The following is a 52,255-nucleotide window of genomic DNA, read 5'->3' on the forward strand; positions in this document are numbered from 1 at the left end:
GGAGGAATTCGTGAGTAAATTCATTAAGGAGTTCTGGAGGAATCCTTGAAGGAATCTGTAGATAATTTCATGGAGGAATCTTTGGAGGAATTAGTCGAGGTAGCTTGCAACTGAAATTTTCAGATATTTATTGAAATTCTTAGAATTCGGTTAAAGTTGCCACAATTTCGAGCAAGGTGAGAAAAAAAAATGAATAATCGAAGTTCAGAAGAACTTCTCAGAATTTTTTGAGAGAAATCGCGAGATTCGTATTCTAGTCCCTACCGCTACCAGCCCTGTTGAAAGGGAAAAGTAGTAACAGGGTGGAAGCAGGAGGTATCGTAATGAAGACACAAGGGGGCGGTAATTTGGCACGCTTCACCAAACCGAGCTCATTATTGCGCGATTGCGATAATCGGTGTTTATGTTGCGTTCGCGACGGGACTTTTTGAGCTAGCAGGGGTGGGAGGGGGCGCCATGTTGTTTGCATTCTATGCAACTAGCAGCGGCCAGTCAATGCGGTGCGTGGTGCGGTAGTGGAATGTTTGAATGTGTACTACCGAACACTAATTAGGCCCCAGAGCCGCCCCGGCGATGGTTATTAGTGCTGATTTGGGACCGTCGCCGTCCGTGCATCGGGGCGTTTTGTGGAATATCATTTACCTAGTGTGGGTTGATAACGGAACATGGATGGGAGTGTGGGAAGAGTGGGGACGAAACCGAGGGTTTTGCGTTTGCATAACGTTCTGAATAGGAAAACATCAATATTGAATGCAAACAAAACCGTTTGAATATAATTATGAAATCGGGCGTAAACCAATCAAATGAAATTTCTACTTTTTCAATCAATTGAGCCGCGTTGAAATGAGTGGAAGTGGAATCATATTTGTATCATTAGAAGGGACCTTTGATACAGTTATGGCAGGTGTAAGTAAACAGAGGACCTGCCGATAGAAAAAAAAAAGAAAATTTGTGCTGTTCGAATATAATTCAACATGACATCTCAAGTGTCTGCAACTATTTTTTCCGATTATAACCATCCCAAAAACACCTTCAACTCACACCGATTTAAGTAAACCAATCCAATTTGCTCGATAATTCTTCGTTAGCCACCACTGCTGTCGCCATATGACACGGATAAGAAGTTCCACATACTTTCAGCAACGCGAATTTTTCATTTTTTTTTTTAAATTTTTTTTTCAACCTGTTTAAATGTTACAACTTTTGTGTATTTTCATAAATTCAGGTCCGATATGGTCACAGCAGTTAACGTACAAGTATTCAGCAAGACCGTGTCGAGGCTGATGGATTCGATTCGCAGTCGGTCCGGGAATTAACTATTCGTAGCAGACATTTCTTTCAATTCCTTAGGCATGCCTGCCCCACGATAAATACATACAAAAAAAGAATTAAAAAAAAAATGAAATTTTTCTTCATAATTTGTTGCTGTGCATTATGGATCAACTATAAAACATGAAAAATACTAAACAATAGTACCAATATGTCAAAAGAGCGTAGCTACATTTTGAATCTTCTCTTTTTTCTCAATGCTGTGGATCGTGCTTCATATTTCTTGTAAAATACTTCACCGCTGTCGGAAAGAGGTACATAAAATTTTCTCTATCATATTGGGGTTGTTGTTTTTTTTTTATTCTTGATCGCTTAACCTAATTTACAGCTCTATTGTCCACTGGTTCACTACATGAGCAATTTCAATTGACAGCTGCACTTACATTTTGTACAGCGCCTAGATTCTATTCTACTTTATCGAACTGGTTGCCTTTCTGCTGTTTTCAGTTTTCTACTTTGGATGGCCGTTGTTCCTTTCCAGTCCAGTCCAGTTCGATTGGGGGTCCATTATGAGTAGCAGTTCGCCGATGTCCAGGTATCCGGGTCCGTTTGAGGCATGGGGCTCAGAAGAGGGTCAGTGTCAGTTGCTCTCGGAAGAAAAGCAACTAACGAAAAATGGCAAGTGCCGGGGCTGGGAATCAAACCCATGACCATCCGCATATGAAGCGAACGTGTGAACAACTACGCCACGGGCCCCGTCTAGGGTTGTTGGTTGATTGTTGGAAAAGATGAGTAGTTTCAAAATGGGGAAAGATGCTCCTTCAAAAAGCAGTTACATTTTTGAAATGTAGAAGTTGATGAAACCGTTTGTTTTTTTTTATTTTTTTTCATTGCGTTAAAAATTAAATTAAAATAAATCAATCATTCAAACAGATCTAATAATCCATTTTTGAGTGCCGTTTCTTGAAAGATTTCATGTTAGTTTTGGTATGGTATTTCGAGAATAAGGTTGAACTTAAAATGACAAATGTGCAACCTCAGTAAAAACAAGTAAAAAAATAAAAAAAAAATATAAAAAATATAAAAATTAAAATTAAGAAAAATATTTACATCTTTTGTGGAATTGCTCGGATGCAAATGCGCCAAGCGGAACCCATGTGCAACTACTAAAACTGAGGAAGTGAAAAGTTTCGCCGCCATATCAGGTCGAGCTAAGTAGGTAACACCAGCAGCACCAGAAGCAGCAGCGATAAGGAAACATAAGTGTGATCCCTCCCCTCGTTCTTTTCCGTATTTAGTTTGAGAGCCGCCACCAGCCCAATGTCGTCGTTGCCGCGTCGTCGCTCAAGGGAAGCATTAGTTTTAATGGGATTAAAAAACGATGGTAGGGGTGGTGGAGGATGCGACGACGGGCTTTCGACAAAAATGGAGTATTTTCTTTCGAATTAGCATGTGAATTGAGTTGGAAAAGTGGCGTTTTCGCAGACGGAAGTTGTCTTCGGAAAGGTTTTGTACCTCAAAAATAGGAAGATTGTGGATTAGGAGTGGAGTTATCCACGTGGAAGTTATTAACAGTTCTACAATGGATTGACATAGGACTACGTCCTACGAATCTGACGAACAACACAATAAGAGCGACAAATGGATTACCGGAAAATAAATCAAATTTTCATTCAACGATAAAATATAGCGAAATATCCGGAAAAGTCTGAAAGAAATTCCGTGAGAAATCCACGAAAGAACTGAGAAACAATCGCTAAAAGAATCTCAAGAGGTGTCTGAGAGAATCCCGAAAGAATTCCTTCAAAAACTCATCAAAAGAATCTCAGAAGTATTCTATGAAATGATTCTGGGTGGAGCAAATCTCAAAACTAATATCGGGCGGAATACCTGGAAGAACGCCGGGAGGAATCCCGAGAAAACACATTGAAGGAATCCTGGGAGGAATTCTTGAAGGATTTCCGAAAGAAGTCCATAAATGAACCCTGGTAGAAATTCTGGTACAATTCTCTGAAGAAATCCCTAAAAACCCGAAAGTAATCCCTGAAAGAATCTCAAAATGAATACTTTTGAATAATCTGGAAGAGTCCTTGGAATTATCTCAATAAAGATCTCTGAAAGAATCCTGGGATATCTCCTTTGAAGAAATTCCGGAGGAATCCTAAGGAAAATCAATGTGGAAATCCCGGTAGGCAACCTTGGAGGAATCCTTTGGCAATCTATGAAGAAATTCAGGGATGAATCCCAGGGAAAATTCCGGAAGTTCTCCCACAGGCAAACCTGAAAGAATCTCGGCAGGAGCCTCTGAAAAAAAAAATCCCAGGAGTGATCTCGAAAGGAATCCCGGGAGTAATCGCTGAAGGATCCCTTGTGGAATAATTAAAATAATCTGGGGAGGTATTCAGAAGCAATGCTGGGATGAATTTTTAAAGGAAACTTGGGCAGAATCAGTGAAAGAATACCGGTAGAAATGTCTGTAAGAATCACAAAAAGGATCCTGGAAGAATTGCTGTATGAATATCGACAAGAATTTCTAAAGAAAGCCTAGGAGAAATCAATGCAGAAATGCACAGATGATTTCCTGAAGGAATTCCCGGAAGTATATCTAAAGAAATCTCAGGGGAACCCCTAGGAAAAATCCTGAACTAATCATTGATGGAATTTTGGGAGTTTTCCGTGAAAGAATCCCGGAAGAAGTCGTAGAATATGTCCATAAAATAATCCCGGGAAAAATTCCTAACGGAATAACAGAAGACATCCTGGAGAGATTCTTGACAAAATTCTGAAAGAATCCATGAAGGAGTCGTAGGAGAAGTTCTTGAAAGAAACCCTCGAACGACCAATGGAGGAATTTCGGAAAGAATCCCGAGGAAAATCGTTGAAAGAATCCCGGGGAACAGCTGAAAAAAAAAATCCTTGAAAATTCTAGGAAAAATCTATTAAAAAATCTCGGGAGTAATGTCTGTAGGAATCCTGTATGGAATGCCTGATGGATACATAGGAGACAGTTTAAAGAAATGCATAAGGAAATCTCGTAAGAAATCAATGAAATAATCTTGGGAGTAGTCTCAGGAAGGATCTTGGAAAGAATCCCAGGGGGGAACCCCTAGAAAAACGCTGTGAGAAATTCTAGGAAGAAAACTTGAAAAAGTCTTGAGTTGACTGTTGGGAGTTCGTGATTTGGGTCAGAAGTCATCCCAATTCGAAAAATGATTAAGGGAGCCGCTGGAGCAATTCTAGAAGGAACTGGTGGGTTACTTTCTGAAAGAGTTCAATGAACATTTATTTGAAGAAATCTCAGCTGCAAATTTTAAAGTTGTTCTTGCAATATTGAGCAAGCAGCTGAAGATATTTCTGAAAGAATCGTGAAATCAATGTAGGAAAACAGTTTCTCAATTACTGTCTGCAGTAATTTCTAAATATATTCCTGAAATAATGTTTAAAGTACAGAATTATATGTAGCCATCCAAGAAAAAATCCGAAGAAAGAAAAGAGGATAAAATGAAGAAATTTCTCGAGAAACTTCCCCCGCTGGAGTACCTAACAAAAAAAAGTCTTAAAATATGTCTATGAAAAATCCTTGAAAAATCCCCCAATAAAAACCCTAACCGACTGCTTGATGGAATTTCTGGAGTTATAATTGGAGAAAATACTAGAGAAATTTTTAAGAAAATACATAAAAGAATACACGGCGATATATTTATAAAAAAAAAAACTTGTATATGAGTTTGTGCTGAAATCTCTGGAATAATTTCTGAATAAAAAAAAATACTCCAACAATTCCTTAGAAATCATTGGAAAATTTCTGAAGGAATCCCATGAACAAATTGTGAAGGAATCCTTAGAGCACTTTGGAAAAAATGGCAAGAGAAGAAATTTCTTAAAAAATAAGAATATCAGAGTTAATTTCTCAAGGAGTTTTTTATAGAATCTCTGAGGGAGCCACTGGAGAAATTTCTGAAAACTTTCTGAAAGAATCCCCAACAGAACCCATTGAACTTCTGAAGCAATCATTGGAAAAAAATAAGGAAACATTTGGGAAATGTTTAAGGAGTTTAGCATTTCTAATTTTCTAAATGAATCGTGCAAGACTTTCCAAAAAAATCCACCAAGGTATTTCGATATATATTTCCCTTTACTGACTTATTATCAGATTTGCTGGTATGTCTGAAACATACTGTAAAAAACCTGTAATTAGAAGGCACAAAATGTTGCGAATTGATAAATTGAGAGATGCAATTTGTGAAAAAAAAAACGCGTTCTGGTGGGATTTGAACCCAAGACTCCGTATTCGCTAGACCGGCGCGTTAACCAACTAAGCCACATAACAACATAACAATCCTGGGAATAGAAAGCCAAACTGACTCCATGAGAGCGAATTATTTTTATGAAGCTGAGACTTTCCCTCTCACTGCACATACCTAACCACCATGCAGTTTGTTTGCTGGTGTCTAATTCAGTATGCGTCGAGAGCGGTTACAGCGCCGGTCTAGCGAATACGGAGTCGTGGGTTCGAATCCCACCAGAACGCGTTTTTTTTCACAAATTTCATCTCTCAATTTGTCAATTAGCAACATTTCGTGCCTTCTAATTACAATTTTTTCTCAGTATATTTCGAAGAATTGAGTATTTATAATGAAGTTCGTGAGAAGGTTTTCATTTGATTCGTTTTTTCTGGAGGAATATCTGAAGGACATAAGAAATTTTTAAAGAAATTCATAGATGGTGAAATCTATGTAAGAGTTGCTTGAAGAATCCTCAGAGAGATTTCTGAGTTTGTAGAAAAATGTATAGTTACATTTCCTAAGGATTTCCTCATGGATTTTTTTAATGAAACCTAAGGAAGAAATTCTGGAGAAATTCTAGGAGAAGTCTACTAAAATAGACCATGACAGATTTTTTAGATGTCATCTCTTTGAGTTACTAATAATCGCTAGAGGATTTTTGATTAGACGTTTCTGAAAAAAAAAACAGTCAAGAAAGAATTTCTGAAGCATGATTTTTGAAATAATGCTTCGTTGAATTCGAAAAGTAATCCCTAATGGAAAACCCCGAAGAAAATTATTAGGAAATCTCTGATGTAAATTTCCCAATGGGTTCCAATTTGGAAGAATTCATGGTGGAGTTTTTGGACGAGAGATTTCCGTAAGATTTTCTAAAGATTCCCTAGAAAATTTCTGATTTTTTTTTTCAGTAGAAGCTCTGAAGTAATCCTGGCGAAGTTTCCCACAAATCTCTATAATAATTTGTGAAAAAATTCTTGTAGGAATGGCTAATGTAATGCATGCAAGATTTCTTAGAAGAATTATTTGTGAACCTTTTGGGGAAGCTCATTGAAGATTTTCTGGGAGAACCCCTAAAAAAAAACGGAGGAGCTCCTGAAGAAATTTCGGAACAACCCCAGAAGAATTTTGTTTAAGCAATCCTAGAAGAATCCTTGGAGAAATTTTCTAAGTAATCTTCGGCAGAATTTCTAAAAAAAAAGAAGTTCCGGAAAAAGAATCCCTGAGGGATTTTTGGAAAAGAAAACTCTGGAGAAACTTCGAAATAAATATATGGATGAATTACTGAAGGAATCCCAAACGAAATTCAAAACAAATTCATGACGATATTTCTAAAACTACATGATTTTCTTGAATATTTTTTTGTGAAATTTTTAGAAGAATCCCAAGTGAAATGTTTAAAGTAACTTCAGAGATAACTTCCAAACAACCTCTGAAGAAAATTTCTGAACGAATCCTTGAAGGATTATTTCAATAATCCATGAAGGAGTTGTTGTGGGTAATTCTAGAGGAACTTTCGGAGAAATTTGCGAAGGAATTTTCTGAAGGCTTTCTGAAAATCCCTTCGAAGCATTTCTGAAGCAACCTTTGATTCATTGTCTAAATGAATCCCCAGAACAGTTTTTGAATATTTTTTTAGCGGAATTTCTTGAGATATCCCTGTTTGGAAATCTTGTCTGGCTTGTTTACTGAACATTTTTCTCGCATGTTGTACGAAAAAAGGATGCAAAACTCACATGTTAATGTTTATGAGAGCGCAGCAAATTCGTAGAGCTTGAGTAAAACTATGCTTTTTTAAAGAAACCCAGTATTCTACCGAGGTCACCAACTTCAAGTTTGAAAATATGGTTAAGGACAAACATCTTCAAATCCGGCTTCAACAGTGCATGAGAACTTCGGGTGAAGAAATCTCAAGAAGCATGCTTTAAACAACAGAGCATTTTTTATTTTGTTCTTGCTCACTTGTAACAAGCTTAAAATAAGAAGGTAAGGTGTGTGAGTAGGTGCCACAGCCCGCCATTGTAGCGGCCATTTTGGAATTTCAACAAGTCTGCCCTTAAGGACAAACGTCTTGAAATCCCGCTTAAACAGTGCATCAGAACTTCAGACGCACAAATCTCAAGAACTGAAGCATGACAACAAAGCATTTTTTTTTATTGTATTCTTGCTCACCCCACAAGCTTAAAATACGAAGATAAGGTGCACTGGTTTTGTTTTCGAAGAGATTTGTGCGCTCAAAATCGTGAGTAGGTGCCACTGTCGGCCATTGTGGCGGCCATTTTGGGACTCTAACAAGTCTGTCCTTAAGATATCAGGAAAAAACTACATTTGAAATTGGATTCTTAAACCGCATTGTGTAATCTTTGAAAAAACGCTGGCGCCACCAAGTGAGCCAATTGTGATGATGTTATTTGTTCATCATATACGAAGTATGGACATTCTGAACTACTTCTCTGAGGACAGTGCGTTAAAAAATTGTGGAAAAGATCATCGGCTCCGTAAAGCGTTATATGCGATTGAGCCCTAAATAAATGAACTAGAGAAAAAAGTATCGTAGTTATCAAGTACTCAAAAATACTTTTGTTATGTGACAATCATAATATGATATATTATAGTATAACTAAGAAATTTCAGTTTGCGTAAGGTAGTCTCAACGTCTGATAGGAAACATAAATGCCAATTGATAGCACTGTCGCGTCGATGACCGTAATAAAATTGAAATAAAACTAAAATAAATCCATTTTGTTTTTGAAATATTACTTGGGAAACCAGCCCTGTCCCAAAAACAAATCTAATCGACCTCACCTTTTGCCGCATCTCCTCGTATCCTCCCCCTGTTGTTCCGATCCGTTTTGAAAAACCTCGCACTGGCTAGCAGATTACTGAGCCCAACGGAACCATCGTCGTCTCCACTTTCACCACCATCGTAACCACTCCCAGCTGTTCCTGTGGTTCTTTCGCCCGACGACGACGACCAATGACGTCGCAGCTCTGGCCTCCGTTGTTGTTGATGATGATGGTGGAACATCTGACCGGAATCACCACCTTCCACTGATGCCGTGACAGTCTCAAACAGTGACAGCGATCTTCCCAGCAGCACGGGGGTCGATTCCACCACCGACGAAGGTAGGGTGGTCATCCATTCGGGGGCCGTCGTCGTTGTTGTTGTTGAGGTGGAAGATGAAGGAAGGAAAGGGGGCGTCGGCGATAGAGGCGAGGAACACTCGCTTGGCGGAAGTGATCCATAGGCACGAAACATTTTCCCTGGGCACTGATTTCGGTAGGGTGGGGCAAAATGGGTGAACTCTAGAATTTTAAAGTTTGCCTGCTGAAATGATCGAATTAGTGGTCAATGTAATATTCTGAGAATTTGAACTCCAATTCTCAGAGAATCAAAATTGACCACTAAAACATTCATTCCGAAGGCATATGTTTGAAATTTCACGATTGACCCATTTTGGGCCACCCTACACACTTCACTTACACTACTGACACACTCCGATCTGGTTGATAATTTGCACCGGCTCTCGGTCGGTCGGCGGTGATGACACTTGCACAAAGAACACCACTGATTCACCTGCGAGGAGCACTACCGGGGAGCTGTCGCTACTGATAAGAAACTTTCGGTTGACACTAAAGGGTGAGTCGTTAATTATTGTGCCACCCTACCTTCAAATGATTCGTAAATTGTCTACAGTTAACGAAATGAAACCAAATTTTTACTGTAGTATCGTATATGTATGTATTTCAACTTTTTGGTATAGGTTCAAATTTAGGATGCGTTTTAGTGAAATTCACGACATTTTCAATTAACGCCCTCCATGTGGACATGTTCAGGCTCCACTTGCAACAAATAGTTAAAGCTCTCTGGTTTATTTATGCGCATCGTGCCTGGTTTTCACCCAGCTCCAAACTTATGTTTCACTGACAACCGTTCCTGAAACCTATTGACGAATATTAAGATGATCCGATAATGTATAATCATCAATTGTTCCAAGGTGCTATACCATGATTTTAGCTTTTAGCATGTGATTGTACAACACCTTTTTTAGAACTGTGAACTAAATTTACTCTATATCGAGCGGAATCTCACTGATAACTGCTCAATTCACTTTATGTAAACAATAGACTCTAAGGAGAAACTGTACAAAATTTGGTTGATTTTGGTGAAGTATGAAAAAAGTTACGTTAGTTTGAAAATGGCACAATAATTATCGACTCACCCTTTAAATGCTGCGATGTGCACGACAGATATGGCGGCGGGAATGTAAGTCACTAGGCACAGCTGGGCACACTGTGACTGTTGTAGGTACCGTAGAGTTGTGGAGAGTAAACGAGAAACACGTGAGGGAGCACTTGGCTTGGCACTGACTGTAATGTGTGGTGTGGTCTGGTTTCGCAACGCAACTGCTGCAGAGCGCGGAGATAGGAGATTGTCTGGCGCGGTATTGGGGTATGTACTACTATCTATGAGTAGTTGAGCCTATCTTCTAGATATGTTGACCGAAAGCCGAAAAAGGCAGATTCTACGGCGCGGCACGACAACGTATTGCGCAACGGTTGGCGTTTGGTGAGAGTGGACTTGAGAGGAACAGAGAGCTTAGGAGTGTAGAAATATAGTTTTGTGTTGGAGGAATTTACGCTGAGAAATCGAAAGACAAAAGATCGAAGTGAAAAGATAAAAAAAGACTTATCCCTATTTTAAGGAGTAGGAACGGTGCTGAGTCCATCATAAATGTGACCTTCTGGAACCCGGGTCTAAACCCTAGCTCAGACTGGAGAGTCGACGATGGGTACACGCAAAGAGGTCATCTGGCAATTCGATACAGGGTGAAACGCGGAGGGAGGCGGTTACAGCTGAAGGTCATCGACATTCATCGGGGATGGCAGACCTCGCGCTTCTATAAGCCACCGTTTTGGAGCGATTGCTTATGGAGGGTATCACCGATGATCTATCCAGCGATGCGATGGTCTAGTCGGAGTGTATGTATGTGACGCTGCAGTGCCAAGATGATCGCTACCCAGAATGGACGCAAACCGATATACTAGAGGTGACCAGAAATCGCAGAACTCCGCGCATCCTGCCTAAGAGATAGAAGGAGGATGCAAATAGCTCACACTGATGAGGGTGGAATGGAGTGAAGTTAGGCTTATAGGGTGGCTGAACTGGCACTGAACACAGAGATTAAGGCGCGTAAGCGGGTGCGTTTCGAAAATTTCGGTCATGCAGCCAACACGAGCCCTTGCTGTTATGCCTACGGAATAGTCATGGCCGAAGGGCGCGTCAGCACCCCAGAACGCTCTCCCGAGATGTTACAACAGATCGTAGAAACGTAGTTCCCGCGTCACGATATAAGACCTTGGGCCCCCGTTTCCTATGGCCAAACTAGCCAAAGTGAGGTCACCCGGTGACGCACGACGAGCTTATCGCAACAGCGGAGTCGCTAAAGATGAACAAGGCTCCGGGTCCGGACGGTATCGTGACAGTAACCATCAAGACGGCCATCAGGGCTATGTCAGGGCTAGTGACATGTTCAGAATGGCTATGCCTAGACAGAGGCGTATTTCCGGAGAGGTGGAAAAGGCAAAGCTGGGTTCTACTGTCTAAATCCGGTGGAGCCATCTGGCTTCCCGTCGTCCAACAGACCTATCTGCCTTCTGGACAACGCCGAGAAACTGTTGGAACGGATCATGCTGCCTAGGTTGATGGTCTTTACCGAGAAACCAGATGACTCAGGGTTCTTGGATACCCAGTTCGGCTTTCGGAAGGGTCGATCGATGGTGGACGCTTTTAGGGCTGTATCCAAAACGGTCGAGATAGCGCTCTAAAGAATGCAAACGAGAATACGAGTTCCGGTTAACCTATGTCGGATACTGGAGAGCTACTTCCAGAACAGGGTGCTTATCTAGGACACCGAGGAAGGCGAGAGGAGCTAAACCAAGAACTAAACATTTCCGCGGGGATACCTCAAGGTTACATTCCGCGTCCGGTACTATGCAACGTATTGACGGTGTATTGAGGCTCACACTTCCACCGGACGTAAAGCTGGTCGACTTTTCCGATGACATTACCCTCGGGTATACGGCGAGTCGATAAAGAAAGTGGAACTGACAACAACGCACGCAATTGGCATAGTGGACGTTTGTATGAGGTCAAGACAGTTGGCACTCGCACACCATAAAACGGAGGTGGTGAAGGTAAACAACTGCAATCTGAACAACAGGCAGTGGTTGCGGTCTCCATAGGCGGGTGCACGATCAACACCAAGCGCTCATTGAAGCTATTGGGGGCCATGATCGACGATAAGCTGAAATTCGGAAGCCACGTGGAATATGCTTGCAAAAGGCCAAGCAGTTAGGAGTGGCGAGGCTAACCCCTTCGCAAGAAGAGAGTTGGCGAGGTCTCCGTTAAGGAGAAGCGAGGAGTTAGGATCGGGAAGCTGCGCACGCAGCTCCAGCGTGGGAGCTCTGATCCATTCCCCGGCAAGCCAGCCGAGATACTGGACGGAGCGTAGTTGGTGAGGGTCTTCAACCAAAAGAGGGAAGGACTGCCCGCGATCGAGGTGGCTGAGCAGCAGCTTGACAAGATCATCGACTTTGCGTTTACGAGGTCCAACATGAGTAAGGTCCTGAAAACGGCCCTGTTGTGACTTCATAAGTTGACGGACGATGCCAAGCAGGACCACGTGAGACTCGTGAAGACTGCAGCAGCGGTGAAACCGGTGCAAGTACATGTTACAAAGTCTACCCAGCCGTATGCGACTGCTCGTGATAAGCACTCGCAGAAGCGAGTGAAGCAGCCGTCAGGTGAGAATCTGTCTGGCGGTGCCCGCAAGGCTAGGAAGATGCTAATCCCGAAGGTCAGCAGTAATGCCGGCAAGTTGAACCCCAGCCAGGTGTCCCGGGAAGCTTGGAAGGGTGGGCCTGAAAAGGCTGGCCCATCCCGGATGGAAGGAAACAGGGGTTGCGACCGTTGTTAGGCTCTCAGCAATCACAGATCCTCCTTGGACGACAGTCTAGTGGAAGAGGAAGAAGACAAATCCGAAGGTCGAGGATACCAGGGACGCCAAACCAAGAAAGCGTAAAGGAGCAGGTGCCAAGTACGGGAAAGGCGACGCGATTGTCATCAAGACCGAACAGTCTAAGAACTCGGACGTCTTGAAGGCAATGCGAAGCGATTCCAAGCTCGTGGATCTGGGAGCCAGCGTGCGCAGTATCAGACGTACTCGTACGGAGGAGATGATCGTGAAGCTGAAGCGCGATAATGAGCGCAAGGGCACCGCCTACAACAGTTTGGCGGAAGAGGTCCTTGGAGAAGGGGTAGAGGTGATGGCTCTCGCACAATAGGCGACTCTGAAGGTGAAGAACCTCGACGAGGCCACCGAAATGGAAGAGCTCGTCACGGCACTGCGGCAACAGTGCGAGATGCAGGTGGCCGCTGCAGTCATTAGGCTACGCAAGGAACCGGCAGGGACACAGTTAGCTATGTTTCAGCTACCTGTGGCGGACGTTAAAAAGTCCGTCAAGGTAGGGAGGATTAACGTAGGCTGGTGCGTATGTCATCTGACGTTCCATGAGCCACCAGACTTGCCACCAGAGGTTTGTTTCTGGTGTCTGGAACCAGGACACAAGTCACGGGACTGCAAAGGCCCTGACAGGAGCAAACTGTGTAGGAGATGCGGCGCCAAAACATATAAGGTGGTCCAAGGTGCCCGGCCTTCAAAAAAAGCCGCAGTTAGCAAGCCACAGTGCAGGTAACGCAGCTGAACCTGAATCACTATGACGCGGATCAGCAACTGCTTTGACAGACGGCTTCTGAGTGGGGGACGGATATCGCCATCATAGCGGAAGTATTCCGAGTACCCGCCGGCAACGGCAATTGGGTCACGAATAGGTCCGGAAAATCCAAGAGTTGGAGTCTACTACCTACGAGGGCTTCGTGGTCTCCAAAGTTAACGGAGTCTTCTTCTGTAGTTGCTATATGTCTCCTCGGTGGTCGATCAAGCTGGTCATGCAGATGCTGGACTGCTGACAGAACGAAGGCAACAACAAGTGACTTAAATGCATGGGCCGTGGAATGGGTAAGCCGTTTCACGAACCAGCGGAGTCAGATCCTGCTAGAGACAGTGGCCATACTAGATGTCGACCTGGCTAACGTCGGTACCAAGAGTACATTTAATCGGAACGGTGCGGAGTCGATTATTGACGTTAATTTTTTGTAGTCCTTGCCTAACAAGTAGTTCGAACTGGAGAGTAGACGATAACTACACTCACAGTGAACACCTGGTGGTTCGCTACAATATCGACTACATTAACAGCAGGCAACGGGTAGAGGAAGAGATGGCTAGGCCCTTACAGATGGAAGACATCATACTTGAACGACGAGGTATTTAGGGAGGCGCTCCCCCGTGAGCGAGACTTACTCGGTTTGACCGGTGACGAGCTGGTAGTGGTACTTTCGCGTGCGTGCGATCCGTCCATGCTTAGGCAAGTCCACCCTAAAAATGGGAGGCCACAGGCTTATTGGTGGACTCAAGCGACTGCGAACTTGCGTCGCGCCTGCTTACGGACTAGGCAGCGGATGCAGTGGGCATGAACTGAGGGTGAGCGAAATGCACGGCGGGTGGTGTCCTCCGCTGCTAAAGTCGCGCTGAAGACCGAGATAAGGGCAAGCCAGAAGCCCTGTTTTGAGGGTCTCTGTTAGAGTGCCAATGTGAATCCGAGGTATGATGCCTACAAGATCGTGATGGCCAATACGAGAGGTGTAACGGCTCTTACAGAGATGTCGGAGGGGATCATCGAGGGGCTTTTTCCGCGTCATGATCCTAGTTCTTGGTTTCCTTTCGTAGGGGAGCTGAGGACTGGAGCTGGTGATGAGGAGAGAATTATCGATAAGGAGCTTGCGGGGATAGAAAAGTCCCTTTTGCGTAGATTAGGCTCCATGTTCCGACGGAGTTCCAAACCTGGGTAAAAGTAGGTATTGCAAAGGATACCGGGATGTTCAGGTCTGTTATGCAGAAATGCCTGGACATAGGAGTTTTCCCAGGGGTTTGGAGGCGGCAGAGCCTGGTCCTGTTGCCAAAGATGAGGAACCACCCATAGACCCGTTGGCATATTGACCAATATGCTTGCTTAATACGGTGGACAAGGTGGTCGAGAAGATCTTCCTCAACAGGAGATACCTACGCTGGAGGTCTACAGCGAATCGATCGAGTTGTGAAAGAGTGGAAAAGCTCAAGTTTGGCCTCCCTTTTGCTGTGAGGTACGCAAGTTATCTCAGTAACATGTTTATCACTGAGATACCTTGGTATGGACTAAACTCAAAACCATCAATGACCAATGATCAATAGAGATCCTAGGTGGCCGCGTGAAAGCGTTGCTGTCGTGGCGTCGATCTAGTGGGTTGAATCCGAGCCACGCTAAGGGTACGGGTAATGGCCGGACTAGGTGGAGGCCCCATTATCAGAAACATGTTCTAGTGCTGGCTGACACGACCTGAGCCTTCAGCAGGTCAAATCGCGTTGCAAGAATTAATTCTTGATGAATACAGATCAGTTGGTCGCGGGCATGATGGTTGACTCAGCCCGCCTTCCGAGGACAGGGGGAGCGGTAAGGACCACTCGGGAAATTGGCAAAGCGTTAGCTACCTCAGTAGACTCCCCAAAGCGAGTCATCGACCTTCGCTATGTAACCTACCTTGAGGGTGCGATGCGTAATAGACTCTCTCTCTGTAGCAATGCCTTCTTAGTGGGTTCGGAGAGACACAGAGTTTGGCGGCAAAGGGTATGTGTTTACTGGGTCAGAGCGTAGTCCTGACTTATAGTTTGCCTGTAGGAGATGATCCCCAACTCCATATTACCTGGTTCGGGTGTCTGTTGACCCAAGTAACACACTTGTTACAGAAGAGTAACGGCGGAGCAGGTTTGACTTACTTCTAGCCAGTAAGTATTAATTTGTTAGAAGTAAGTCACAGTAACTTCTGCGCAACAAATACCTGCGTCGTGCGCCGTGACTCTTCTACGTGTGTTACTTGGGGAGTAGATTATGCCCCCATTGCACTGGTTAGAGAAGAAAAAGAATAAGCTGCGACGAGGTGGCGAACTCGCATGCTTGCTCTTCATTATCTTTCTGATCTTGACGGCAGGGTTCAACATCCGGGGTACGACTTTTAGGAAATCTGGTCAATTTGTTTACTTTGTGGTTTGGTACAAAAAGCGCGAAATAATCACTCATGTGGCCTACAAAGCTTTACATGGTTAATCGCTAAAAGAGTATCATACTTAACTGTTGAACCTGCCAACAACTTCGACCTGTCCTCTCCAATCCAACGTCAATCAATAATTTGAAATTATATAATGTCACACAACGCGATCTTCGCTATCCCGACTGAAAGGGGCGTCTATGCTTCTGCAACAGCAATCCACACCACACCCTCTCGCACTACCAGTCCTGCAAAATATCAGTCTCAGTGCCTGTTTTTCAGCCGAAAATGAATGACTGCGGCAGTCGTTTTCAGTTCCTCGATGTGAGAACTGACAGAGTCCGAGAGCGCCATTCGTGAGCGACCCAACAAGATCAATTCCCAATCATCCATACACTACTCATGCTGAAAGGCCATTCGTCTCAAGCGGTGGCTTGTGAGAGTGAGTGCCCTATACGCTACCACGAGTGAAAACACTCAACTACAGAAAATTGAATGGAAATTTAGCCCTGTCAGCTCTCGCTTTCAGCACGCTGCGTGCGAGTGTGAGTACCTATTTCATTTCGCTCCCGTGTTTCTGATCGGACAACAACTTTGACAGGAAAACCAAAACGGAGAAAATGAAAAAAGCAAAATATCGCTATCATAAAGGCCTGTCGAAAAATTGCAGCACTGCGCACTACACACTTCTCCCACCTTGCACACGTCGAGCAGGATACGCGCGAAATTAATTTTCAGCAAATGAAATAAAAAAAACACCGACCGACAACTTCCGAAACCGGAGGGGGAAAAGTTCCCAACAACGACCAAACGACCGACGATGACGGAAGCACTGCGACGATACTATGAACGAACGACGCACCGACTGCTGTGGCCCACTCTACTACCGGCACGGCGCTCGGGCTATGCTGCAGCTCTGATAAGAGAATACGCGCCACAAAGTTGGACCTAGGTATCTATCTGCCGCGTTGAAATCGTCACTCACTGCTGTTGCTGCTGCTGCGGGCGAGCAGGAATACTGCTCACTTGTAGATAGGGAACCCTACAATAACTATCTTCCCCCCTAATACCAGAAGCCCGCGCGACGCGTCGCGCGCTTCAGCAGCTCACGCGGTTTGTTTTGACACAGTTAGATATCGGCGCACACTGGTGGGCAAGGGTGCGCTTTCGATGGTCAAAATAGTAAGTTTACCTTCCAATAATCAACTTTGTATTGGTGAAAGACAACAGCGAAATTACAGTCTCTTGAAGTGGATGGCACCGTGGATTCCGAAACAATAGTTGGTATACCAATAGCTCTTGCCATCAATAGGAAAATCATACATATTCAAGTGTTCATTTGGGTAGAATCCATTTAGTAGAATATATTTAGATCTCACAATTTTGGTAACGTTACCTAAATGAAATCCGATTGAGCAGTTGGAGTGTTTTAGATTAGGGATAAGGTTGTTTTACGGGAAATAAGTAGCGAATGGAGTTAAGCGGAGTTGTTAGGACTGTTTAAGCACAGACTTGTTAAAATCCCAAAATGATCGCCACAATGGCCAACTTTTGTACCTACTCAAGATTTTGAGAGCACAAATCTCTTCGTAAACAAAACCAACGCACCTGTGCTTCTTATTTTAAGCTTATTATAAATGAGCAAGAACAGAATAATAAAATGTACTGTTGTTTGAAGCTTGCTTCTTGAGATTTGTGCGTCTGAAGTTCTGATGCACTGTTGAACCAGGATTTCAAGACGTTTGTCCTTGAGGTTTCGTAAAAACTTTATTGAGCATGAATCATCGAATCTTCATATATAACTTATGTGCTTCAATTATTGAATGAAATTCGAACTTACATAGCCTCACGCAGCAGACAAGTGGTAAGTTCAATGATTGTTTAAGAATATCTAATAGCTCCCTTTACATTCCGTAACTCGCGCGGTTGGCCACCACCGTCAGCACTACGCTGATGCTGAGTACATAAAGCGAGATTTTTTCAACGTGCTGTACAAAATACAACAGCGCGATCGCTCGAAGGTTAAGTGTAGGTCATCGCTTCTACAATCGTAAGTAGTCTGGAACGTCTTAAATCCCGTCTAATATCGCCTGAAACGTTTATGAAACGCTTTAAAGTGCCGGTGAAATATCTCTGAAGCTCACTTAACAGCTGTGATCCAAAATGTATTTTTAGAAATTGTATGCCCCAAAAACTGTAAAATAATGCCACTAAAACTCCCGAAAATGCCTGCGTAACACCTCTGAAACTCGCTAGTAATTTTCTGAAGCTTCCTGAACTGCCATCGAAATCCCTCTAAAGCCCTATCGGATCCCATGTAACGCAACTATAAACCTTTGAAACTCCCCGTAAACTCCCCTGAAGCCCCCATGCAACGCCTCTGACCCCACTTCTGAAACTCCCTTGAAAGCCCTCTGAAACCACACATGGCTCCCTTTAAATCTCCAGGTCACTCGCCCTCTTTAAACTTCTTTTCAATCTTAAAATCCATTTAGTAGGTAAATAATCCGTTCAGGTAAAACATCTATTTAGGCAGTCCCTACTCATTCCCTAAATGGAGGTTTAGGTGTACATAATTGTTTACCAATCTAAATTTTTATTTTATTTACTAGTTTGGAAGAGCCTTTGTGGTACGTTATCTCCCAATACCAGTTGGTGGAGCAACCTTGTACTGCAGCTGATCAAGACAAACAGCCTCGGTAAGAAAACAGGGATGAAAGTATAGGAGGTCATACGGGATGCTGACTGGAAGCAGAAACGTATCAGTTAAATTACTGCCCTACGTTGACTATTAAGCGTACGTTAGCTAAATAGAGGATATTTCGAGAGTGGATCCGACAAGGATATGAAGGTGTACATTGTGCTCAACGGTCTTCTAGATTTTTTCCCCAACGCTTGTCACAGCACTGGAGTCACGTTTGTATAGAGATTCGACCATTGAAGGCTCATTAGCGGTAAGCTGTAGATGACGTAGCTCGGTGAAGGAGCTCGAAAAAAAAAAGATTCAGCGCTGAGAGCGGTCCGGCCAACACAGGATTGCATATAATGTAGGATGGGATGCTTAAGTGGTGGCGTTATGCATACACTTTACAAGTGAGTAAAAGGAATCATGTACGCATATGTAGTCCCCACTTTATCATCCTATTCAACGTCATATGCGACTTGGTGTTAGCTGAGAGAGTTCAATATAAAGTCAATTTTGAGTGACTTCTGGCATGGGCACAAGTGCAGCGGTAGTGAAGCAGTGCGACGCGGAAGAAGCACATACATTACCAGTGAGCAAAGGTTGCATTTGATCAAAACCATGAGTCGATGCATCGGAAACCAGGATTATAGGATCAAAAATTCTGGAGCGTCATGACACACATGTAACAAAAATCCAAGTTTTTCTTATCGTGTATTATCGAAGTCATGCTTGCGGTGACAAAGCCTATCGTATCACAAAACACTGAAAGCCTGTTGAAAACGTTGGAGTACCTTGGTCAGTCAGGAGCAGAATAACTGTAGAGCAGCAAGGTGAAGTCATTTTGTGAATCTGTAACAATTTGCGACGGCTCATGTACCAGAGCAGATGAAGTAGTAGATGCTTTCATTTTACGTAACATAACTTTCTCAATTTTTAATCGATTTTCAACCTTGTTCATGCATCTTTACCAGTGATGAACATAATTTGTGCCAAATTCTAGTAAAATATAAGTGTTTTAAAGATTTTTCTTCTCTTTTTACAAAAAAATACTCTGGACCACGATAACTTTTTAACTGCATGACCCGTTAAAAATCGGTTAGCGTGTTTTTGCAGATGTTTTTGTACAAGCTATTCGCTAAATTTTTATCGAGATTTTCGGTCCTAGGCTAGTTTATCTCGGGCCCACATTTTTATTTATTATCACTATGCCTTCGATAAAAAATCGTACAGACTGGATCTTAATCTAATTAAATAACCTATTCCTGAAGTTCTCCTTCGTCATGCCAAAATCGAACATGTTGCTAACTTCATTAAACACTCGTATGCAGGAGCTCAAAGGATTGTTGTGGCCGTAGTTTGTTCTATGCCCAGGAACAATAAGGAAGTCATTTTGTCGAAGTTGACGCGTCGGTACATTTAATGACAACTGCCGTAGGAGATCCGGACTGTCAATATTGTTCTGCAATATATCGAACACGACTAACTGCTGTGACTTTTTACGCCTATCAGAGAGCAGTTCCAGATCGATTAGGCGGCAGCGTGCAGGGTAGTCCGGGAGATGCTCAGGATCGTTCCATGGTAGATTGCGAAGCGCAAAACGTATGAAGCGCCTCTGGACGCGTTCGATGCGGATTATCTGCGAAGCGTGATACGGATTCCAAATCGGAGCTGCATATTCCAAGATGCTACGCACCAGGGCACAAAACAGTGACTTAAGCGTATACGGTTCTGTGAAGTGCGTTGTGTTGCGGCGGATGAATCCAAGAACGGAGAATGCTTTCGCAGTTGTTACGGAAACGTGCTCGTTGAAACGAATTTGGCTGTCAATGGTCACACCCAGATCACGAATTGACTGCACACGATCTAACTGGATGGAACCCATCTGGTACTGGTGGATTACCGAACTGCATTTGCGACTAAACGTTATAAACTTACATTTATTGATATTCACGTTCATTCCATTTTTGTGGCACCAGCACAACAGCTCGTTAATGTCCATCTGAAGTGCAAGGCAGTCTAGAACCGTGGCAATGACTCTGAACATTTTCATATCGTCAGCGAACAACAGCTTTCCTGAGAAGATCCGAGGGCACAAATCATTGATGTACAGCACGAAGATTAGGGGGCGTAGGACACTACCTTGCGGAGCGCCAGATGGTATGTCACAGGAATTCGAGTACGCAGAATTCACTTTTACAAATGCTTTACGATCAGAAAGATACGAGATCAGCCATTCAGTAAACCAATCAGGAAAACCAACATGTTTGAATTTTTCGACGGCGTACCTGTGAGGGACATACAGGGGATGGCCAAAATGTTTGGGATAGGCAACTTTTTTTCTCTCACAAAAAAATTCAACATGCTATAACTTTTCATAGAGTGCATCAAAAAATCTCAAATTTTGACTGTTTATCAACCTGTTATATGTGCATCACTGGTACAAATTTGGGCTCGATTGATTAATCCTTCGTAAAGTTAGAACCGTTCGGGTAAAACACTATTTTTTAGACAACTCATTTTTGAGCTGTCATATCTCGGAAACCAGTGAACCGAATTGAATTAAATTTTGAACGTACACTAACAATATACAAATGCTTCACAAACTATTAAAACATAGATACTTTTTGAACGTTGAAAAAAGTTATTATGGATTGACACTTTTTGGATTTTTTTTCGAAAAAATATAATTTTTTTACATCAATGTCAATAAATTTTAGTGTCGATATCCAAAGATTTTGCACTTCTGTTCTCAAGGTATACCTATTCAGATATATTAGAGCCTATTTAGATTGAAGGAAGAGCACATTTAATAATTTTTGAGTGGTATTGTAAATTTGACTTATTTTCCTCTATATGGGTAAAAATTTCAACCCGGTATAACTTATTTCGTCGTGAGAAAATATTACATTTTATAACGTTCTATTAAGTATCAATATATTGTTCATAAACGTTAAAAAATTCATTCAATTCGGTTCACTGGTTTCCGAGATATGACAGCTCAAAAATAAGTTGTCTAAAATATAGTGTTTTACCCGAACGGTTCTAACTTCGCGAAAAATTATTCAATCGAGCCCAATTTTGTACCAATGATGCACATATAACAGGTTGATAAACAGTCAAAATTTGAGATTTTTTGATGCACTCTATGAAAAGTTACAGCATGTTGAATTTTTTTGTGGGAGAAAAAAAGTTGCCTATCCCAAACATTTTGGCCACCCCCTGTACTTCTCTTCCGAAGGAAGAACTCACATTTTGTGAGTTTGTCAGAAGCAAGATTCGATTCCAGGTTTTAAGGCGTGATAGCCATGAATTATAATCATCACACCAGATCAATTCGACATGTTATTTTTTTTTTCGTTTCCGCTCGAGCAGAGGAAACTCAAAGAATAGCGAAAGAGACGAACCAGCCAAGGGCTGAAAGTCTCTCAAATAAAGACAAATCAATCAATCAATCAAAGAATAGAGAAATTGTACCGGCCGGGTTACAGAATTTAACTGTTATGTAATTATTTGTTAAAGTGTTTTTGACTCCGTTATGCCTAGCGCAAATGAGCCTTCCAAATATAGACAAGAAATTAAAATAAGGGTAATCATTATTATGAAACGCTTCACCAAAAACTGCCGAAACATGCATAAAAGCATGATTTTCCTATGTAAAGTTAAAGTTCAGGGCAAAAGCACACTAACAGATTCGAAATTGATCAAGTATCTTGTACCGACATTTGGAACTCTCTAAGCAGAATGCCCTTGTTCCCGTTAGTTGATTAAAACACCGTCTTGTAGGATGCCTGACTAAGCTAGAATTTATTGTAGGAAAATTAATTGCAATACAAGATAAGTAGTACTCAAATGTGTCTTACATTGTCAGTGTTCTTCTAAATTTCACAGGATCTCAAATCACCGGAATTTAGTTAGATTGTCCGATCAAATGGTCAGATCTACATTTAATATGCAAGGTAAGTAACTTTTAATTATCTTTCTATTTCAGGTTATGCGGACATTGCTGGTAAGTATAGATACCTTATTTTAGCCTCTACGTACAACTTTTCCCCACAACAAGCAACTTAAGATCTGCCAAAACTCGAATTCAACAAAATAGACTGCAGAATAAATTATTGATTATTTGAATATTACGCTAAACTAACAATTTGCCCAAAACTCACTTTATAGAGCAACGATATAGCACCGTCAATTCAGTTGTGTTCAATAATGCTGACTAATGTTCGATGTCAATTTCAAGCTACTCATACCTACAGAAATTAACGATCAGGTCTGTGGTATGACATTAGGGATCATTTACACCGACCGTGCGGGAACGGACAGTTGTTTCACCGCTCTTCTGCCACTACGAGGGGTATCGTTGACAGCCCTCTTCGACTGAGTGTAATCAGTTTTTGTACCTTTTAATTCCGCTTCCTTTTGCTTATCCTTTGACCGCGTATTTCGACTACCACTTGTAATCTTCCTCAATGTCAGTTATCCAGGTCGAGTGAGTATTCCGGAACTCTATTGGCCGTCGGACCGAAAAGCATAATCAGTGAGCGTTTGTAGTATTTATTTAAATGAAACTCATGCTCATCTTACTCCGCTGTTGGGAGAATGATGTTACAGCGTCCAATAAGCTGAACATTTTTGTTAAAAGTTCGTAGAATCCATGCTTTTACAGCGTCATGCAACTGTGTGCTATCCAGTTGGTAAGTCCAATGTCTATTTGAGGGTCTCCGAGAACTTATTTTAGTAAAGGTTGTCGGCTTTTCAATCAAAATCAGTCTTAAACGTCGTAAAGCCTTTCTGAAACTCCATAAATCGCCTCTGAAACCCTCCTGAAATTCCCCTGAAACTCACCTGAGTGCAGGTGTAGCCCCCTGGCTCTCAAAATGTTCCATCCAGCTGTTTGAAGTTTCCAATCCCAACCGGAAACCACGTTTCCAGTGAGAAATCTTAAACTTTTTTTAAACCTGCACGTTTTTTACAGGTTTCTGTGTGAAACTCAAGTTCCTCAAATGAATAATTCTAGTTTAAAGTGTAAAACTTCTAAGGAATTCCCTGTCTTTAATGAAAGTAACTGCTCATAGCCCATTGAGTCAAGAATTGAACTATGATTCGTGAATTCCGTGTCGCTAATCTTGAAACTTGGTCTATTTCGCAAGCATGAATAAAAACATTAATTTGAAAAATCTGGGAACACTCAATCCATCTCAATGCGCGGGAAGAGAGCTTCATTAAAAAAATCCTCGGTGATGAACCAGCCTTGGGCTGAAGATCTTTTAAATAAAGAGAAAAAATCCTAAAAACAAAGACAGCAATTTGGTTTCGTTTCGAAAAATATTCTCATTACGTGATGAATTCAGAATTTATTAATCTCTCGAAACTGACTTTATATGCGTCTGTCTCAGTCATAAAATTTAAACTTTTTTAAATTCCCTTTTGCTGTATCGATAATGCTCCATTTAAGGTAAATCCATTTATGTAAACTCCATCAAAGACCTTTCATTTAAGAAACGTTACTTAAACAGAAACTGACTGTATTTAGATCAAAACATATGTTTATAGGCTACGATTTTGAAAACATCTGCTCTTTAGAAGGTAGTGAGAGAAGTCGTCTACTCGAACAGATCATTAGGTGGAATAGATCATTTTGCTGAAGAGGTACCTAGTGATCCAGTCGACCTGATGATCTATTCGGCCTAACTTACTTCAGCCTCATGATCTGACACCCGGTCTGATAACCAATGTCTTATCCGGCCCAATGACCTGTTCGACCTAATGCCATAATGTAAATATTTCGAAGTCAACTGCAATTGAAAGGAACGAACTCTATTTAGCGAAAAACTGTTTTTTTTTTTTTACGTAAATAATCCATTTGAGTAGGTTATGGGACCATTTGGGCAGCGGGACCTATTTTTGGCACTTGCTGCTATAACTCTGTCAATTTCGATTGACTCACCTTTTGACAGCTGAATAACTGCTTGACAGCTCTGCCCAGTACAAAATACGACGAGGGGTGATTCGACAAATCGCTCCCATACAAACTGAAAACTGATTTTTAAATAGGTTCCCGGGCACCAAAATTCATGAAAATTTGGATTTCGGCTCAGTTTAGCATGCAGATTCAGAATATGACATTATCTCAACACCGCTAAAGAAGCCAATTGGGAAAACCACGTAAGTTTTATCCCTTTTTAGTCATTATAATGTCAGTTTGCCGTAAGGGAAGGTTCATTTATTATGTCCATCGTTTTTCGGGATTTCTAGACCCCCTCTCCCCCCCTCTGTCTCGCTATTTCAATATACCTTATATACGTACTGTCACACTTTCCTAGACCACCTCCCCCCTCTACCAAATGATGGACGTAATTTATGAATGTTCCCTAAATGCTGTTCAATTCCCGGGGAGCAAGTGCCGTCAGTTCAATCCTTCTCTTTCTCGTGTTTGTTTAGGCGAGTGAGTAAAAATCAAGAAAAAGCTGCGCACGCTAGTGATCCCAAGCACATCAGATTTTGACCAGCGCAACAGGACTATTGCCCCATAGTGCGACGTCGGCAGCTCTCACACCTGTGCGACTACTCTACACTGGCAGATGACACAATACACCACCACCGCACCGGTATCGCACCGACGTCGACGCGACTATTACGACAAACCGTGTGTGCCTAGACGCGCGTATGACTAACGAAAATCAATCTCAAACTTGCCGAAATTCAATGATTCGCAAATGACGAAAACTGGGAAAACGCCCGCTAAAACTAATTAACCGTCGTCGCGTCGTCGTGCTGAATCGATCCCGAAAAACGCGTCGTCGCATCGTCGTCCGTCCGCGTGACTTCGTTATTCATCTATATTGCAGTACGCGAATGCTTACACGAAGGCTGCTAGTTCCGACTACTTTGCTCGCTGCATGGATAGAACGCATAGCGCGAATCGGTAGCGTAACCTGGTGACAGACGTCGTCGTCGTCGTCGACAACGACGTCGACGACCATGTCGGCTATTATGGACGGCGATGTGAGGTAAGGTTAGTCGCGCGCGAATCGAGCGCGCATCGTGTTCAGGCAAATGGGATGTACATTAGAATGCGTCGTCGTCGTTGTGTCCGTCGTCGTTGGGGGTGTGCATGGAGTCTGGGATGCGCTGCGGCATGATGGTGGAGGAATGACCGTCATCGTCGTCGTTGTCGTTTCGTTAGTCGTCACATTATTATTGTACATACGTCGCATTATGGGTTGGTGGTGAGGAATTTTGTGGGGGGAGTGGAGCAATGCGTTGTTCTGTTTGTTGTTATTGCCATGGACTTGGGGCACGGAAAAATCGCGATTCGCGATATCGATTGTTTCGTACATACTAGAAAACGTTTAATGGGCTGTTTATGGCACAGTTTGCGATGGAGTACGCGGGAGATAAGCGAATTGGGGATGCTGCTATCTAGGTCAACTGAATATTTGAGATATGGCATAGAACTGTCCTTTTTTTCAGAAATTTCTAAACGAAACGAAAACGAAACGAAAACGAAACGAAAACGAAACGAAAACGAAACGAAAACGAAACGAAAACGAAACGAAAACGAAACGAAAACGAAACGAAAACGAAACGAAAACGAAACGAAAACGAAACGAAAACGAAACGAAAACGAAACGAAAACGAAACGAAAACGAAACGAAAACGAAACGAAAACGAAACGAAAACGAAACGAAAACGAAACGAAAACGAAACGAAAACGAAACGAAAACGAAACGAAAACGAAACGAAAACGAAACGAAAACGAAACGAAAACGAAACGAAAACGAAACGAAAACGAAACGAAAACGAAACGAAAACGAAACGAAAACGAAACGAAAACGAAACGAAAACGAAACGAAAACGAAACGAAAACGAAACGAAAACGAAACGAAAACGAAACGAAAACGAAACGAAAACGAAACGAAAACGAAACGAAAACGAAACGAAAACGAAACGAAAACGAAACGAAAACGAAACGAAAACGAAACGAAAACGAAACGAAAACGAAACGAAAACGAAACGAAAACGAAACGAAAACGAAACGAAAACGAAACGAAAACGAAACGAAAACGAAACGAAAACGAAACGAAAACGAAACGAAAACGAAACGAAAACGAAACGAAAACGAAACAAAAACGAAACGAAAACGAAACGAAAACGAAACGAAAACGAAACGAAAACGAAACGAAAACGAAACGAAAACGAAACGAAAACGAAACGAAAACGAAACGAAAACGAAACGAAAACGAAACGAAAACGAAACGAAAACGAAACGAAAACGAAACGAAAACGAAACGAAAACGAAACGAAAACGAAACGAAAACGAAACGAAAACGAAACGAAAACGAAACGAAAACGAAACGAAAACGAAACGAAAACGAAACGAAAACGAAACGAAAACGAAACGAAAACGAAACGAAAACGAAACGAAAACGAAACGAAAACGAAACGAAAACGAAACGAAAACGAAACGAAAACGAAACGAAAACGAAACGAAAACGAAACGAAAACGAAACGAAAACGAAACGAAAACGAAACGAAAACGAAACGAAAACGAAACGAAAACGAAACGAAAACGAAACGAAAACGAAACGAAAACGAAACGAAAACGAAACGAAAACGAAACGAAAACGAAACGAAAACGAAACGAAAACGAAACGAAAACGAAACGAAAACGAAACGAAAACGAAACGAAAACGAAACGAAAACGAAACGAAAACGAAACGAAAACGAAACGAAAACGAAACGAAAACGAAACGAAAACGAAACGAAAACGAAACGAAAACGAAACGAAAACGAAACGAAAACGAAACGAAAACGAAACGAAAACGAAACGAAAACGAAACGAAAACGAAACGAAAACGAAACGAAAACGAAACGAAAACGAAACGAAAACGAAACGAAAACGAAACGAAAACGAAACGAAAACGAAACGAAAACGAAACGAAAACGAAACGAAAACGAAACGAAAACGAAACGAAAACGAAACGAAAACGAAACGAAAACGAAACGAAAACGAAACGAAAACGAAACGAAAACGAAACGAAAACGAAACGAAAACGAAACGAAAACGAAACGAAAACGAAACGAAAACGAAACGAAAACGAAACGAAAACGAAACGAAAACGAAACGAAAACGAAACGAAAACGAAACGAAAACGAAACGAAAACGAAACGAAAACGAAACGAAAACGAAACGAAAACGAAACGAAAACGAAACGAAAACGAAACGAAAACGAAACGAAAACGAAACGAAAACGAAACGAAAACGAAACGAAAACGAAACGAAAACGAAACGAAAACGAAACGAAAACGAAACGAAAACGAAACGAAAACGAAACGAAAACGAAACGAAAACGAAACGAAAACGAAACGAAAACGAAACGAAAACGAAACGAAAACGAAACGAAAACGAAACGAAAACGAAACGAAAACGAAACGAAAACGAAACGAAAACGAAACGAAAACGAAACGAAAACGAAACGAAAACGAAACGAAAACGAAACGAAAACGAAACGAAAACGAAACGAAAACGAAACGAAAACGAAACGAAAACGAAACGAAAACGAAACGAAAACGAAACGAAAACGAAACGAAAACGAAACGAAAACGAAACGAAAACGAAACGAAAACGAAACGAAAACGAAACGAAAACGAAACGAAAACGAAACGAAAACGAAACGAAAACGAAACGAAAACGAAACGAAAACGAAACGAAAACGAAACGAAAACGAAACGAAAACGAAACGAAAACGAAACGAAAACGAAACGAAAACGAAACGAAAACGAAACGAAAACGAAACGAAAACGAAACGAAAACGAAACGAAAACGAAACGAAAACGAAACGAAAACGAAACGAAAACGAAACGAAAACGAAACGAAAACGAAACGAAAACGAAACGAAAACGAAACGAAAACGAAACGAAAACGAAACGAAAACGAAACGAAAACGAAACGAAAACGAAACGAAAACGAAACGAAAACGAAACGAAAACGAAACGAAAACGAAACGAAAACGAAACGAAAACGAAACGAAAACGAAACGAAAACGAAACGAAAACGAAACGAAAACGAAACGAAAACGAAACGAAAACGAAACGAAAACGAAACGAAAACGAAACGAAAACGAAACGAAAACGAAACGAAAACGAAACGAAAACGAAACGAAAACGAAACGAAAACGAAACGAAAACGAAACGAAAACGAAACGAAAACGAAACGAAAACGAAACGAAAACGAAACGAAAACGAAACGAAAACGAAACGAAAACGAAACGAAAACGAAACGAAAACGAAACGAAAACGAAACGAAAACGAAACGAAAACGAAACGAAAACGAAACGAAAACGAAACGAAAACGAAACGAAAACGAAACGAAAACGAAACGAAAACGAAACGAAAACGAAACGAAAACGGTAACGAAAACGAAACGAAAACGAAACGAAAACGAAACGAAAACGAAACGAAAACGAAACGAAAACGAAACGAAAACGAAACGAAAACGAAACGAAAACGAAACGAAAACGAAACGAAAACGAAACGAAAACGAAACGAAAACGAAACGAAAACGAAACGAAAACGAAACGAAAACGAAACGAAAACGAAACGAAAACGAAACGAAAACGAAACGAAAACGAAACGAAAACGAAACGAAAACGAAACGAAAACGAAACGAAAACGAAACGAAAACGAAACGAAAACGAAACGAAAACGAAACGAAAACGAAACGAAAACGAAACGAAAACAAAACGAAAACGAAACGAAAACGAAACGAAAACGAAACGAAAACGAAACGAAAACAAAACGAAAACGAAACGAAAACGAAACGAAAACGAAACGAAAACGAAACGAAAACGAAACGAAAACGAAACGAAAACGAAACGAAAACGAAACGAAAACGAAACGAAAACGAAACGAAAACGAAACGAAAACGAAACGAAAACGAAACGAAAACGAAACGAAAACGAAACGAAAACGAAACGAAAACGAAACGAAAACGAAACGAAAACGAAACGAAAACGAAACGAAAACGAAACGAAAACGAAACGAAAACGAAACGAAAACGAAACGAAAACGAAACGAAAACGAAACGAAAACGAAACGAAAATGAAACGAAAACGAAACGAAAACGAAACGAAAACGAAACGAAAACGAAACGAAAACGAAACGAAAACGATACGAAAACGAAACGAAAATGAAAGGAAAGCGACAAGGAGCATCACACCATGTACATTTCCTTGTCGGCTCAGATAGAGTCTGGCTTTATATACTTTGGTATAGTTAGCAAAAGCGCTTGTATTTCCCAGCACAACGCGATTTTAATCTGATTCATTTCTCAATTTGTCAATTAACAATATTCTGAATATTTGGAGGATTCTCTGCAGAATACTGAGAGGAATTTTTGCAACATCCTGTAAGGATTCTTTGCAAAATCCTGAAAGGTTTTTTTGTAGAATCCTGAGAGGATTCTTAGCAGAATCCTGAGAGGATTCTTTGCAGAATCCTGAGAGGATTCTTTGCAGAATCCTGAGAGGATTCTTTGCAGAATCCTGAGAGGATTCCTTGCAGAATCCTGAGAGGATTCTTTGCAGAATCCTGAGAGGATTCTTTGCAGAATCCTGAGAGGATTCTTTGCAGAATCCTGAGAGAATTTTTTTTGCAGAATCCTGAGAGGATTCTCTACAGAATCCTGAGAGGATTCTCTACAGAATCCTGAGAGGATTCTCTACAGAATCCTGAGAGGATTCTCTACAGAATCCTGAGAGGATTCTCTACAGAATCCTGAGAGGATTCTCTACAGAATCCTGAGAGGATTCTCTACAGAATCCTGAGAGGATTCTCTGCAGAATCCTGAGAGGATTCTCTGCAGAATCCGGAGAGGATTCTCTGCAGAATCCGGAGAGGATTCTCTGCAGAATCCTGAGAGGATTCTCTGCAGAATCCTGAGAGGATTCTCTGCAGAATCCTGAGAGGATTCTCTGCAGAATCCTGAGAGGATTCTCTGCAGAATCCTGAGAGGATTCTCTGCAGAATCCTGAGAGGATTCTCTGCAGAATCCTGAGAGGATTCTCTGCAGAATCCTGAGAGGATTCTTTGCAGAATCCTGAGAGGATTCTCTGCAGAATCCTGAGAGGATTCTCTACAGAATCCTGAGAGGATTCTCTACAGAATCCTGAGAGGATTCTCTGCAGAAGTTGATTCTCTGCAGAATCCTGAGAGGATTCTCTGCAGAATCCTGAGAGGATTCTCTACAGAATCCTGAGAGGATTCTCTGCAGAATCCTGAGAGGATTCTCTGCAGAATCCTGAGAGGATTCTCTACAGAATCCTGAGAGGATTCTCTGCAGAAGTTGATTCTCTGCAGAATCCAAAGAGGATTCTCTGTAGAATCCTGAGAGGATTCTCTGCAAAATCCAGAGAGGATTCTCAGCAGAATCCTGATAGGATTCTCTTCAGAATTCTGAGAGGATTCTCTTCAGAATCTTGAGAGGATTGTTTGCAGAATCCTGAGAGGATTCTTTGCAGAATCCTGAGAGGATTCTTTGCAGAATCCTGAGAGGGTTCTGTGCAGAATCCTGAGAGGATTCGCTTCAGAATTCAGAGAGACTACACGTTTTTCAGTATGTTTAAGATAAATCAATATACCGTCATGGCGCCATTCACCGTGGGGGCTCCATTCACCGTGTGCCTTCAAATATTTTTTCATTATTTCCATATTATGATTGAATGATATGACAATTCCCCTTCAATTACACCAATACAACATTGTATTGGTGAAATTGAAGGGAAATTGTCATATCATTCAATCATAATATGGAAATAATGAAAAAATATTCGAAGGCACACGGTGAATGGAGCCCCCACGGTGAATGGCGCCTTGACGGTATTTGATTAATGCCAGTAAAGGATTCTGTAGATTGTGATTATCATGTTGATAAAAAATGATGTTATATGATTCTTGTTGGTCATTAGATCCAGAGTTTTATTTTTGCGAATTTCAAACGAGCTAAAAGAAAAAACTACGACTACAGTCTATCCAACATGTGTTATCACACTCACCGTAATCGTAACAATGAATTCCATGATTGTGTTTACCTGAAAGCAAAAGAAAAATAAATTTTATTAGTATGAGACAAGCCTATGTGGTAAAAGTAAACTTCAAGTGAAAATATTGATTCGGACTCCAGCTTATCGGTAACCACAATAATTAGCTTTGATTTTCCTGTGAAATGTCTTACGATTTTCCATCCTCTTCCATACCAGTAGCCTAGTAGTGAGAGGGTTGGATGCCCTCACTCAATCACAATCTGTCGATTCCCGCAAAGACAAACACATATCTTTGAACAACACTCCGCATGACCGCAGCAGCAGAACAGAACCCACAGAAGGGGAAGGTGTGAGGGGAAGAGCTCCTAGGAAGAAATAGTTTGCGGTAAATTAACCATAAAAGCTAATATTTCCAAAGGAGATGAAACTCGGTCAAGTTAGTTTTCGCTTCGAACGATGATGACGACGACGACAGCAAACGAAGCTTCTTTTGCTACTTCAGCTCTTATTTAGGCAAAGAAGAACACTGAGAAAACTGTTTACATAGTAAACAGAAAATTATAGCAATACAGAATTATATTGGTTAAGCAAGTTCGTTTATAAGGAAGCATGCATTACTTTTCATAACTGTTCAATTGAATAAAATAAAAAAAATAAATAAAAAATAAATAAAATATGGCCTAGTCTGGATTTGATCCAGGGTGCTAAGATCAGAGTGCGGGCGACGTTTGCACTCATATATCGGCGCTTCAATCGTCAAAAGGTCTTACCCGAATAGAAAGATGTTTTGTAAGATTCTTCCAACCTATCAAAACTTGTATAACATTTTTATCAGTGTCATTATCAGGAAAGCAAAATATTACTAGGTGCTTAGAGCTTCGGTGAAGATGAATGTGCTGCGGCTTTCTTCAAGTTTTATAGTTACAGCATAGGGACCAAGACAAGACAATACGTACGCACACACACATACACAAACACAAACACATTTCTACAACACCAAGTAAGTAGAAGTAGGGTTGGCCCGAGAAAGTTGCTGAGTACTTAAGATTTGAACTTTGCCAGATGAGGAACGCACCGTTCTGGTTCCCAGGGTATAATGTCTCGATGATTGAAATGATGGCAGGAGAGGAGAACAAAGAACTTGGGTTGTGGGGTGATACGGTACGAATGCAATTGACAGTCGTTCAAGTAAAATGGGGATGTTACTCTGGCGACCGACGACCAGGACGATGACGACGATGACGACGAGGAGTACGGGCTTTCTGAAGTGGAAACAGAGTTGGAAAGATTCCTCTTCCAATCAACTATCACTGTTAATTGAAGCTCATCGGAAATTCTTCGGGAAAAGTAGTTGTAAGTTGAAAAGGATCTTTCTTGTGGGCGTAGTTATTGATCGATCTTGAAGCGATTAAAATGTTTACAGAGTGATTGACAAAGCCTGGATAGGTTTTGAATCCAATAACCATTTCATATCCGATTTCCTACACTGTTTAACAGAAACAACGACTTTATCACAAATCATAAAATATTATCGATTTTTTGATGTTTGAGAATATCGATTTTTCGTTTTTTTCGATGTTTTTTATTCCTCAATTCTTCGATTTTACAATCCTTCGATGACAGATTTTTCGACTGTTTCATTCTATGATTATTCGACACGTCAAGCTTATTTTAAGATTTTTCGTATCTTCAATTGTTTAGTTCTTTAAAGCTCTAACACCCACATTTTCATTTTGATCTAAATATCATTTTTGGTCATATAAAATCGATTTTAACATGTTTTGAAAGAATTTATTTTTTTTATTTCTCAATTTTGTGAATTTTGGTTTTTTTATAATTTAATTTCTTCTATATTTTTTGTGGAAGCCTATTTGGGACTCGAATTTTTCGAGATGAAAACAATTAGAGATTTAATGATGATTGTTGAAATATTTTTATTTTGATTTTTTTTCTTTGAAAATTTTGTTTCTTGTGTATTTTAAGGAAAATATATTTAGAGTGTATTTGACTCCCTTAAACTATTTACTTAATGATATGAGAAAAATAAAATATGTTAATTGTAGCAATTCAATATAAAAAGAAAAAAAAATGACTTCTGAAAGGAGACCGAAACATCAATGTTTCAATGATTTTGATAAAATGTAAAAACGCATTTAAAGAGACAAATAACCATTTTGAGATATACAGAACAGTCTTGGATATCAGCCAAAAATATAAAAAATTTAATTGTCAACGAAACAAAAATTGCAAAAATGCTCCAACTATACCCGTCTTTTCTTTTTTTTTATTTGATTTTTGGCTTTTTTTGCATACACCCGATTCTTTTTCCGCACGGATCTGGTTTTTTGCAATAACTCATTCATTTTTCAACCGATTCTCATGAAATTTTGTGCCCTGATAGCACCGACCGTGCCTACAAAATTTCATAAAAATTGGTTACAAATTGACTGAGTTATAGCGAAAACCAGACCCATGCAAAAAAAAGGATCGGGTGTAAAAAGTATTTTTTTATGTTTTGACCCTTCGACTCGCAGACTCTCCGTCCATTCAATTCGACATTATTTTTTTTATTTTTTTTGCATTTTCCAATTTTTTGCTTCTTTGATTGTTTAATTCTGCAATGCTATGCTTTCCGCTTGTTCGATTTTTCTGGTTCTTCGATTTCTTGATCCTTAGATTTTATAATTTTACAATTTTCATGTTTGGTTTTTGAATTGTTCCTTTTTCCTTTTTTTGTTTCTTTGATTCTCAAATTCTACAATTTCTCGATTACTTGATTCTTTGGTTCTCTGATTCGTTGGTTTTCGATTTATCACGTTCTTCAATTGCTTAATTCTTAATTGAGAAAGATTTTTTAATTTTTTTCTAATTCCAAAAAACGAAAATATTCATTATTTTTCAAATAAAAAAAAAAGAAAAAAACAGGAGATTGTTCCGTATACTTACCAGTATCTTGATTTCCATCGATCTGACGCAAAAAAATGTGTTTCGTAAGTTTATAAAGAATTTCTATAAATATGTTTCTGTGGAATTGTTTGAATGAATTTTTGAAATCCTTAAAATTCTAGAAAATATTTCGGGATAAGTTTCTAAAGAAGTTTCAGAATCAATCCTAGGAAGAGTTTATCTCCTCAATGATAAGCTGAAGAAATTCGTAATTATTTTGCGAAGAATGCTGTGGAGGAATCCCTGTAGCATTGTTCGGAATCCCTAGAAGATTTCCCAAGGGGAAATTTTGAGAAATTTTTAAAAAATCTTTGGAGGAATTCATGAAGAAGCTCTAGGCTAATTATTTTTTTGCAAGGATTACTGAAGGGTTCTTTAAAGGAAGATTTTTTGAAAGAATCCCCGGAAGAATTATTGAAAAAAAAAACAAATCTGCAGATAAATTTCTGGATCGATTTTTGGAAAAAAATCGAACCAAGAATTTCTGATGGAAGCATTTTTGAAGGAATCTGTAGACTAACTACTGAAAAATAACCTGAAAATCTTCATGGAAGCCGCTTTGGAGAAAATTTCAATGAAATCCCTGCAAAATATTTGAAAACAATGAATGAGAGAAATGTTACAGAAAATCATGGGGGTTTTTTTCAACGAATCCTTCGAAAAGTTCATTGAGCAATCTGTAAATTTTAATCTCTGAAGGAATCTACTTTCGATGGGAATTTCTTGAAGATCACTTGAATGAACCTCTGGAAGGTTCTTGGCAATGCATAGAAAACTTACATAAAGGATACATAGGGTAATTTCTAAAGAATTCTTTAAAAAATCCTCAGAAGATATTATGGAAGAATTGTTCCAGCAATTTCTCGATGCATTCCTCGAAAAAATCTCAATGAATCCTTAACAAAATTTCGGAAATATGGCATGTGAGATAATATAAGATTCCATGGAGAAATTTCTGAGGGTATCCGTGTATGTTTTTCTGTAGAAATCATGGGAAAAAAAAACTCTGAATTCCTGTGAATGTTCTGGTATTTCTGGAAAATATTTCAATGCATTTCTTTGAGAATATTCTGAAGGAACGCTTAGACGAATTCCTTAACCTGTTTAACTGCTGAAGGGTTTTCTGATGGTTTCCATGGAGAAATAAAAAAAAAAACGTGGAAGGTTTAAGAAACTTTCAAAAAAATTTGTGAAGAAATTTTCAAAATAATCCATTTGAGACATTTGAAGTGGATTCTAGAAAAATATTCTGAAGAAATTCCATTAGAAATAAAAAAAGGACTTCCTTGAGGAATTTCGTGAAATAATTTTGGAAGAAAATGCTTTTGAAATTTATTTAAAAAATACATGGAATGTTTATTTAAGGATTTTCTCGAGTAATTTATAAGGTAAACCAAAACAAATCTGAAAGAATCTATGTGTCTTTCATGGAAACTTTGGAGCATTTTTCTCCCCTAAAAATTTCTCAAGGAATCCCTGTTATAATTTCTGAAGCAATTCTCGGAAATTTTCTAACTGAAAAAAGAGTAATTAAAAAAAAAAGATTGATCATGTGCAAAAAATTTTTAGAGAAAAAAAACGGAAAATTGTCTGAGAGGCTTGGAACGATAAATAAACGGAAGACTTGAGACACTCTTGGAAGATATACTAATGAATCTTAATAAAATCTTTAGCAAGAGATTTTAGACTTACTGCTAGAGAAATCCCTGATATGTTTCCAGATAGAAGCTCTAGAAGATGAATTGAAATGAGTCCATAGAAGCCTATTGGAATTCGTGGAGTTATTTCATAAGGAATACACTAAGCAATTTTCAAATAAACCTTCTAAGAATTTTCTTAATAAAACTTGGAAGGAATTTCTAAGGAAATCCTTCTTGAACTTTGAGATTATGAAAAATGAAATATGAAATACGAAACATGAAATAGGAAATAGGAAATACGAAATAGGAAAAATGAAATGTGAAATATGAAATATGAAATATGAAATATGAAATATGAAATATGAAATATGAAATATGAAATATGAAATATGAAATATGAAATATGAAATATGAAATATGAAATATGAAATATGAAATATGAAATATGAAATATGAAATATGAAATATGAAATATGAAATATGAAATATGAAATATGAAATATGAAATATGAAATATGAAATATGAAATATGAAATATGAAATATGAAATATGAAATATGAAATATGAAATATGAAATATGAAATATGAAATATGAAATATGAAATATGAAATATGAAATATGAAATATGAAATATGAAATATGAAATATGAAATATGAAATATGAAATATGAAATATGAAATATGAAATATGAAATATGAAATATGAAATATGAAATATGAAATATGAAATATGAAATATGAAATATGAAATATGAAATATGAAATATGAAATATGAAATATGAAATATGAAATATGAAATATGAAATATGAAATATGAAATATGAAATATGAAATATGAAATATGAAATATGAAATATGAAATATGAAATATGAAATATGAAATATGAAATATGAAATATGAAATATGAAATATGAAATATGAAATATGAAATATGAAATATGAAATATGAAATATGAAATATGAAATATGAAATATAAAATATGAAATATGAAATATGAAATATGAAATATGAAATATGAAATATGAAATATGAAATATGAAATATGAAATATGAAATATGAAATATGAAATATGAAATATGAAATATAAAATATGAAATATGAAATATGAAATATGAAATATGAAATATGAAATATGAAATATGAAATATGAAATATGAAATATGTAATATGAAATATGAAATATGAAATATGAAATATGAAATATGAAATATGAAATATGAAATATGAAATATGAAATATGAAATATGAAATATGAAATATGAAACATGAAATATGAAACATGAAATATGGAATATGAAATATGGAATATGAAATATGGAATATGAAGAAGGGCTAAAATTTTCCTTAGAACAGCTATGGAGAAAGCAGCACCATGGAAAATTTTCATAAGAAACCCATGAAGGAATTTTGAAAACAATCTGTGGAAGGTTTTCTAAAGCAAGAAAACCATAGACAAATTTCTGAATAAGGAATACTCGTGAATAAATTCATGGTGGAGTGGCCAAAGCACCTCTGAACAGAATCCTGAAAGGATTCTCTGCAGAATCCTGAGAGGATTCTATGCAGAATCCTGAAGGGATTCTCTGCAGAATCCTGAAAGGATTCTATGCACAATCCTGAAAGGATTCTATGCACAATCCTGAAAGGATTCTATGCACAATCCTGAAAGGATTTTCTGCAGAATCCTGAAAAGATTCTATGCACAATCCTGAAAGGATTCTCTGCAGAATCCTGAAAGGATTCTCTGCAGAATCCTGAAAGGATTCTCTGCAGAATCCTGAAAGAATTCTCTGCAGAATCCTGAAAGGATTCTCTGCAGAATCCTGAAAGGATTCTCTGCAGAATCCTGAAAGGATTCTCTGCAGAATCCTGAAAGGATTCTCTGCAGAATCCTGGCAGGATTCTCTGCAGAATCCTGGCAGGATTCTCTGCAGAATCCTGAAAGGATTCTCTGCAGAATCCTGAAAGGATTCTCTGCAGAATCCTGAAAGGATTCTCTGCAGAATTCTGAAAGGATTCTCTGCAGAATCCTGAAAGGATTCTCTGCAGAATCCTGAATGGATTCTCTGCAGAGTCCTGAAAGGATTCTCTGCAGAATCCTGAAAGGATTCTCTGCAGAATCCTGAAAGGATTCTCTGCAGAATCCTGAAAGGATTCTCTGCAGAATCCTGAAAGGATTCTCTGCAGAATCCTGAAAGGATTCTCTGCAGAATCCTGAAAGGATTCTCTGCAGAATCCTGAAAGGATTCTCTGCAGAATCCTGAAAGGATTCTCTGCAGAATCCTGAAAGGATTCTCTGCAGAATCCTGAAAGGATTCTCTGCAGAATCCTGAAAGGATTCTCTGCAGAATCCTGAAAGGATTCTCTGCAGAATCCTGAAAGGATTCTCTGCAGAATCCTGAAAGGATTCTCTGCAGAATCCTGAAAGGATTCTCTGCAGAATCCTGAAAGGATTCTCTGCAGAATCCTGAAAGGATTCTCTGCAGAATCCTGAAAGGATTCTCTGCAGAATCCTGAAAGGATTCTCTGCAGAATCCTGAAAGGATTCTCTGCAGAATCCTGAAAGGATTCTCTGCAGAATCCTGAAAGGATTCTCTGCAGAATCCTGAAAGGATTCTCTGCAGAATCCTGAAAGGATTCTCTGCAGAATCCTGGAAGGATTCCCTGCAGAATCCTGGAAGGATTCCCTGCAGAATCCTGGAAGGATTCCCTGCAGAATCCTGGAAGGATTCCCTGCAGAATCCTGGAAGGATTCCCTGCAGAATCCTGGAAGGATTCCCTGCAGAATCCTGGAAGGATTCCCTGCAGAATCCTGGAAGGATTCCCTGCAGAATCCTGGAAGGATTCCCTGCAGAATCCTGGAAGGATTCCCTGCAGAATCCTGGAAGGATTCCCTGCAGAATCCTGGAAGGATTCCCTGCAGAATCCTGGAAGGATTCCCTGCAGAATCCTGGAAGGATTCCCTGCAGAATCCTGGAAGGATTCCCTGCAGAATCCTGGAAGGATTCCCTGCAGAATCCTGGAAGGATTCCCTGCAGAATCCTGGAAGGATTCCCTGCAGAATCCTGGAAGGATTCCCTGCAGAATCCTGGAAGGATTCCCTGCAGAATCCTGGAAGGATTCCCTGCAGAATCCTGGAAGGATTCCCTGCAGAATCCTGGAAGGATTCCCTGCAGAATCCTGGAAGGATTCCCTGCAGAATCCTGGAAGGATTCCCTGCAGAATCCTGGAAGGATTCCCTGCAGAATCCTGGAAGGATTCCCTGCAGAATCCTGGAAGGATTCCCTGCAGAATCCTGGAAGGATTCCCTGCAGAATCCTGGAAGGATTCCCTGCAGAATCCTGGAAGGATTCCCTGCAGAATCCTGGAAGGATTCCCTGCAGAATCCTGGAAGGATTCCTTGCAGAATCCTGGAAGGATTCCCTGCAGAATCCTGGAAGGATTCCCTGCAGAATCCTGGAAGGATTCCCTGCAGAATCCTGGAAGGATTCCCTGCAGAATCCTGGAAGGATTCCCTGCAGAATCCTGGAAGGATTCCCTGCAGAATCCTGGAAGGATTCCCTGCAGAATCCTGGAAGGATTCCCTGCAGAATCCTGGAAGGATTCCCTGCAGAATCCTGGAAGGATTCCCTGCAGAATCCTGGAAGGATTCACTGCAGAATCCTGGAAGGATTCCCTGCAGAATCCTGGAAGGATTCCCTGCAGAATCCTGGAAGGATTCCCTGCAAAATCCTGGAAGGATTCCCTGCAGAATCCTGGAAGGATTCCCTGCAGAATCCTGGAAGGATTCCCTGCAGAATCCTGGAAGGATTCCCTGCAGAATCCTGGAAGGATTCCCTGCAGAATCCTGGAAGGATTCCCTGCAGAATCCTGGAAGAAATCCCTGCAGAATCCTGGAAGGATTCCTTGCAGAATCCTGGAAGGATTCCTTGCAGAATCCTGGAAGGATTCCCTACAGAATCCTGGAAGGATTCCCTGCAGAATCCTGGAAGGATTCCCTGCAGAATCCTGGAAGGATTCCCTGCAGAATCCTGGAAGGATTCCCTGCAGAATCCTGGATGGATTCCCTGCAGAATCCTGGAAGGATTCCCTTTAGAATCCTGGAAGGACTCTCTGCAGAATCCTGTACCGGTATATGCCGGGGTAATCTGCGTTAAAGGTACTATAAAACGTTTCATTTTTTCTTCAGAATTGTCCAAAAAGTCTTTCACAACTTCCCCCGAGAGATTCTTCAGAAATTCTTTTGGGAGTTTTCGGAAAATTTTTCTTGTATATTCTTCAGAACATACCCTGGAAAATTCATCAGAGCTTCTGCAGAAAGCTACTCCAGAAGTTCTCTAACATATTTCTTCAAAGCATCTACCATAGAAGCGTAGATCCATTATGGGTTTTCTAGAAACAATGCAGAGGAATTTCCAGATTTTCAAAAACTATCTCTATAACTATATATGGATATACGTTTCCATTTTCTTTATACTTCGGTAAGACATCCCGAGCAAAGTACAATAACTGAGCAGTAACAAACTGATAACTAGTGTTCGCTCCAGAACTCATTTTACAATTTTGTGTTATCAACCTGATTATTCATGTTACCATGCCTGTCAAACGGGGGGCATGATCGTCGACAACAACAGCGCAAGTTAGTTATCAGTGATTGTTTGCAAATATCTTTCTGATGACAAAATGAGTTCTCCGTTGGCTAAAATTGATTGATTTACTGAAGTTGTCTTCAGGGAGCCTTTGCTCATAACAAAATAAGATATTTTAATGGTATCACGGGTATATTTGATTGTTGTCATGTTTGTTATGTTGTATGCTTATTTAACAAAAATGAGAACATATTTAGTTTATTATTTTTGAAATCAGATAACACAGCATGTTATCCGGTTGTTATGAAACTTTGCTCGGGTTTTATACATATATTTAATCATCCCATTAAATGAACAAACCTTTTCCTAGAGAAAGCTTTATCTTCTGGGGATTGAAGTGTTTTTGGAGGGAGCAAGGGCATTCAAGAGGGCTTAAGATGGTTTCAAGGAATTTTCGGTGCACTTCAGAGAGCTTCAGAGGGTTTGAAGATTTGTTTGAGAGGGGTCAAAACACTTTCAGAGGCGTTTTAGAGAGAATCAGGGAGCTTCAAGCCTGTACCTGAAACCATGCTGGAAAACCTCTGAAGCTCCTGAGACCCCCTTTAACCTCCCTGAAATACGCCGAAGTCTCATGAGAGACCCCTGGAGTCCCTCTGAAGCACTCCGGGTACCCTCCCCAAGTAACACAACTTGTTACAATACTGTATATAATACATGATTCATACAAACGTCCATGTTTTGTTCTGAATATGGAAAACTTATTTTCGTACACTTATATCACCGAAAAAGCGCAAAAAATGGTGGCTTATAAAACATCTACGATGTTACCAAAGATGTTTTTCAATACATTCTTATAACATAAAATTAAGTATCGCATATGTTCTCAGTAACATCGTAAGAACTTACTTTTTGCTAGCAGGAAAATTATTCTTTATCAATCGCACACTGTGGAAATAATGTGACATGTGCTATTTGGTAATGGCTCAAAATAATTGTCAAGTCTTACATTTCATTTGTAATTCATCATCACGATGTTTGGTCACTATGACTTAAATACATGTGCCATTCAAAATTTATGGTGAAATAAACACATTCACTCTTCATGAATTAATTCGCCTCCCATCGGATTGAAAATAAGAAGGGAGGTTTTAGTCATCTCTATGGTTTTTGTGAGATTTTCGAGTACATTTTCAGATATGCAACATTGCAACATGGTGGATTCTTGACACAGTACCGTCAGAAAGTTTTGGAATGCTATTTTTAATCATAACGTATTAATTATGAGCTTTTACACTGTAGAATTTGTATTCGTTATCATTAAGGCAACTATATTATTACATTGAATGTTAAAAATTTCCCAGATAAATAATTATCCGGAGAAAAACTTGTGGATAAACAAACTACTATGCATCTATAAAAGCGTTAGTGTCAAATCTTTTAGCAGGCACTGTAATTTGTCTGGCCTGATAGGAAAGTATTCAAAATATTGGAAAAACATTCAAAATACATTTTTTGTACATCTCAATAACATGTTTATCGAGTACTACTTGAATCGATTGAAATACATTGAAAAAACATCTTGGCAACGTACTAGCAACATCCATTTTCACATAGTATACAACGATGTGATTTTTGGTTTTTGATACCTGTTTTGAACATCAGTGCAACAATAACAAAGTTAGAGTGCAGATCGTGGGATCAATCAAAATAAATTCTTGTCTAATTTTGCGGTATCAAAATTTACGTTTCTAAGTGAGTTTTAGTCGTTTGAGTACTTACAAAGTGTCCGCACAGCAAAAACTATCAAGGTGCTATCATAGTTAAATTTCGGTGTAGTTTTATGTGCATGAGATCTATATATATAAAAATGAATTTCTGTTTGTCTGTCTGTCTGAGTGAGTGAGGAGAGACAGAGATCTCATAAACTTATACATTAACGTATAGAATACGTAAAAATAACGTATTCGTAACATATTTGAGCCTAAAGGTTATAACTATGTGCTGATGATGTTTTACATATCATCTTGAATTGAAAGAAGACAACGATACACAAATCAAGTTTAATCAACGTGTTATTTACGTTGCTGTAACGTGTGGTGAGGTTGATGAGATTTTTACGTAGCTTGTTAATGACAAACATAGTTTAAACCTGATTTCAACATAAGATGTGTACAGATACAATTAAAATACTGCATTAAAACATCTTTTTCAAATTTCATTTTCAAAGATGTTTTCTGTGTTACTTGGGTCTTAAACTCCCTTAAATGCACCTAAGATCTCCTGGTGCCCATTCGGATCCCCTAAAACGCTCTTTAGACTCCTCAAACACCCCTGGGACCCCCTGGAACCCCTGTAGCATCTATTAGACCTCTTGGTTTCTTTGAAACGCCCATGAGTCCTCCAAGTACCTCTCTGAAATCAACTGAAACTTACTGAAATGACCATGGCACCTCGTGAAGCACCCTCAAGACCACCTGAGACTTCCCTTAGACCTCCAGGTATCTCCTGAAATTCCAGGGACTTGATGAAACCCCGTGAGATCCGACGATGCAACGTCCTTGACACCCTCTAAAGTACCCCAGAGATATCCAGGAAACTCAAGGAACACCTCGGATCTCCCTGAAATACCCCTGAGCAGGGCTTCAATATGCGAAAAAAGCAAAACATCGCCCTCATACAGGGTGATATTTTCCTGTTTCATTCACGCGCCTGAGATCTGCTGGAGTGCTCCAGAGATCTTCTGGACACATTCTGAAACCCTCTGAGACCTTCTGAAACCCCCTGAAGGCCCCTGAAATGCCCCTGAGACCTCCTGGTACAACCTGGTTCCACCCCTGAGACATCCAACATCCCCTTGAAACCCTTTGGTACCCCCTGGAACCTCCTGAGACCCATGAAGCACCCCTGTGGCCTCTTGTATAAGCCCTCCCCCTGAAACGACCCTGAGAGCCCCTGAAGTGCCCTGAGGCCCATTAGAGGCCCCTGGAATCTCCTGATACCTCCTGAAACTTTCCTGAGACCTCATGGTGCCCTCTGAAAGTCCCTGAAACTTCCTGGGACCCCCTTGAAACGCCTCTGGGATCTCATGGTACCCCTCTGAAACGCCCTTGGCCGCTGTTGGCATGGTAACCGTCATTATTTGAGTTTCTTTTAAAAAAAATACCAACATGCCATTGTGAAATCAGAGCTGGTTATTCAAGACTTCCAAATTTTTATGTCATTATCAACACTTTCACCATTCAAGATCCATTGGACATTAAAGTGATACGCCTACAAAATTGCGGGGCACATCCTTGGCTATCCGGAACTTCTTTATCGTTTGCCGTTTAATTAAAAATATTGACTTTAATTATTAGTCCGGACAATTGTTTCGGTTTTGAATTACAACACCGCACCACACACCGGCGAACACAGAGGGACACAAAGACGATGCCCCCATTGATTGGGAGCGTACACGAGAACGGCGATGGAGAGCTGCTCCATCGACGACAATTGGCGACGATGATGGTGCCAAGTAAACATGACCCATGTGGGTCCAACCAAAGTCTGCTGCATCCGAGTAGCTCAGAAGACATCCACAGACAGGCTGGCGCACCGAGAGAACACGTGTTTCTTCAATGCAGTAAGTCTCGCCCTGTCTTCCACCATCACCACCGGAAAGTCATGTGAATATGGTTTGAAGAAGTATGGCTACTGCTATGTCGATGCGGTCAAGACATTGTTCTGGGGCGTCCGGTTTACGTTCCCGGGGACTTCTACCATCGCCACCACCCGTTGGCGTTGGTTGAATGTGTGCGGTTTGGAAGCCTGGGTGATTTGCTGCTAGGCTATGGCAACTGGTCGGCCATCTGCTGGACATGGTTTCCTGTGACTTAATGACAGGATCGGTTGCGGTGGAAAGTGGTGGAATACGGAGTGGTGATACTCTTGGTGAATCGATTTCAAGAGAGTAGTATAACAAGAGCTGAATATTAACCAGATGGAATTGCAAGGATGACTTTAGTTGTATGATTTTCAGTTCTAGTTAGTCAAATCTCACTTTTTTGAGCATGAAAGAATTTCAGAGGGAGAGTAGTCAATGACACTCAAGATCAGTATAAGTTGCGATGTCATGCAGAAAATTAGAAGCATCATTTAGAAAAAAAATTGTGAAAATATGGAACGAGCTCACCAATTTAAGCAAAATTGAGGAATTAACTGAAAATGTGATGCATTTCTGCAATCCGGTGACCCACAACTCATTAAAGACATATTCACACACATTCTCATTACCCTTGCACAACATCATCTCATCAGGAGCTCTCATCTGCATCCAGCCTATCGAGTAAGTAAGCTCATGGCTCGTATTTCGCTCGCAAAACGGGCAACCGCAAAGTGCCATTGTTTGCAATCGCCCACGATGCCGTCGTCCTCGTCGGGCATCGTAAAACAGTGCAATGCAAACCCACATGTATGCGCAGGCATGCAGTTTTAACCCCTAAAATGCTAGGCCTTTTGCAGCCCAGCGTAGGCCCAAAAGGAACAGAAAAACGCCATCATCTCCATCAAACAACGATGAGCGACGATGACGACCTTTTGTTTCGAACCGGGCCGTAAAAATTCTGGGCGAAAACACACACTCACAGCTACACGACGCCAGTAATTTGGGTGGCTCACGCTGTTAGGGTTGGTTCGGGTTCCAGCTTTAGCTTGGCACAGAAAAATGGGTGAACCCCGTCGTCATCGCGGTTCGTGGAGCATGGTGAGTTACTAGACCTACGAGAAAAAAGGGCAACGAAGCAAGCGAATTGATGAGTGGCACCGGGGTGATGAGAGGTGCAAGCAAGGTGCACTCCAGAATGTGGTTACTTTGATGCATTTATGCATCGCTTGTTTTTGGTGGTGGCTCCAAAGAGGAGCGCGTTGTGACGACGACGGTGCTTGCTTCCGACCTGGATTGAGTTGAGGTTAGGTTGGGAAGCTAAGTAGTGGTGTGAGAGATGGTGAGAGAGGGAGACACGTTTTCAATTGTACCTCGATGGACTGCATGGATGCAACGTGTGGGCCACCAGCGTCGGAAGTTAATCCTTGAAACCGAGTGAGAAGGGGAAGACCCGATGGGTAGGTGGAGCTGTAACAATTGAGTAAATAGTGCATTGTGGCCGTGCTTCTATCACAATACTATGGCTTTCACTAGTGAGAGGTTTCGTTTTGCTGAAGTTAGCGGAATTCTATCTGCAATAACATTTATTGTGCTAGACATAACTAATAATGGCAAAACACATGATGAAAATCTGGGAAAACCGAATTTTGAATGGATTTGCATTCCGAAGAATCGATAAGTAGGAACATACACTCAGACAAGATTTGAGTCTACTGGTAGAAGTCCGGAACCTGTTGCGGATACTTTAGAAATCTTCTTACGGCATTGCGTGCAAAAACACTAATGCAAATAGCTTGTAGGTGATTAAGTATGGCTCTCAAGGTGGTAGGGTTTAGGACCATTAGGGCAGTCCTATTGTGGGTACTCTACGCTATGTTGAGAGATTGACATTAAGGCCGAATGAGAGATAAAATTGTGAAAAAGAAGTGGTCATGATGTGGTATCGGAGTATGCCTTTGGAATTTTGTGGCTTAGCTGGTTGAAGCGACGGTGCAAAGAAAACGGAGTCGTGTGTTCGGATCCCATCAAACCGCGATTATTTTTTCAAAGTTTTTTTTTTCTAAATTTGTCAATACATCGGCATTCCAGACCGAAAATGTAACAGATAGTTTTTTTTAGTGGTAGAAAAATCATTCTTTATTTAAAATAAGTAACTTTTCACGAAATTTTCCGTTTTTTAAGAATCAACGTTTTTTTTTGTATTTTTCGATACGATTCGACAGTTCTCGACTGAAACTGAATACTATAAAGGTTCTAGTCCACACTTTTCGCTGCTGGCGCGAACTAGCAGCATTCAATTGAAAAGTAAACAGCTTTCACCCCATTATTCCACGCACTTCTTCTTCTTCTTCTTCTTCTTCTTCTTCTTCTTCTTCTTCTTCTTCTTCTTCTTCTTCTTCTTCTTCTTCTTCTTCTTCTTCTTCTTCTTCTTCTTCTTCTTCTTCTTCTTCTTCTTCTTGGCATGACGTCCTCACTGGGACAAAGCCTGCTACTCAGCTTAGTGTTCTATGAGAATTTCCACAGTTATTAACTGAGAGCTTCCTCTGCCAATGACCATTTTGCATGTGTATATCGTGTGGCAGGCACGAAGATACTCTATGCCCAAGGAAGTCAAGGAAATTTCCTTTACGAAAAGTTCCTGGACCGACGGGAAATCGAACCCGTCACCCCCAGCATAGATGCTGGATACCCACGCCTTTACAGCTGTGGCTATATGGGCCCCACACACTGTGTCCTTTATTTACAAGTGTACCCATATGAATCCCAGGATACCTCCTGAAATTATTGCTGGGATTCATCAAGCCACCATTGCTGAGATCTGAGCATGAGCATGAGCATGAGCATAGATGACCGTACTATTCGTAGTTGCTACTCCGTGATTGACCAGAACAATCGAAGTTGCACAAGGAACCAACAGACGGAGCTTGGGAGTAGCTTACCGTCCTCAATGTGCATCTTCGAGAATTCCAAACTTTATTAGGTCAATAACGGCGCCGGCCACGTCCTTACGGTCATCGAGGAAGGAAAGGAATGTTATTATGACGTGCGTTGCTTACTAAAGACCGAGATCACCTCTGCGTCTCCACGTCTGTCATGGGAAGGACTTTTTGTTAGTGGGGAGGGGAAAGGGCGCATGATATGAGTTCACTTTGGTAAGTGGAGTGATTCATGCAACCCTATTAATATCAAACCACTTATTTTCATTTGGACTAAAACAAAACACATGCCGACATCGAAGATGACGAACCATTCAGATAGTTTTCGAAGTGCGAAAATTAACGAAAGAGAAAATAAAGTGATTTGAACCAACGTGGCTTTGGAACTTGGGCCGACACTTGACGTGACGAACATTTCAATGTCTGTTGACTAAAATCGCAAAAAATGTAGTTTGTTGCATTTATCGTATCATAAATCGCCCCGTACGAAGATGAGCAGTCAAATAGACGACGACGACGACCGAATGAAAACGCGGCCTGTACACTTTGCCTCCAAAAACTCACTCTCGCAAAAATCTAGCAAAGCGAGCGCGCGAAGCTTTGCTGCTGCCGAACTACCGCACACTACTGACTGCTTGGCATCCCGTCGTCGGAGCCCCGCAGAGGGAAGAGGAAAAAAAAAAATCGTAAAAATCTAGCAAAGCAAGCGCGCGAAACTTTGCTGCTGCCGAACTACCGCACACTCCATCAAGCCACCATTGCTGAGATCTGCACAGAAATTGTTGTGATTTTTGCACAGATTTCTCCGGACGTTCCTCTTGACCTAGGGTAACCTCTGCTGGTATATCTACAGGGATTTGTTTCAGACATTTGGCAAAGTTCCTTTCGTGAATCTTCCAGAGATTTTTTTATCTCCAAAGTTCCCTTCAGATATTCTTTTGGAGATTTTTCTGAATTCCTTCAGAAAACCTCCAAAGGGTACGTGTCATTTGCCGAAATGATGTCTCTAAATATGATTTCCAGAAAATTCATCTTAGAATTCCTCGAAGAATACCTGCTGCAATTCCATCAGAAAATACTCCTAGGATTCCATCCATTCTTTCATTTCTTCTAGAAGTCTTCTAAAAGTCCCTCTAGGAAAGCCTGCTGGGAGTCCTCCACAAATTGCTGTTGTGAATTTCCTAGGGAGTCCTCCTTATATGTCTTCATGATTTTTTTTCAGAATTCTCTCAGGATTATTAACAGAATCCTCTCAGGATTCATGACAGAATCCTCTCAGGATTCTTGACGGAATCGTCTCAGGATTCTTGACAGAATCCTCTCAGGATTCTTGACAGAATCCTCTCAGGATTCTTGAAGAATCCTCTCAGGATTTTTGACAGAATCCTCTCAGGATTCTTGACAGGATCCTCTCAGGATTCTTGACAGAATCCTCTCAGGATTCTTGACAGAATCCTCTCAGGATTCTTGACAGAATCCTCTCAGGATTCTTGACAGAATCCTCTCAGGATTCTTGACAGAATCCTCTCAGGATTCTTGACAGAATCCTCTCAGGATTCTTGACAGAATCCTCTCAGGATTCTTAACGGAATCGTCTCAGGATTCTTGACAGAATCCTCTCAGGATTCTTGACAGAATCCTCTCAGGATTCTTGACAGAATCCTCTCCGGATTCTTGACAGAATCCTCTCCGGATTCTTGACAGAATCCTCTCCGGATTCTTGACAGAATCCTCTCCGGATTCTTGACAGAATCCCCTCCGGATTCTTGACAGAATCCTCTCCGGATTCTTGACAGAATCCTCTCCGGATTCTTGACAGAATCCTCTCCGGATTCTTGACAGAATCCTCTCCGGATTCTTGACAGAATCCTCTCCGGATTCTTGACAGAATCCTCTCAGGATTCTTGACAGAATCCTCTCAGGATTCTTGACAGAATCCTCTCAGGATTCTTGACAGAATCCTCTCAGGATTCTTGACAGAATCCTCTCAGGATTCTTGACAGAATCCTCTCCGGATTCTTGACAGAATCCTCTCAGGATTCTTGACAGAATCCTCTCAGGATTCTTGACAGAATCCTCTCAGGATTCTTGACAGAATCCTCTCAGGATTCTTGACAGAATCCTCTCAGGATTCTTGACAGAATCCTCTCAGGATTCTTGACAGAATCCTCTCAGGATTCTTGACAGAATCCTCTCAGGATTCTTGACAGAATCCTCTCAGGATTCTTGACAGAATCCTCTCAGGATTCTTGACAGAATCCTCTCAGGATTCTTGACAGAATCCTCTCAGGATTCTTGACAGAATCCTCTCAGGATTCTTGACAGAATCCTCTCAGGATTCTTGACAGAATCCTCTCAGGATTCTTGACAGAATCCTCTCAGGATTCTTGACAGAATCCTCTCAGGATTCTTGACAGAATCCTCTCAGGATTCTTGACAGAATCCTCTCAGGATTCTTGACAGAATCCTCTCAGGATTCTTGACAGAATCCTCTCAGGATTCTTGACAGAATCCTCTCAGGATTCTTGACAGAATCCTCTCAGGATTCTTGACAGAATCCTCTCAGGATTCTTGACAGAATCCTCTCAGGATTCTTGACAGAATCCTCAGGATCTTGACAGAATCCTCTCAGGATTCTTGACAGAATCCTCTCAGGATTCTTGACAGAATCCTCTCAGGATTCTTGACAGAATCCTCTCAGGATTCTTGACAGAATCCTCTCAGGATTCTTGACAGAATCCTCTCAGGATTCTTGACAGAATCCTCTCAGGATTCTTGACAGAATCCTCTCAGGATTCTTGACAGAATCCTCTCAGGATTCTTGACAGAATCCTCTCAGGATTCTTGACAGAATCCTCTCAGGATTCTTGACAGAATCCTCTCAGGATTCTTGACAGAATCCTCTCAGGATTCTTGACAGAATCCTCTCAGGATTCTTGACAGAATCCTCTCAGGATTCTTGACAGAATCCTCTCAGGATTCTTGACAGAATCCTCTCAGGATTCTTGACAGAATCCTCTCAGGATTCTTGACAGAATCCTCTCAGGATTCTTGACAGAATCCTCTCAGGATTCTTGACAGAATCCTCTCAGGATTCTTGACAGAATCCTCTCAGGATTCTTGACAGAATCCTCTCAGGATTCTTGACAGAATCCTCTCAGGATTCTTGACAGAATCCTCTCAGGATTCTTGACAGAATCCTCTCAGGATTCTTGACAGAATCCTCTCAGGATTCTTGACAGAATCCTCTCAGGATTCTTGACAGAATCCTCTCAGGATTCTTGACAGAATCCTCTCAGGATTCTTGACAGAATCCTCTCAGGATTCTTGACAGAATCCTCTCAGGATTCTTGACAGAATCCTCTCAGGATTCTTGACAGAATCCTCTCAGGATTCTTGACAGAATCCTCTCAGGATTCTTGACAGAATCCTCTCAGGATTCTTGACAGAATCCTCTCAGGATTCTTGACAGAATCCTCTCAGGATTCTTGACAGAATCCTCTCAGGATTCTTGACAGAATCCTCTCAGGATTCTTGACAGAATCCTCTCAGGATTCTTGACAGAATCCTCTCAGGATTCTTGACAGAATCCTCTCAGGATTCTTGACAGAATCCTCTCAGGATTCTTGACAGAATCCTCTCAGGATTCTTGACAGAATCCTCTCAGGATTCTTGACAGAATCCTCTCAGGATTCTTGACAGAATCCTCTCAGGATTCTTGACAGAATCCTCTCAGGATTCTTGACAGAATCCTCTCAGGATTCTTGACAGAATCCTCTCAGGATTCTTGACAGAATCCTCTCAGGATTCTTGACAGAATCCTCTCAGGATTCTTGACAGAATCCTCTCAGGATTCTTGACAGAATCCTCTCAGGATTCTTGACAGAATCCTCTCAGGATTCTTGACAGAATCCTCTCAGGATTCTTGACAGAATCCTCTCAGGATTCTTGACAGAATCCTCTCAGGATTCTTGACAGAATCCTCTCAGGATTCTTGACAGAATCCTCTCAGGATTCTTGACAGAATCCTCTCAGGATTCTTGACAGAATCCTCTCAGGATTCTTGACAGAATCCTCTCAGGATTCTTGACAGAATCCTCTCAGGATTCTTGACAGAATCCTCTCAGGATTCTTGACAGAATCCTCTCAGGATTCTTGACAGAATCCTCTCAGGATTCTTGACAGAATCCTCTCAGGATTCTTGACAGAATCCTCTCAGGATTCTTGACAGAATCCTCTCAGGATTCTTGACAGAATCCTCTCAGGATTCTTGACAGAATCCTCTCAGGATTCTTGACAGAATCCTCTCAGGATCTCAGGATTCTTGACAGAATCCTCTCAGGATTCTTGACAGAATCCTCTCAGGATTCTTGACAGAATCCTCTCAGGATTCTTGACAGAATCCTCTCAGGATTCTTGACAGAATCCTCTCAGGATTCTTGACAGAATCCTCTCAGGATTCTTGACAGAATCCTCTCAGGATTCTTGACAGAATCCTCTCAGGATTCTTGACAGAATCCTCTCAGGATTCTTGACAGAATCCTCTCAGGATTCTTGACAGAATCCTCTCAGGATTCTTGACAGAATCCTCTCAGGATTCTTGACAGAATCCTCTCAGGATTCTTGACAGAATCCTCTCAGGATTCTTGACAGAATCCTCTCAGGATTCTTGACAGAATCCTCTCAGGATTCTTGACAGAATCCTCTCAGGATTCTTGACAGAATCCTCTCAGGATTCTTGACAGAATCCTCTCAGGATTCTTGACAGAATCCTCTCAGGATTCTTGACAGAATCCTCTCAGGATTCTTGACAGAATCCTCTCAGGATTCTTGACAGAATCCTCTCAGGATTCTTGACAGAATCCTCTCAGGATTCTTGACAGAATCCTCTCAGGATTCTTGACAGAATTTCTCAGATATTCTTGACAGAATCCTCTCAGGATTCTTAACAGAATCCTCTCAGGATTCTTAACAGAATCCTCTCAGGATTCTTGACAGAATCCTCTCAGGATA

At 40.7% G+C, this 52,255-nt stretch overlaps 1 protein-coding gene across 2 annotated transcripts; it reads right to left on the reverse strand.

Moving 5' to 3' along the window:
- Window positions 1–8,155: 8,155 nt before the first annotated feature.
- LOC115269305 (uncharacterized) lies at window positions 8,156–9,189 on the reverse strand. Of its 2 annotated transcripts, none has more exons than XM_062843336.1 (2): window positions 9,037–9,189; window positions 8,156–8,823 (listed from the first exon to the last, which is right to left on the reverse strand). In XM_062843336.1, exon 2 carries the CDS (start codon window positions 8,809–8,811, stop codon window positions 8,344–8,346), a length of 468 nt encoding a protein of 155 aa, XP_062699320.1. In that variant the 5' UTR covers window positions 8,812–8,823; window positions 9,037–9,189; the 3' UTR covers window positions 8,156–8,343. The 2 variants fall into 2 exon arrangements, with proteins under 2 accessions (XP_062699320.1, XP_062699319.1); XM_062843335.1 differs by having other exon boundaries at window positions 8,156–8,858.
- Window positions 9,190–52,255: the final 43,066 nt, after the last annotated feature.

The sequence above is a fragment of the Aedes albopictus genome, unplaced genomic scaffold (genome assembly GCF_035046485.1).
Source record: "Aedes albopictus strain Foshan unplaced genomic scaffold, AalbF5 HiC_scaffold_159, whole genome shotgun sequence".
NCBI classification, from domain to species: domain Eukaryota; kingdom Metazoa; phylum Arthropoda; class Insecta; order Diptera; family Culicidae; genus Aedes; species Aedes albopictus.

Excerpts from the sequence above, each read along its gene's own strand:
- LOC115269305 (XM_062843336.1), bottom strand. The coding sequence starts at position 8,811 with ATGTTTCGTGCCTATGGATCACTTCCGCCAAGCGAGTGTTCCTCGCCT.